Source organism: Vitis riparia, chromosome 1 (genome assembly GCF_004353265.1).
Source record: "Vitis riparia cultivar Riparia Gloire de Montpellier isolate 1030 chromosome 1, EGFV_Vit.rip_1.0, whole genome shotgun sequence".
NCBI classification, from domain to species: domain Eukaryota; kingdom Viridiplantae; phylum Streptophyta; class Magnoliopsida; order Vitales; family Vitaceae; genus Vitis; species Vitis riparia.
The window spans coordinates 18,824,130-18,896,218 of record NC_048431.1 but is presented as its reverse complement, the minus strand read 5'-3'; the positions used below and the strand labels follow the sequence as shown (position 1 = coordinate 18,896,218).

At 34.0% G+C, this 72,089-nt stretch overlaps 5 protein-coding genes and 1 long non-coding RNA gene across 8 annotated transcripts; 2 read left to right on the top strand and 4 right to left on the bottom strand.

The window, feature by feature from the left end:
• The first annotated feature begins 12,404 nt into the window (after positions 1-12,404).
• On the top strand, positions 12,405-18,609 carry LOC117918295 (putative ABC transporter C family member 15). 3 transcript variants are annotated; one of them, XM_034834846.1, is made up of 11 exons: positions 12,405-12,523; positions 12,704-13,644; positions 13,776-15,128; positions 15,214-15,300; positions 15,406-16,005; positions 16,093-16,257; positions 16,522-16,816; positions 16,969-17,489; positions 17,565-17,628; positions 17,719-17,958; positions 18,127-18,609. In XM_034834846.1, exons 2-11 carry the CDS (start codon positions 12,721-12,723, stop codon positions 18,237-18,239), a joined length of 4,362 nt encoding a protein of 1,453 aa, XP_034690737.1. In that variant the 5' UTR covers positions 12,405-12,523; positions 12,704-12,720; the 3' UTR covers positions 18,240-18,609. The 3 variants fall into 3 exon arrangements, with proteins under 3 accessions (XP_034690737.1, XP_034690719.1, XP_034690727.1); XM_034834828.1 differs by having other exon boundaries at positions 12,406-12,523; positions 12,704-13,609; positions 13,705-15,128; XM_034834836.1 differs by having other exon boundaries at positions 12,406-12,523; positions 12,614-13,609; positions 13,705-15,128.
• A 595-nt stretch (positions 18,610-19,204) lies between these two features.
• Positions 19,205-21,067, bottom strand: LOC117922885. Its single transcript, XM_034841094.1, has 3 exons — positions 20,976-21,067; positions 19,653-19,741; positions 19,205-19,519 (listed from the first exon to the last, which is right to left on the bottom strand). Exons 1-3 carry the CDS (start codon positions 21,012-21,014, stop codon positions 19,366-19,368), a joined length of 282 nt encoding a protein of 93 aa, XP_034696985.1. The 5' UTR covers positions 21,015-21,067; the 3' UTR covers positions 19,205-19,365.
• Positions 21,068-36,852: 15,785 nt separating this feature from the next.
• LOC117920697 (ubiquitin-like-specific protease 1A) lies at positions 36,853-38,774 on the bottom strand. Its single transcript, XM_034838293.1, has 7 exons — positions 38,761-38,774; positions 37,946-38,018; positions 37,763-37,843; positions 37,565-37,675; positions 37,217-37,452; positions 37,027-37,102; positions 36,853-36,945 (listed from the first exon to the last, which is right to left on the bottom strand). The coding sequence occupies exons 1-7, from the start codon at positions 38,772-38,774 to the stop codon at positions 36,853-36,855; spliced, it is 684 nt and encodes a 227-aa protein (XP_034694184.1).
• A 491-nt stretch (positions 38,775-39,265) lies between these two features.
• On the bottom strand, positions 39,266-42,366 carry LOC117920688. The gene is made up of 2 exons (XM_034838285.1): positions 40,693-42,366; positions 39,266-39,778 (listed from the first exon to the last, which is right to left on the bottom strand). Exons 1-2 carry the CDS (start codon positions 42,364-42,366, stop codon positions 39,266-39,268), a joined length of 2,187 nt encoding a protein of 728 aa, XP_034694176.1.
• Positions 42,367-47,328: 4,962 nt separating this feature from the next.
• On the bottom strand, positions 47,329-53,393 carry LOC117924498. Its single transcript, XR_004652808.1, has 3 exons — positions 53,118-53,393; positions 48,218-48,299; positions 47,329-47,407 (listed from the first exon to the last, which is right to left on the bottom strand). It is a non-coding gene; the product is annotated as an uncharacterized LOC117924498 (long non-coding RNA).
• Positions 53,394-66,928: 13,535 nt separating this feature from the next.
• On the top strand, positions 66,929-68,078 carry LOC117920681 (transcription factor MYB41-like). Its single transcript, XM_034838276.1, has 2 exons — positions 66,929-67,191; positions 67,277-68,078. Exons 1-2 carry the CDS (start codon positions 66,929-66,931, stop codon positions 68,076-68,078), a joined length of 1,065 nt encoding a protein of 354 aa, XP_034694167.1.
• Positions 68,079-72,089: the final 4,011 nt, after the last annotated feature.

Sequence of the window (72,089 nt, the reverse complement as noted above, 5' to 3'; positions counted from 1 at the left end):
CATTAATTCTTTACACTACTTGTTTTTATTAATGTCTAAATGTTAGTAAGTGTTAAGTTATTTGATTTTATTAATATTTAAAATATTAAATCCATTTATATTCAAATAATAAAGACATCTATTTATACTTATTCTTTTTTTAAAAAAATATAATAATTAAAAAAATAATTTGATGTATTTCAAAATATCGTAAAATATCAATATGCAAGAAATTGGTAATTAGATAATAATTAGGAATTCTAATTATACTTGGTTGCTAAAAAATATTAGAAAATTTTTAAGTTAGAATTTGATTGAAATATATGTTCGACTATTAAGATTAATCAATTAATTTTTCTAATTTGGGAATTATAAGTGTTAAATCCTAGCTTTTTTATTTTTCAAAAGTAAATGGACTTTTTTTTATTCTCATGGATATTTACATGAATATGAATTATGTACTCAAGCTCTAATTTTTGGTAGAGACAAGAGAAAAATGGTAAAAAAAATTTATTTAATTCATATTTGATTTTTCTAGATGATAATTTTATTAATTTATAGTAAATTTATTTATCATTTTAATTACATAGAACTAAGGTTTTAATTAATTATAAATAAAAAAATAGTTTTGGTTTTATTTTGTGTAAAATATTGGATTTGAGAATGATGACAAGCTTAAAGACTAGAACAAAGGGAGGAAACGTGATTTTTCTATCAAAGATGACATATATGGGGGTAGGGATGGAATTTACATTAAATCAAATATTTTTTAAAGAAAAATTTTCTCTCATGATAGAAAGTTTCAACTCAAACCCACAAAATTTTCTCTTAAACCAAACTACACCCCTAAATTAGGCAAACAAATTGAAGCCCATGAAGGGAACCTAGCTCTCACACCCATGCAGTCCTAATTTAAAAAAATAGCTTAAATAGTAGGCTTTCGATCTATAATATATATATATATATATATATATATATATATATAATATTATAAAAAACTGTATTTAGTTATTTATTTTAATTTTATTTAGAAAAAAACAAAACTTGCATTAGTTGGCAGCTCATGAGAGGAGACTTAAAGTGTAGTTTTGGAATATCGATGATTTTCACTATTTAAGTGCATATTTTAAAAGTTATTCTTGTCGGAATTCATATTATTTGAATTAGGGAATCCACGTGAATCACATTGGGTCGTATGCTTTGATACCATATAAGGATCATACAAGTAATTTGTTAAAAATCTCCAATGATGCTTTGCATTACAACATCTCTTTATATAATATAAGACTACGGCTATTTAAGGAATATACAGTCATAAACAATACCACAAGTAGTTTGATTAAAATCTCCAATGGTGTTTTGTATTACAATACCTCTTTATATAATATAAGAATATGACTATTTAAGGAATATATAACCATAAACCAGGCTTAAGCTATTTAAGGAATATATCCGCGATTTATGTGAATTCCAAATCATTGATGAGCGTGATTTATGTGGATTCCCTCATACTTTGAAAGTAAAGAATTCACACCTTCTAGAAATGGTTTTATCTTTCAAATGGCACATGCAAGCATGATTCTGCCTCAACCAAATCGTAGGAGAATGCAAGTAAAATGGTGCCATATTCCTCGATGAAAAGTCAGATTCCCTTTCCATGTCCCTGGAAAGAACATTTCATAGTGGTAAAGTGGCTTGAAAGATTTGACAAGGAGGCGAGCTTCGTGGAAATTGATGACTGCTCATTCAATTAATTCATAGAATTCAACAAGCAAGCAAACATGGACATGTGTAAACTTCATGGGGCAGCCATCGAATATCCCACAACATTTAGAACCCCTCAACATACACTCCACAATACTGGGATTTCACATATTTCATTGTCTTCTATAGTAATTATTCACATATAAAATTATCTATAGTAAGATTCCTCCTTATTTTGTGATAATTGAGGCAATATATATATATATATATATATATATATATATATATATATATATATATATATATATATATATATATTTTCTGAAATTTGTTATTTTGATTGTGTCAATTATTAAATCTATGAATGATAAAGGATGCTTAAGGAAAAAAAATGGAATTGATAATTATTAACTCATTTTGTTTTTTTTTTTTGCTATAAGAAGTTGTTTTGAAAATATGTAGTAGATTAATTTCTATCATAAATATGATTTTTAGTCTCGTTTATTTTCATTTTGAACGAAATTATGAAATTTAATTTCTTTCAAAATTGGATGAATTATGAGCTAAAAGTAGTGGTGACATTTGGTAGAATTTTGGTCGGATTTTGAAATTTTGTAGATTTATTTTAAATTAATTTTTCATTCGAATTAAGTAATTTTTATATCGTTGGTTTTCTGAAAAATATAAAAATAAATCTAAAATCAAAACATTCAACTATTCATTTGTATTTTTCTTAGTCAAATCGAATTGAATTGATTGAATTGATTGATCAAACTGTCAATTGAAACCTCATTTGATCCCAGTCGTCTATCAGAGATGCTATCGATTCGGTTAGTCTGATGGTCAAACCATTGACACGGTGAACTGAGCTGTCAGTTCGGGCTTAGATCCCTTTCTCTTATCGGACAAAATAGGCTTAAAAAAGTATGCAACTTTGCTATCACTTTGCCGTTCAAGTTTGCTTATGTCTAGGGCTAATGGGCAATATAAAGCCATTTCATTTCTTATCTGCTTTCAACATGGAATTGATAGGAGGGCTAAGAAAAAATTCATGAAGAATAATGCAACATGACAACAAGGACGACACCATTGCGATGTTTAAGCTTTATGCACATATAAACACAACAATAAATTATATAACAAGAATTTTTTTCAAAATTTTTATAATAATAAAAATAAAAATAATATAAGTAAAATAATGTAATATTTTTTAAAACTATAAAATAATATGATATATATAACTTTTAATATATGTAGGTAATAAATTAAATATCTTTCAATAAATATTTTCAGATTTAAATATTATACGTATTTTATTTAATAAAATTTTAAAATATTAATACATCTATATATTAATTAGATAATATTAAAGATGAAAAAATAAATATTATTGATTTTTAATTTATTTATATATTTAAAATTTTTATAAATATTTTTAATTTTAATAATACATAAAAATACATATTTATGATATTATTGGTTTGACCAATAGTTCAACCATTAAATCATGAATCCGTAACTTTTACGTTCAATGAGTGGTTTGATCATGAAAAGTTTGAAAACACTGGTGACTTGTTTTCCATCCTCAATTATTTTTGTCCCTACATGTGATAGTGATAAAGCATAGTGATAAAGTGGTATGAAAATTTTGGTTAGGATGTGAGATTTGTGGAAATGGATGATTTCTCATTCAATGGGTAGATAAACATGGACATGGGTAGACTTCGTTGGGTAGTCATCAGTACTCCACAACATTGAGAGCTCCTAAAAATAGACCCCATAAGACCATAATTTAATATATTTCATTGTCTCATCCACCCACTAGTAACCATTATTCACCACTTGTCTCTTCTCTATTCAATCCCTCCCTACCTAGACAATGGAAAATTTAATTTGGTATCATTATTGAAAACAAAAGATTGAGATTTATCATATAAGAAATAAAAAATAAATCTTTCTTGAAAGGAAAATATCATCTCCTTTAATCAAACTGATTTTTAAATATGAATTGTCATTATTGAAAAAGAAGAAAATGAAGATTACCATTTATATTAAATGAAAAATAAATTCCTTTCATAAACAAATTTTCCTTATCGAAACACCTTTGTTAATCTTCACAATACCATTCTTTGTGAAAAAAATCATAGCCAAATTGTTCAAAGTCCCTAAAGAAATTAAACTTTTCGTCAACTTAGGAATCGTACCTAATATTACTTGATGCCCTCGTCACACCATCAAGCATTCTCACCTTTATGGTACCAATTCCAATGAGTTTAGAGCTTGAATCATTTCTTAGTGGAATAGTACTAACATCACATTTCTTATGGGTATCAAATCACTCCTTATATTGACATGTATGAAAGGAACATCCAGAATCTAAAATCCAAGAGAAAGCAAATTTTTTATCAATTATAATAGAAAAAACATCACTTCCTTATCAAACTCTTCATCAATAATATTAGTAAAATTTGAAGTCCATTGGGATTTAAGATTTTTCCTAATATTACATTCAGGTCAAATTGAATCTGGGTTTAAATATTATAATTTTTATTTTTTTCATAATTATGATGATTTTAATAAATAAATTTTATCTTAATCCCTATTTATTATTCAATAATAAATATATCAAAAAGAAAAAGATTATCAATGCACCTTTTTGGTCTCATGGCTTTTATTCTCAGATCTCATCCAATTGTACTCCCATTCAACTATCCATTTGCGTTCTTCTTAGGCAAATTGAAGCTGAGCTATCACTTAGGTCATTCATGTTGGCTTCTGTCACGGGCTAATGGACAATATAAGACAATTTCATTTTTCATTTGCTTTCGATGTGGGATTGATGGGAGGGAGGGCTAAGAAAAAATTTATGAAGTATAATGCAACATGAGAGCCACTGTGCCGTTTAAGCTTTATGCACATATACACACAACAATAAATTATATAACAAGAATTTTTCAAAATTTTTATAATAATAAAAATGTAAATAATATAAGTAAAATAATGTAATATTTTTAAAACTATAAATAATAGGATATATAATTTTTAATATATATATATATATATATTGGTAAATTAAATAACTTTAAATGAATATCTTCATATTTAAATATTATATATATTTTATTTTTATAAAATTTTAAAATATTAATACATCTATATATTACATTGATAATATTAATTAAATATGAAAATTTTTATTAATATTTTTAATTTTAATAATATATAAAATATATATTTATAATATTGTCAATTTGATCGTTGAATCATAAATCAATAACTTTTTTAGTCGATGTCTCTTTTCATCCTCAATTATTTTTGTCCCCACATGTCATAGTGATAAGGTGGGATGAAACTTTTGGTTAGAGTGTGATATTTGTGGAAATGGATAATTTCTCATTCCATTATGCGTACGATTGAAGAGGAAAACAAACATGGACACATGTAGAATTCATGGAGTAGCCATCAAGTACTCCACAACATTTAGAACTCCTAAAAATAGACCCCGTAAGACTAGAAATTCACACATTTTATGGTCTTATCTCACAACTTGTCTCCTCTCCATTCAGTCCTTATCTAGCTTATGGAAATTTTAATTTAGTGTCTTTATTGAAAATAAAATATTGAGATTTATCATATATGAAATAAAAAAAAAGAAAAAAAAATATCTTCTTTAATCAAACTTATCTTCGAATATGGATTGCCATTGCTAGAAAAAAAGAAAAAGAAGATTAAGACCCGTCATATAATAATAATAATAATAAAATCTTATACGAAGATAATTTAAATAATAATCATGATAAAAAAAAATCTTTTACCGTGTGCATGCGTGCATGTGACATCTTTTGTTTAGTGAAAAATGAAATAATTGGATAAGGATGTAGAAATTGAATTTGATTATAATATGATCAAACACTCATTGTTTTTCTTCTCTTGTTACCCTAATTTTATATTCCAATGGAGGGATTCTTGTATTTATATTTCTTGAAATGTAATTTTAAATAAATAAATATATATATTGGAAAGATATTAAAAAATAAAAAATAAAAGAAAACTCTCCATGAATCCAAAGAACAGGGTGACAGCTTTATAGATTGAAGTAGAAAAAACCAAATGGGTGGTACAAAAAGCTGAAAAAGTATGGCTCAGAATCACTGTTCAAGAGATTTCATGACCATCCTCACTCTGACACTTAAATTCTCAACCAGAGATTTTATTGTTTTTGTCTTTATTTACATTTCACACCCATTCACAAGCACTTAAAATTTGGGGAAATAGAAATTAACTTAATTTATAATATTATTAAAAAAAGTATTATATGCCATCTTTGTTTCTTAGAAAATATTAAAAAAAGAAAAAAAGTTTAATAAAATTATTTTTTCACATTTAATTTTATTATGAAAAATAAAAAAATAAATATAATTAAATTTTTATATATTTTTAAATTATTTAATTTTTATAAGACCAAAACTAAGTAAAATGAATTTAAAAAAATGATAAATTTAATTAATTTATTTTTATTATATATATTTTTTCTTCGTATTCTCTAAAAACAGATGTAACATAGACGTTTATTAAACGGAATTAAATCAAGACAACGTTATACTTTGATTCTCCGAAACTTGCCTTGCGTCAGCCTTCCCCAATATTCTCTCATCATCCTTGTTTTTGAGGTTATTCATTTCCGACTACTTTAAGAATTTTTTTAGTGGTAATTAAAGACTGAGGAGACTCGAACAATAGACTTCTTTTGAAGGATTCCACAACAACAATGGACATATGTCTGGACTTCTCGAAGGATTCCACAACAATGGGAACGACTCAAAATGAACCTGAGAGGCTCAGAATTTAACATATTCACAAGCTGGCTGATCTTCTCCTCTCCATTCAGCTCCTACCAAGCTGGTGGGAAATTTATTCTGCCGTCATGACCCACCAAAGAAAAATATGGTATTTATTTTTGTCATCCGATCTAATTTTTCCAAAGTAATAGGATGAGGATTCGATACCATCAAAGAAGCATTTGAAAATTCAAAGAGTAGGGACCATGGGAAATTAAGTAGGAGAAAATGAGATGGGAATCCAAATGAAATGCATTATAGTGACGGGCATATAAGGATGTGGTCCTCTACGCAATGCCATGAGATAGATTCCAAGTCTTTCTTCTTCCTCTCATCTCTTGGGAAAATCTAAATTATTATTTTTAATTTGTTTTTATTGTTGTTTTTTATGTCCAATGTGTCGACATAATGTGATCATCAATTGCCTCATTTTCGTACAGTTTGACCTTTCCATACTACTAGATTTTGTGATGATTCTCTTATTTTTATAATTTTTTTTCTAATTTAAAGGTATTAAGGTCTGAAAACAAGCTCATGTGGCTTAAGAAGAATCTCTGAAAAAGCTTGAATTTTGCCTGGAGTGCTCTCAGCCAACTTGCTTCTTTTAGTCCTTTTGATTCCAACAGACTTTCTTACTTTTTCTGCAACTTCAGCAAATACTCTTATGTGTCTGTCCATTGGACCATTCACCACCCCAATTTTATTTTTATTTTTTAATTTAAAACCCTCGTTTTTTTTCTTATAAAAATAACTTTTTTTAAAAAAAAATACTTATATAAATAACGGCATTTATATACGGGAAAAAAAAATGAAGCTTAGATTTACAAATATAAAAGCTTTTTATCTCTTTTAATTAATTATTTAAAAAAAAAACTCTACATTTCAATTATTTTCAATTTTTTTTCATAATTTTTAAATTTAATCTAAAAGGTTACTTCCGTGGTCCTTTTTGTCACCATGTATAATTTATTAAGATCAAACAAAACTCAACCAATGAAAATAAATAAATAAATAGTAATAATGTAAAGAAAAAAGTACACGTGATGTCTTTGTCATCATGTTTGATTTATTAAGATTAAATAAAGCTCAACAAATAAAAAAAAATAAAAAATAGTAGATGTGATATCCAAATTAGATGTGGTGCATGCATTTAAATATATATATCAAATTTGATCCAATTGGAAAAAAAATTTCCAATCCATTTCCCACTTTTGGGAAGACGTAGAAGGTAGGTGGAGTTATGGGGGTAAAGCAGCCATGTGGTCCCTAGTCCACGGAGACTAGGGACACTTCTCTTTCTTGTTCATGCACCCTAATGCTTTCCAAATATTTATGTATGCACTTCTTTCTTCTTGTTCATGTATCTAAGCTGGCACCAAGTTGAATGTCTAGTTAAAGTTGAATCTATCTTCTAATCCTTTAGCTCCAACAACCCATTGAAATTTTTTCAAAATAGGTTTCTAAAGAATTTGTTTTGAAAATAATTTTTTTCCTTTGCTAAATTTAAGGTAATTTCAAGTATTTTTATTTTTATAGATTATTATTTTAAAAAGTAATTAAAATAGATATAATATTTTGAAACTTTTGCATCATATAACATTTAAGTACATTCAAAGAGAAAGATTTTTTTAAAATAAAAATAAATTAAGAAATAGAAATAAAAGTATTGGACTTGTTTGATAATTGTTTTAAAAAAATATTTATTTAATATTTTATAAAACAAAAGTCTATCAGGAATCCTAAAATGTTTTTAATATTTTAAAAATAATTTTTATATCTAGTGTTTTATTTTTAATCATTATATGTATAATTATTTTTTTAAATGCTCATAAAATAACAACTAAAAGATATTCTATGAAGAACAAAAAATAGAAAATGGTTTTTAGTTATTAAATATGTTTTTTTAGAACATAAAATTGTTCTCCAAAACAGTTATTAAACAGACTGAATTCTTTTAATCCCGTTAAAACTTTATTTTCGATGAAGGATAAAAATAAATAAAAAATAAAAATATTTTTTTATTATCATGAATTTTCTATTATTTCATCATAATCAAACAAAACCCTCTTTGTTTTATTTTTTAATTTATTCTCTTTTTAACTCATTCAATATTAAGATTCGAACAAAGGGTGGAAATCAAACACCTCCAACCATGAAACTTATCTTGCAGGTTAGGCAAATAAAATACAAGAAGACGAGTATGGAATGATTCTTCAGTCAAATACGCTAAATGAAAAACTCCAAAACTGTACTAAGGAAACAAGACATAAAATATATCATATTTCATACCTTTTTTCTTACCAACTTATGAGCTTTTGACGTGTAGTATGATAAGGATAATATTATTTATTAAATTTATGAAAAAAAATTAAAAAAAAAGAAGATATTTATTAATTTAACTAAGCATTTGCTCAGTAGCTTCACATGAAGACCTCCTTCAACATGTGTTTCATCTTCGTCTTGTCCGAACAAGATGAGGCTTAAAAGGCTCGTGTGTTTTTATTTTAAAAAAATTTAATCCAAACCTATATAAAAAATCTGGTTGGATTTGGATTAGATAACACCCATCCACCTTAGATTTTTTTCATAAGTTTTAAAGAATGGGGATTATTTTTTTAAGTGGTTATTAATATTTTTATTTTTCATGTGGATAATAATGATATGTTTGGACAATTTTGAAAATTGTTGTATAATGTTGTGTAAAACAAAAGTTTATTTGGAAATTTAAAATATTTTTAATATATTTTTAAATATGTTTTAAAAATAATTTTTATATTTAATGCTTTTTAATTATTTTAATGTTTGTATAATCATTTTTAAAATAAGTGAAAATAATATAAAATAATTAAAATATGTTATCTGAAAATGCATTAAGGTTTGTATAACAATTGTTTTTTAGAATAGTTTTTTGTTCTTAAGAATATAATTATTTTTTGAAATCTATTTTTAGAAGTAATTATATAAACATGTAGAATAATTAAAAATAAAATATATTTTAAAGAATATCTTTTAATTGTTTTTTATTATTTTAACTTGTTTTTAAAAAATAATTATACAAACATATAGAATGATAAAAAAAAATAAGATTAGAAATTATATTTAAAATATTAAAAATAAGCTAAAAACATTTTAAGTTTTCAAATAAATTTTTGTTTTACAAAACATAAGATAATAGTTTTTTAAAACTATTTTATAGATTTGTTTTAAAAAATAGTTACTAAATGAATTCTTATTTTCTGTTTTTAAGAATATAAAATAGAAAATGATTTTTGGTAGTTACACATATTTTAATTGGTCTTGAAGACTATTGTCATATAGGCTCAGAATATCTTTGATAGTGTTATTGAAAAACGCTTTTAATTTAAAGTCTTTTTAAAAAAAAAATTAAAAATGTGTTTGATAGTGGTTTTAGAAAATATTTCAAATTTTTTTGAAACTTAAATTATAAAAATTTTTAAATATTAAAAATATTAAAAGTGTTTTTTAAAATTATTATCAAGTGTTTGAAAATTTATTTAAAAAATATTTTTAAAAATTAAAAAATTATAAATTATAATATTTTTCAAAAAAAATTTTGATAAATAATTCTAGTGCCAAATTTTAAAAATTTGGAGGGTCATGTCTGGTGTAAATTTTTTTTTCCCCAATTTCCTCAAACTTGGGACTTTTGAAATGTCAATAAGACATTAACTAGACACCTTTTTAATGTATGGGTCATTGAACGATACCGAAAAGTGATTTTCGGTTCCATACCTCCCGTGATGTATTTGTATTGTATGAGTCTTGTCGGCGCTATGGTCAAAGAGAGTGTGCCATGTCGCTAAGAATTAAAATTCAGTCAAGGATAGAATCATAAACGCCAGCAGTGAGTTGACTGGGTTCCGTCAAAATTCCACTGAAAAAACAAAAAATTGAAGGAAAAGCAAAGGGCGGGAAATGGGTTTCCGGGAAATTCACCGAAATTGTATAGGACCATAAGCCACTGTCATAGTGGATGCGCATGGCTGGCACACCACAACGGTAAATCTACTCTGGTCTTCCACACGTCCATTTTTACACGCCACGTGCTGCTTTGAAAAAGGGCCTTATGAAGCCATTCCTCACACGCCTCTCTCCCGCCGTTGCATTCCACATTTCTCCTGCCACGTACAACAAAGCATGAACAAATGAACAATCGTGTGTCCACATTATTCTATAAATCATGTCTTATCCATATCTATACCCCAACTGTTGTCGCCGTTAAGAATGATATTCATGCAATTTGCTACTTTTTATATCCATATTATATACATATATTAAAAAATAAGATTAATTAGATTATGGTAAATATATATTTTAAAATTCTATTTTTATTATTTTATATTTTAATTTTATTTATTTAATTATATATTTTCAATCGTATCTATTTGATTCTTTAGGATTTTGCTTTTAGAATAATTATATGATTAATTTTTATTAAATCAAGTATTACATAGTTTGATTAGATTGAAAAGTGTACTATGATGGTTAGAAAGTGACGCCCACTAGAATATTGTTTCAATCTTTTCCACATGTGCTAGTTTTTTTTTTTTTTGAAAAAAAAAAAAAGAAGAATATTTTAAGGCCCACTTCAGTCTTCAGAGATGTTTTGTCATCCTAAGTGGCACACGTATCCTCCACGCGCGACAGGCGGGAGTTTGAGTCAGCCTTGACCGTACTGACAGAATCCTTAGAGGCTAGTTACGAGGCCATTTCGGGATAAGCAGTGAATAATTCGGATTAATTAGACTAATTAAACTTGTTTGTGCTCGGGTGCGACCGCCTTCACAATAAGCCGTAACGTGGACCAATAGCTACACGCCATTTTTGCTTACGTGGCAAGCTTTTCAAAATTTTTAAAAAAGAATTTCCTTTTTAATATTTAATATTTTTAATTATTTCCCTTTAATATTTTGGGTTATTTGATTAAAAGGGTCTCTCAAAACTCAATTTTTAAAATTTAACCTTCTACCATTTTTTTTGGCATCATTTGAACAAAAATATTATTATTATTTTTTTGTAAAAATAACAATTTCTTTTAAAATCTACATATAAATACTTATAATAAAAAAAAACATTTATGTCAAAAATAGATTACTTTTCCAGAAAAAAACATGAGAAAAGTTAAATTTTTTATTTTGAGGATTATTTCATTCATTTTAACCAAATATTTCTAATATTTCTTTTACAAAAGTTCATAATCCCAATTTTTTTTTTCCTTCGAGGAAATCAATACTTGAACTCTCAACCGATTTTATACTAATTTAGGTGGCGTTTGGTATATATTTTCTATTTTTTTTTTATTTTAAAAAATGGAAATATGTATATAAAAATATAGAAATTTATTTTCAAGTAGATAACCTGCTTAATTTTTGTGTAAGAATTTCACTTTTTAGTTTAAAAATAAAAAAAAATTAGAAACATTCAGATATCATCCTAGTAATTTTGGAAATTATGAAATTCAGGGTATCCAACCAGGTTTTGATTCCTAAGAAGGGTGCAAATCTCACAAATTTTCCCTCACAGCCAGGAGGGAAAGAAGACTGAAGAACTAAAAATAAAAACCCTAAATAAAGAAAAAAAAAAGGAAAAAAAAAAAAGGAAAAAAAAAAAAAGAAGAAGAAAGGTTAGTAGTATCGGTGAGATATACACATGCATGTGTTCATCCGATGAAAACATTGACAGCATTGATTCAGGAATTTTGGGGACTATGGAAAGAGATGGGAAATAATGAGGAGACGAAATGGGGGTTGAGATTCTGGGCCCACAAGGACAAATTCCATGGAGAATAGTTGTAAGCAGTGTTGTTTTGGAGGTTCTGATTATGGCATTGTGTGGTGTTGTTTCATTTATATATACCAATCCAAAGGACAGAGTCCCCCCACAGGATCAGAGCCTCCAGACGCACTTTGTGTAGAGCACAAAGCCTTCCTCATCATCACTTTTAAGAGGTGCATCCACGTGCTTTCTTCATACTTGAACAGGTTTGTTTCATTAAACTCACCCAATTCCAATTCTCTTCAGGGAAATTGCCATTTTCTTTTTTTAATTTCTTTCGAGTTTTTCGTGTTCAGCTTTGTTGTTTATGGATCCTTGTGACGTTTTCTCAACTGGGTTTTAGCTGTTCTTCGTAGTTGTGCATAGATGCTGACTTGTTTTCACAGATCTAGAGATTGCAGACATGGAGGTGTTCTTCAGATTTTTGCATTGGGGAGCTCTGATGGATTCCTCTCTGGGTCTTATCAATGTGGCATTCTTTTGGCTGCTTTTGACGTGGGTTTTGGTGGGGGTTTTGAGAAAAAGGAGAGATGGTGGTGGTGCAGATTCAGAAAATGAACCAACAATGAGAAAATCTACAGTTTTTACCGTGGTTTCTGTTCTGTCCAATGCAATAATCTGTGTTTCTCACCTGGGTTTTTGTTTGTATGAGTTCTGGAGTCTGAAAACCATCAATCTTGTACATATCTTCTCAGCCATGACTTGGGTTTTAGCAGCCATAATCACAGTATCATGTTTCAGAAACAGTACTACTAGAGAAAACAAAAGGTGGCCTCTAATTCTTACTTCGTGGTGGGTCTTTTCCAGCATTTTGAGTTCGCTTTCTGTTTCAGCCTATCTTGTCACCCGGTTAAAAATCCTAACCTTGCCTGATTTTTGGCCTGATTTCGTACCTCAAGCTACCATTGATGATTTTGCTTCTCTAATTCCTTTGTGGATTCTTCTCTGTTTCAATGTTCTGCCTTTTAATTGTGGTAAGAAACGCAGTGATCTTGAACACCCATTGCTAGAAAGTGAGGGAGGAAATCTCTCTCATGGTGTTGATCCTTACAGCAGTGCTGGAATTTGGAGCAAACTCACATTCTTGTGGCTCAATCCACTCTTCAGAAAAGGCCGAGTTCAAAAACTTCAGTTACACCATATCCCTTCAGTTCCTCAATCTGAGAAGGCTGAAACGGCCTCTTCCTTGTTAGAAGAAACGCTGAGGAAACAGAAAACTGAAGTTTCATCAGTGACAAAAGCTTTGTTCTGTTCTGTATGGAGATCCCTGGCCATAAATGCAGTTTTTGCAGGTGGGTCTTTGTTCTTGCATCTCCTTCTAGTTTTGGTCAGTGGATTTTTATATGTTTTTGTTCATTTTTTTTTTTGTTGCTGTGTTTTGTTGTAGGGGCAAATACAATTGCTTCCTATATGGGTCCCTTCTTAATAACACACTTTGTGAATTTCTTATCCGGAAAGGGTGATGATTCAAGCTACTATTATGGGCTGGTTCTTTCATTGATCTTCTTCATGGCAAAGACTCTGGAATCTCTATCACAAAGACAATGGTACTTGGGTGGGCAGCGGATTGGCATCAGAGTGCGGGCAGCTCTCATGGTACTGGTTTACAAGAAGTCTCTATCGATCAAGTATGCTGGCTCCAATAGTGGGAAAATCATAAATTTAATCAACGTGGATGTGGATAGAATTGGAGACTTCTGCCTTTGTATTCATGGAGTTTGGTTGCTTCCAGTTCAGGTTGGCCTGGCTCTTGTCATCCTTTATAGGAATCTTGGTGCTGCCCCATCCATGACTGCTCTATTTGCCACTGTTTTGGTGATGGTGGGAAACACCCCATTAGCTAAAAGACAAGAAAGGCTCCACTCAAAGATCATGGAAGCAAAAGACTCGAGAATCAAAGCTACTTCAGAGACTCTGAAGAGCATGAGAGTCTTGAAACTGCACTCTTGGGAGGACACCTTTTTGAATAAAATTAAGGCACTTAGAGAAACCGAGAGACATTGGCTAAAGAGGTACCTCTATACATGCTCAGCAGTGGCCTTCCTCTTTTGGACTTCTCCCACCTTAGTTTCAGTTATAACATTTGCTGTCTGCATTGTATTGAAAACACCATTAACAACAGGTAGAGTTCTCTCAGCTTTAGCAACTTTTCGAATCCTGCAAGAGCCCATCTACAACCTGCCAGAGCTCATTTCCATGATTGCTCAAACAAAAGTCTCCATGAATCGGATCCAACTGTTCATCCAAGAAGAAGATCAAAAGAAGCTCGCAACCTATCCTACTTCAGAATCATCTGAAGTCTCCATTGATATTGAGGTAGGAGAATACGCTTGGACATGTGATGAAAATTTGAAGTCAACAATCAAAATTGATCAACGGATGATAATTATGAAAGGTTACAAGGTTGCAGTTTGTGGGTCAGTTGGATCTGGCAAATCAAGCTTACTCTGTAGCATACTTGGCGAGATCCCCAGGATCTCTGGGACAGGAAGTAAGGTATATGGATCAAAAGCTTATGTCCCACAGAGTGCTTGGATTCAAACTGGGACAATCAGGGATAATGTGTTGTTTGGAAAGGAAATTAACAAGGCTTTCTATGAGGATGTCTTGGAAGCATGTGCTTTGGATAGGGACATTCAGCTTTGGTATAATGGAGACTTGAGTGTTGTGGGAGAGCGAGGGATGAACTTGAGTGGAGGGCAAAAGCAGAGGATCCAACTGGCAAGGGCAATCTATAGCGAGTCAGATGTGTATTTCCTAGATGATCCTTTCAGTGCTGTTGATGCACATACCGGAGCACACCTGTTCCAGGCAAGCAACATCTCATGCTCTTCTTTTTCACTGTTTTTCTTTTTAGTTAACACAAAAACTCTTAAAACTTGGAATCCTTTTGCAGAAATGTCTTATGCAAATCTTGTCTCAGAAGACTGTCATTTATGTCACCCATCAGCTGGAGTTCTTGGATGCTTCAGACCTTGTTCTGGCAAGTTATTGGAACTTTAGTCCATGTAGTTGAGCACTCAAGATCATCACCATCTCTAGATTATGACTTTTTATTTATTTATTTTATAAATGGAAATTCTTATAGGTGATGAAGGATGGCATAATAGTTCAATCTGGAAAATATGAAGATTTGATTGCAGATCCAAATAGTGAACTTGTTAGACAGATGACTGCCCACAGCAAATCTCTAGACCAAGTGAACCCATCCCAAGAGAACTGCTTCACCAATAAACCCCCGCAGAAAAAGAAAATTGACCTCATAGAAGAAAATTCGCATGACCCCATCAGCAATGGCAAGCTTTTAGATGGAATCCATAAGGAAGAAACAGAATCTGGTCGGGTAAAATGGCATGTTTATTCAACCTTTATCACTTCTGCCTATAAAGGAGGTCTGGTTCCAGTTATCCTTTTGTGTCAAGTTCTATTCCAAGGGCTGCAGATGGGCAGTAATTACTGGATTGCTTGGGCAACTGAGGAGGAAGGCAGGGTTAGCAGAGAGCAGTTGATAGGGGTATTTTCTTTGTTGTCTGGGGGAAGCTCCATATTCATATTAGGAAGGGCAGTTCTGTTATCAACTATCGCCATTGAGACTGCACGCCACCTCTTCTCTGAAATGATCAAAGCAGTTTTTCGGGCACCCATTTCATTCTTTGACTCAACCCCCTCAAGTCAAATCCTCAATAGAGTAAGTTCAATCCCCAAACTCCATTAACTTTTTCTGTCTTTTAGTTTGTATTTTTGCAAAAAGTAATTCTCTTTTCTTTTATTGTAGTCTTCTACAGATCAAAGCACAGTAGACACAGACATTCCATACAGATTGGCTGGATTAGCATTTGCACTTATTCAGCTATTAAGTATCATTGTTCTCATGTCCCAAGTTGCCTGGCAGGTCTTCCTTCTCTTTGTATCCATCCTTGCGATCTCCATATGGTATCAGGCAAGAACTAGTGCCATTTTCTTATTTTTGGATCAGTTTTTCAACTATTTTCCTGCATAACTAAAACAAAATCTGTTGCAGTTAAAATGTTCAAACAATGTAGCATCCTTCATACACAGATGTATAGGATCCTATATGCAAATATCTTCTGTCGGTTGAAGTTTGAACCTACAGGATGATCCTTCACAACATATGCTGCGTTTTACTAGTATTGTTTTGAAGATGCTTTAACTTAGTGATAATCTTCCTGAAATTTTTTCACAGGCTTACTACATTGCTACTGCCAGAGAATTAGCTAGGATGGTTGGGGTTCGAAAAGCTCCAATCCTCCACCACTTTTCAGAATCTGTCGCTGGGGCAGCAACAATTCGTTGCTTCAATCAAGACGATCGCTTCTTGAGAAGAAATCTCAGCTTGATTGATGATTATTCTCGTGTTGCCTTCCACAACACTGCCACAATGGAATGGCTCTGCGTTCGGATAAACTTTCTTTTCAACCTTGTTTTCTTTTTGGTGCTTGTCATCCTGGTGAGCTTGCCGAGGTCAGCCATTAGTCCCAGTAAGCTCCTTTTTTCCCTCTTGTTTATTTCTGGAACTCCCTTGTGGGAAGCATATTGTATTATTTTTATCTGTCAACTGGTGTTTGAAGTTGCTAGTAGTTACATCTTAGAGATAGATTTTGTACTAACAGACTGGTTGATCTATTCTCAGGTTTGGCAGGACTGGCAGCTACATATGGTTTGAATCTAAATGTTCTCCAAGCCTGGGTGATATGGAACCTATGCAATGTAGAGAACAAAATGATTTCAGTGGAGAGAATTCTTCAATTCACCAAAATACCAAGTGAAGCTCCATTAGTGATTGAGAATTGTAGGCCAAGCCTTGAATGGCCAAGCAATGGAAGAATAGACCTCGACAACCTCCATGTCCGATATACCCCTACTCTCCCAATGGTTCTCAAAGGTATAACTTGCACCTTCCCAGGAGAAAGGAAAATTGGTGTAGTGGGCAGAACAGGAAGTGGAAAGTCAACATTAATCCAAGCTCTCTTCCGAGTCGTTGAGCCCTCAGAAGGCCAGATACTCATTGATGGGGTAGATATCAGTAAGATGGGTTTGAAGGATTTGAGGTCTCGCTTGAGCATAATTCCTCAAGACCCAACACTGTTTCAAGGAACCATGAGAACTAATTTGGATCCTCTAGGAGAGCATTCAGATCAAGAAATCTGGGAGGTAAGAACATAGAACTCTTCGGTTTTTCTAAGATAGATGGTGCCATAGTTTTACTAAGAGAGCTTGATGTTTCAGGTGCTGAACAAGTGTCGTCTTGCAGAGATTATAGGACAGGATAAGGGGCTTCTTAATGCACGAGGTAAATACAATGAATTAGATAATGGAGAGCAACCTTTTTTTTTTTTTCTTTTTTTCTGGTTTTATTCTAAAATTTGGGAAAATGATGCAGTTGCAGAAGATGGAGAAAATTGGAGTGTTGGACAAAGACAGCTTGTTTGCCTGGCTAGAGTTCTACTGCAGAGGAGGAAAATTCTGGTGTTGGATGAGGCTACAGCTTCAGTGGACACGGCAACAGATAATTTGATTCAGAAAACAATAAGAGAAGAAACAAGCAAATGCACAGTCATCACGGTCGCCCATCGCATACCCACTGTCATTGACAATGACCTGGTTCTGGTCCTGGATGAAGGTAACCCCCAGAAACCAACTGCCACAAAAAATTTCTCATTCAAATGCCCAAACAATATCCACTATCTTTAAAGAGAACAGGCATAAATCATGTTACAAACTTGCTTTCCAATTCCTTAATGCTTTGTGAAATGGATTTAATTGATTATTGGCACCATTCCTAACACAGGCAAGGTTGTTGAGTATGACTCACCGCCTCAGTTACTCAAGGACAGTTCTTCTGCATTCTCGAAATTGGTGATGGAGTTCCGGAGGAGATCATCCAAGAGTAGTTCGTCATGAAAACATGGATGAAGGGCAGACACCGAAGGCACATATGGTATATAGTTGAGGGATGACTGTTGCAGGCTTTAGCAGCAGATACCTAAAATTCGACTCGCAACGCCTCATTGCAATAACCCAACAATAGTGAAGAGAAATATACTGAATTTGGTTCAAGCATAACAGGATCTCAATTTACAGTCTGTGAAATAACCTTTGTAATTACACTTCTGGGCTGCATGTACATTTGCTACAGCAATACAGAGTAGTGTTATAGAGAGTAAGAGATAAGAAACTGGTATCATGATACCAGTCACCGCCTTCATGATATTTGGCGTACCAACCTTGTAATCTTCAAAATTGAAAGAAGCCATCCTATTTTCCCTAGCCATTCTTCAATTTCTAACAAACCTTCTATAGCATTGATGAATTAAATTAGGTTGGCAAGTTCATTTCATTATTATAGGGAATCCAATACATCATACATCGTCGATTTCGTTATGTTTGGTTCCCAGACAATTTGAGGGAAAATACAAAAGAAAAAGAACAAAAAAGAAAAGTAGAAGAAAAATAAAAAATAGATTTAAAGTCAATAAATTATTTTGATATGCTATTTAAAATTCATTTAAATTATTTTAATTCATCGATATAAGCATAAGCTTCAAACTAATCTTAATTATATTTTATTTTCTTTGGTATTTTCTTTTTTTAAGTCATTTTGGTAAAGAGTGTAGTGCTTTAGTGGATTAATCACCTCGGTATGATTTGAGGTGGTGCGATCTACCAAGGAGCATCAGAGAATTTGTGTCACGAACGTGAAAAAGAAATGTAGGTGTTCATTGGTATAAGATCTTGGAGAGTAGGTGCATTGAAATTAAGTATAATTTTGTATTTTCTTTTCATAATTAGTCGATTATATTTGTGGTTGGGCAATCAGACACTTCCAAAGCATTTGCTACAAGCAATGATGATGAAGATTAGATCAATTTTCAATTTGCAATTATAATCTAATTTATCATTCAATAAAATTGAGTTCATAAACCAACTTGGCAACTTGCAATCTGCAAATGTCTTATTCTGAGTCTCCAAAAAAATCAATATCTCATCGTACTTGACTTTTTCAAATTCATCATAAGCTGAAAGCTTCCTAGTCTAAGTTTGGGTCAGAGAAGAACTTGTTGATAGATGGCATGATCTGAGGCTCTTTGTTGCGAACAAACTTCCTTAGCCTATGTTCTGCATATCTCTCACCTTCTTCAAAGTTCTCCAGTACTCCTGCAGTTCTATTCTGCTTGGTCACCCTGAAACCAAAATTCAACTATGGCATCATCATACATGCATGTTTTCTTGTTAACAGTTTCCGACATTAAACAGAGAGAGAGAGAGAGAGAGGCTTGAAGCTGAGTCTGAGCTTAAAAAACAACACAAACCCACCTCACTTCAGGGTTGGTGCAGATATTTCTAACAAGCTGCATTCCGCAAATGCCAACAGCCACACCAACTGCTGCAAAGAGAGGATACACCTATCCCATTGGGAAAAAAAAAGGCAAAACAAATAATAAATAACACGACGGTCTCATAGGATCATAGTTATTAACTCGTAAAATGTATCATGATATATATAGCTTTCCGGGTTCGCCATCATTCATTTTCTACCATAAAAAGAAAATTTTAAAAAACTAATATATTAAGGTAAAAAAATGTGTTCAATGATTACGATTATTTTTATTATCAATATTTAAACCATTTAAATAAAAATTCTTCGATATCATTATAAAAATAAATTTACTTGACTTCTAATATAGTATTTAACAATAAGAATACAGTTTTCTATATAAGATCATTTTATCTATTTCTTATTTGTATGATGGGTTTTAAATTTTTTATTATATTTTAAATAATTAATATAATAAATTCTTGTAATAAAATAAATCATTTGATTTAAAAAAAAATTACAAAAAATAATTGAAAGTATATGTATCATCATATTATAATATCACATATCACTGTATCGTGATATAAAATCCTGTATCATATATAACATATCGATTTTCATAAAGAATATATTGTATCGGGTATATGTGATATCCCCTATAGGAACAAAAAAAGTTGAAAGTTCTTCGATATATATGGGTAGAAGTAGACATATAATAAAGCTACGATCGGGAACAGTTGGTTACAGTATAACTATAAATATCCAAAACTGAACACTCAGATGATCTGCCCTCATGTAACCCAACAAGGCAGGAACTAGTTCAAAATCAAATGCAGTTGAAGCTTTATTATTATTTTTTTCCCTTTCTTTTTCTTTCTATTAATCTCAAACTAATGAGTGACGACAAGAGAAAAGATGCAACACCCAGTTTGGATCTTGGAATGTTCGGAGGATGGCAGATTTTGATCCCTTTTTCAAGCTTTTTTTTCATCACTTCTATGTTTGCCTTGGGGTTGTTGATTGTGAATTTAATAAGGGTAACTCAAATTTCAAGCTCTGGGTAAATTGTAGCAGATCTATGAAACTTGGGTGATTAGAATTTTTTTTTTTAAACATATTCCTTCAACAAATGATCTGTTTGGTTGGACAGAAAAGGAAAGAAAGTGTCATATATTTTCATATCAATGCAGCATGTTCTGGAAATCAATAAATAAAAAGAAAAACAACCCATGATAAAAAAAAGTTTTATTTTTCTGGGTTTCTCATCAATCAAACAAACAGCTACTCCAAATTTGAGCGGGGTGGAGAAGGAGAGCACATACCTCAGGCCTTAACCATCTGCTCACGGTGGAAGAAGTCATGGAGGAAGCGCCGCCGCAGGAGAAATTTTTCCAAGAGAAGTTGTGTAGGGAAAGCAAGAAAGAGAGAAGCAAACGAAGCTGGTTACGTATCTATCTGTATTTATAGCGCGACGGAGAAAGTAGAAGGATGTTTCAAACTTTCAACAATGACCAACCACCGCCAAGCTGCTGTGGCAGGCTGGCAGCCACATAAGCGGTTACTTTTCCAGATTGACTTTCACAACTTGCCTCTTAATTTTCTTTGACTCTATAATTTCTACTAGAACATTCTAGAATACCAAAATGTTCAAACTGTTTAATCTCCCTTTTTTCCTTCTCAAGTTAGAAGTCTTACAGTTGATAATTTTATCTTTAAAATTAATTTAGTTAATTATTTTTAAAATAAAAACTAATTTACTTTTCTATCCCTTTTTTTTTTCTTTTTAAGATAAATAATAAAGTGCAAATATTAATTTTTTTAATAATAAAAAATTCAATAAATATCCAAAAAGATTATTAATTTTTGAAGGTAAAATAAAAAATGGAAGAAAAAAATTAGGGGAAGTTGTGTTTCGGGAGGCCCATTTGAAGGTTATATGGGAATGAAATCCATAGAAAGTGGAATATGGGCTTTATGCACTAAATACTGTTTCAAAAAGTTATTCCAAAATTGCCCTTTTGTTTTCCTTGTCAGCAGCCACCACGGTCTCCATGTAAGCAACCACTGGTCTCCAAAATATTCCATGTAATAAGCACTCAAATCTGAACCGAGAAGAAGCCGATCAGAGGAAACACAACATGAGCTATGTGGGTCTCCGTTCAGTGGGTTTCCACCTTCAAGGAGTAATCCTGCAATTTTTCCTCAGAAAAGGTGAAGAAGAAGACCATTTATGCTGGTACAAATTTCCAAAAATAAATAATAATGGTACCAGCAGAAAACCATTTAAATTCAACATTTCAGTGTATTTTTGGGAAAGTAGATAAAAAAAAGGCTCTCTTTTACATATGGGGTCGAAATTGATTTGATGATTTTGATGAGCACTTCTCAATTATAGAACCATTCATCCAATGACCCACCTAGGGTTAAGGCTCAATAATAATATTTTAGAAGGTAATTTTGGGAAGTAGTCTCGTTTTTTAGGGACTGTACCTTAAGTACTACCTTAGTGGCCTTGATGTACTACCTTAGTGCCCTTCAGGTACTACCTTAAGGGCCCCTAGGTACTACCTTAGCTAAACCTCAACTCAACCTTTCCTAAGCCTCGGGCCTTCCTTTCCTACCCTTACACCATCCCCTCATGTGCTTCTATCCAGTGCTCAAGTGGTCCACAAGTGCTTTTTATGGACTGTACTTTAGGTACTACCTTAATGGCCTTTAGGTACTACCTTAGTCGCCTTCAAGTACTACCTTAAGGGCCTCTAGGTACTACCTTAACTAAACTTCAACTCAACCTCTCCCAAGCCTCGGGTCTTCCTTTGTCACCCTTAGACCATGCCATTATATGCTTTTCTTGATCCTCAAGTGGTCCACCAATGGTTTTTTGCTACTGTTCCTTGGGTACTACCTTAATGGCCTTTAGGTACTACCTTAGTCGCCTTTAGGTACTACCTTAGTCGCCTTTAGGTACTACCTTAAGGGCCCCTAGGTACTACCTTAGCTAAACTTCCACTCAATCTCTCCCAAGCCTCGGGTCTTCCTTTGTCACCCTTAGACCATGCCATTATATGCTTAGCTTGAGTCCTCAAGTGGTCCAACAATGGTTTTTTGCTACTGCTCCTTAGGTACTACCTTAATGGCCTTTAGGTACTACCTTAGTGGCCTTCAGGTACTACCTTAAGGGACCCTAGGTACTGCCTTAGCTAAACTTCAATTCAATATCTCCCAAGCCTCGGGTCTTCATTTGTGACCCTTAGACCATGTCATTATATGCTTCTCTTGAGTCCTCAAGTGGTTCACCAATGGTTTTTTTTGCTACTGTTCCTTAGTTACTACCTTAATGGCTTTTAGGTATTACCTTAGTGGCCTTCAGGTACTACCTTAAGGGCCCCTAGGTACTACCTTGGCTAAACTTCAACTCAATCTCTCTCAAGACTCGGGTCTTCCTTTGTCACACTTAGACCATGCCATTATATGCTTTTCTTGAGTCTTCAAGTGGTCCACCAATGGTTTTTTGCTATTGTTCCTTAGGTACTACCTTAATGGCCTTTAGGTACAACCTTAGTGGCCTTCAGGTACTACCTTAAGGGCCCCTAGGTACTACCTTAGCTAAACTTCAACTCAACCTTTCCCAAGCCTCGGGTCTTCCTTTGTCACCCTTAGACCATGCCATTATATGCTTCTCTTGAGTCCTCAAGTGGTCCACCAATGGTTTTTTGCTACTGCTCCTTAGTTACTACCTTAATGGCCTTTAGGTACTACCTTAGTGGCCTTCAGGTACTACCTTAAGGGCCCCTAGGTACTACCTTAGCTAAAATTCAACTCAACCTTTCCCAAGCCTCGGGTCTTCCTTTGTTACCCTTAGACCATGCCATTATATGCTTCTCTTGAGTCTTCAAGTGGTCCACCATTGGTTTTTTGCTACTGTTCCTTAGGTACTACCTTAATGGCCTTTATGTACTACCTTAGTGGCCTTTAGGTACTACCTTAAGGGACCCTAGGTACTATCTTAGCTAAACTTCAACTCAACCTCTCCTAAGCCTCGGGTCTTCATTTGTGACCCTTAGACCATGCCATTATATGCTTCTTTTGAATCTTTAAGTTGTCCACCAATGGTTTTTTGCTACTGTTCCTTAGGTACTACCTTAATGGCCTTTAGGTATTACTTTAGTGGCCTTGAGGTACTACCTTAAGGGACTCTAGGTACTACCTTAGCTAAACTTCAACTCAACCTTTCCCAATCCTAGGGTCTTCCTTTGTGACCCTTAGACCATGCCATTATATGCTTCTCTTGAGTCCTGAAGTGGTCCACCAATAATTTTTTGCTACTGTTCCTTAGGTACTACCTTAGTGGCCTTGAGGTACTACCTTAAGGAACCCTAGGTACTACCTTAGCTAAACTTCAACTCATCCTCTCCCAAGCCTCGGGTCTTCATTTGCGACCTTTAGACCATGCCATTATATGCTTCTCTTGAGTCCTCAAGTGGTCCACCAATGGTTTTTTGCTACTGTTCCTTAGTTACTACCTTAATGGCCTTTAGGTACTACCTTAGTGGCCTTCAAGTACTACCTTAAGGGCCCCTAGGTACTACCTTAGCTAAACTTCAACTCAATCTCTCTCAAGACTCGGGTCTTCCTTTGTCACACTTAGACCATGCCATTATATGCTTTTCTTGAGTCTTCAAGTGGTCCACCAATGGTTTTTTGCTACTGTTCCTTAGTTACTACCTTAATGGCCTTTAGGTACTACCTTAATGGCCTTCAGGTACTACCTTAATGGCCTTCAGGTACTACCTTAAGGGACCCTAGGTACTACCTTAGCTAAACTTCAACTCAACCTCTCCCAAGCCTCGGGTCTTCCTTTGTCACCCTTAGACCATGCCATTATATGCTTCTCTTGAGTCCTCAAGTTGTCCACCACTGGTTTTTTGCTACTATTCCTTAGGTACTACCTTAATGGCCTTTAGGTACTACATTAGTGGCCTTCAGGTACTATCTTAAGCGGCCCTAGGTACTACCTTAGCTAAACTTCAACTCAACCTCTCCCAAGCCTCAGGTCTTCCTTTGTTACCCTTAGACCATGCCATCATATGCTTCCTTTGAATCCTCAAGTTGTCCACCAATGGTTTTTTGCTACTGTTCCTTAGGTACTACCTTAATGGCCTTTAGGTACTACCTTAGTGGCCTTCAGGTACTACCTTAAGGCTCCCTAGGTACTACCTTAGCTAAACTTCAACTCAACCTCTCCCAAGCCTCGAGTCTTCCTTTGTTACCCTTAGACCATGCCATTATATGCTTCTTTTGAATCCTCAAGTTGTCCACCAATGGTTTTTTGCTACTGTTCCTTAGGTACTACCTTAATGACCTTTAGGTATTACCTTAGTGGCCTTCAGGTACTACCTTAAGGGACTCTAGGTACTACCTTAGCTAAACTTCAACTCAACCTCTCCCAAGCCTAGGGTCTTCCTTTGTGACCCTTAGACCATGCCATTATATGCTTCTCTTGAGTCCTGAAGTGGTCCACCAATAATTTTTTGCTACTGTTCCTTAGGTACTACCTTAGTGGCCTTTAGGTACTACCTTAAGGAACTCTAGGTACTACCTTAGCTAAAATTCAACTCATCCTCTCCCAAGCCTCGGGTCTTCATTTATGACCCTTAGACTATGCCATTATATGCTTCTCTTGAGTCCTCAAGTGGTCCACCAATGGTTTTTTGCTGTTGTTCCTTAGGTAGTACCTTAATGGCCTTTAGGTACTACCTTAATGGCCTTTAGGTACTACCTTAAGGGACCCTAGGTATTACTTTAGCTAAACTTCAACTCAACCTCTCCCAAGCCTCAGGTCTTCATTTGTGACTCTTAGACCATGCCATTATATGCTTCTCTTGAGTCCTCAAGTGGTCCACCAATGGTTTTTTGCTACTGTTCTTTAGGTACTGCCTTAATGGCCTTTAGGTACTACCTTAGTGGCCTTCAGGTACTACCTTAAGGGCCCCTAGGTACTACCTTAGCTAAACTTCCACTCAACCTCTCCCAAGCCTCGGGTCTTCCTTTGTCACCCTTAGACCATGCCATCATATGCTTTTCTTGAATCATCAAGTTGTCCACCAATGGTTTTTTGCTATTGTTCCTTAGGTACTACCTTAATGGCCTTTAGGTACTACCTTAGTGGCCTTCAGGTACTACCTTAAGGGACCTTAGGTATTACCTTAGCTAAACTTCTACTCAACCTCTCCCAATCCTCGGGTCTTCCTTTGTGACCCTTAGACCATGCCATTATATGCTTCTCTTGAGTCCTCAAGTGGTCCACCAATAATTTTTTGCTACTGTTCCTTAGGTACTACCTTAGTGGCCTTGAGGTACTACCTGAAGGGACCCTAGGTACTACCTTAGCTAAACTTCAACTCAACCTCTCCCAAGCCTCAATTCTTCATTTGTGATCCTTAGACCATGCCATTATATGCTTCTCTTGAGTCTTCAAGGGGTCCACCAATGGTTTTTTGCTACTGTTCCTTAGGTACTACCTTAGTAGCCTTCTGCTACTACTTTAAGGGCCCCTAGGTACTACCTTAGCTAAACTTCAACTCAACCTCTCCCAAGCCTCGGGTTTTCCTTTGTCACCCTTAGACCATGCCATTATATGCTTCTCTTGAGTCCTCAAGTGGTCCACCAATGGCTTTTTGCTACTGTTCCTTAGGTACTACCTTAATGGCCTTTAGGTACTACCTTAGTGGCCTTCAGGTACTACCTTAAGGGCCCCTAGGTACTACCTTAGCTAAATCTCAACTCAACCTATCCCAAGCCTTGGGTCTTCCTTTATCACCCTTAGACCATGGCATTATATGCTTCTCTTGAGTCCTCAAGTGGTCCACCAATGGTTTTTTGCTACTATTCCTTAGGTACTACCTTAATGGTCTTTAGGTACTACCTTAGTGGCCTTCAGGTACTACCTTAAGGGCCCCTAGGTACTACCTTAGCTAAACTTCCACTCAACCTCTCCCAAGCCTCGGGTCTTCCTTTGTCACTCTTAGACCGTTCCATTATATGCTTCTCTTGAGTCCTCAAGTGGTCCACCAATGGTTTTTTGCTACTGTTCCTTAGGTACTACCTTAATGGCCTTTAGGTACTACCTTAGTGGCCTTCAGGTACTACCTTAATGGCCCCTAGGTACTACCTTAGCTAAACTTCAACTCAACCTCTCCCAAGCCTCGGGTCTTCATTTGTAACCCTTAGACCATGCCATTATATGCTTCTCTTGAGTCCTCAAGTGGTCCACCAATGGTTTTTTGCTACTATTCCTTAGGTACTACCTTAATGGTCTTTAGGTACTACCTTAGTGGCCTTCAGGTACTACCTTAAGGGCCCCTAGGTACTACCTTAGCTAAACTTCCACTCAACCTCTCCCAAGCCTCGGGTCTTCCTTTGTCACTCTTAGACCGTTCCATTATATGCTTCTCTTGAGTCCTCAAGTGGTCCACCAATGGTTTTTTGCTACTGTTCCTTAGGTACTACCTTAATGGCCTTTAGGTACTACCTTAGTGGCCTTCAGGTACTACCTTAATGGCCCCTAGGTACTACCTTAGCTAAACTTCAACTCAACCTCTCCCAAGCCTCGGGTCTTCATTTGTAACCCTTAGACCATGCCATTATATGATTCTCTTGAGTCTTCAAGTGGTCCACCAATGGTTTTTTGCTACTGTTCCTTAGGTACTACCTTAATGACCTTTAGGTACTACCTTAATGGCCTTCAGGTACTACCTTAATCCCTGAAACTGATTTGGATGGCTAGGCAGTGCATCATGTCAAAATTCCAATATGAGAAGTCCTAAAACTGATTTGGCAGTTCGACACAATGGAGAAAGATTGAAATTCCTATTTCAACATCCTGAAATTGATTTCACCATGTTCCTTGCATTTTTCAAAATGGGAATTCTACCTTTTGAGATTGTTTTAATGAATTAGGGGTTTGAAACAATATTTTGGTTCAAGTGACCCATGAGAGTGAGCCATGTGTCATTCTAAGGCTAGGATATAAATATTTTCACAATTAGTTTTGAGAGAAGAGAGGATTCTATGTTGAACAACATTTTTTTGATTTTCTTTTGATAACCCTGGTTTTGTTTTTAACTTTTCAATAGAGACATCTTTAGTTTTTCTTATGGAATCTGTGTGACAACCACCCCATGGGAGGTTAGAAAGCCTTTATTTTAGAGATGTAGCATGAAGGTGGAGTAAGAGGACAAGGAGGACTAAGAATGAACATGGAAATGTGGATTGCTAGATCAGGGTTTTAATGTTTAAATCTGAAAGAAAAAGCCTCTGAGTAGGTTGGATTAGATGCGATACGGTAGATGTTTTTGAGGTACTAGTGATACTAGGCACTGCTTGATCACTACTTGACTTGGTTTAATCTATTGTGATTAAGTCTAAAGTTAGATATGCAAGTTGGATGAATGAACTTAAAAGGCCTAAACCACCATTCAAGTTGATTGGGTTTAGTGATATGAATATAAAAAGAATCAGTTTTTAGGGTTCAAATTTGAATTGGTCCCTAGGCTTGATTTGATCTTAAACAGATCTTGAATCCTAAGCCATAGATCTCAATATTGCTCTCTCTTGTGTACTGGATCCAAAGTTGGATTGTGAAAACTTGTAGTTACAAATTGATTTAAATCATTTTCAACTTGGAAACAAAATTTGATCTTTTAATTGGAAGATATTTTTAGTTATGTAAAGGTAATCCTAGGTATATTATACTCTAAAAAATTCACAAACAATCAACTATATCATTCTCGGAGGACGACAATCTAGATGCTATACACTATAGTTATCCTATTTCTGTGTTTTTCTTGGCTAGGATTTCTACATTCATAAATATTTTAATAATAAAAACAGAAAGTATTGCAGCCAAAGTTCTAAGATCATAAATAGGGTAATAAATAGCAAGTATATTTATTTCTAGGAGCTGAAAGAGTATTTAAGTGCACTTAATTGACTGGCTTGTTACAAATTATCTCCTAAGATGAAGAGGAATTGTCACATTACTACGATGCATACCTACTGGATTTTCAAGTCCTTCTCCATCAGTAAAGTTCTTAAACATGCAAAGGAAGAAGGTTCTGGACTTCATATCTCAGCTTCAAGTCGGGCAACCTCCTTTTGTAAATGCTTTACTAATTTCTTGTCTGGTACAACCTACCCATAAAAAATCATTTTCTGACTTAGAAAACAAGTCTTTATCATTAGAGTGGTTAATTGGTTTGTAAAATACATATAATAGGTACCACAAATAATCAGTGGGGAGAAACTAGCCTGCAGGTGTGTTAACTCCTTGTCAGATATATTTAAAAGTGGTCCAATGCAACCTTAAGGAAAGAAAGGCTCTGAGGCCAGACTTCAGCATGCAACTCTACAGTAACTTGGATTATTGTTGTGGTGATTCATTGAAATGGATTCACCTACTGCTCTAGAGAAGTTAAACTTGTCCATCTCAGTGGTCACAAAGAAGTATTTTCCTTTGTTAAATAGGAACATGAAAAACAAGCAGTTCTTTGAATCAAGACATTAATAAATATCCAAAGCTTGAATATGATATAATCACAATATTTGATTATTGAAGAAAACTTTGTTACTTATCATACCACGTTTATTTAAGCAGTCTTGGTAACTTCCTTTGCATTAGTTGCAAATGAGAGCGTGTTCCTTGATTGCTCTACATGACTTAATCCTGGACTCACAGTGCATATTATTGCTGTTCGAGCATTTCCTCCAAGTGAAGGTCGTAATATTCGTGTAAGTTTTGAATCTCTGTATGGTATATGATCGATCATTTTTCCACCACTGCAAACAGAAAAACTTGGTAAGACACTATCCTAAAGTAGTTCTCTTTTCCCAAAATTTATCAACAATTATGATCATATTTGTATTATAACATTGTCAATTGCATGGGGTGGATGACAAGATTTAAATGCAGAAAACAAATCTTTGGACGAAACTGGCTCCTGAAAGAAAGGCATGTATTAACTTCTATAACTGCAATTTAACCAAATAGATCAGAGGCCCATAAATTCAAAATTCCGGAAATAGTACTTATCTAAACTAAAAATCTAGCATTGTCCCTAATATTTTTGGGGTCTAGCATGTAGATTGGATTCTGCCGTTCACTTTATTTAGGTTATAATGTAATACTTAATACAAAAATCCCACCACTCATTTATTGATCAATAAAAATCCTCTGAAACCGACATGATCAATTAACTTATCAAGCATAAATACATGCAGAAATGTACTAAAATTTTCTAAAAATTTATGGTCGATTTACTGAAAGTTTAGGAGAAAAATGTGAAAACTGAATGTCCTTCCTCTGTTTCTACTACCTATGTACAAGAAAACATTGCAGGGCCTCTATAATAATCATTTAATTTATTTGTTTACACTTGTTTAATTTCTCTGAGGTGAATTAAGTTAAATATGGAGTTTGTGAGACGGAGTTAGGTGTCTTGTACATGTCTTGTATTATGTATCTTTGCATCTTGTTGTGAAAATGAATCCATTTGGGAATTGGATGAGGAAAAAGGTATTAAATATGAAGGGAAGTAGCAAAAGAAGCTATTGGTTTCAGCTATAACTAAAGAGAGAAAAACTATTTTTGAATTTGATTTTTTATTGTCAGTACAAAAGCTATTTGTGAATTTGAATTCTTATTGTCATTGAAGGACTTTATAGCAGTAAGCTATTACAATCACGTGTGTGTGTGTTTGTTTGTACGACAATTCACAATTCACAATCTAGGAAGAAAGTAGGAGCAGAATTTTATGGTTCACCTGAAGCATTGTTCCTATTCTGTATTAAGAAAACTGACATAATTGCATTTGGCGTGCAGATGGCAATATTATCTCGTTGTTGCCATAGCATTAGAGGCTGCATTTGTCCTTTAGAATCGATTCAGTGCAGAATAAATGGTGTCACTAGCAGAAGTGAGGTTGAAAGTGCAGAATAAATCGATTCAGTGCTGAATAAACCAGAACCGCCTGATCAACATGCGAGTTGGTTTTGCTTGTGTTAATTTGTAATTGTTTTGTGTTTCAACAGCCTTAGTAAACCAATATTTCCCTGTAATGCAAGGTGGGCCAAGCTAGACAGCAAGCTGCGTGCATGTTATCTGCAAGGAACTCCAGATTTTGGTGAGGGAGCTGCACGCATGCACGCATGTTATCCGAATTCATTATAGGTCTACTTGAGGATGAAGTAAAAAACATTTTCCATTGAAAAATAAAAACAATCTCCAATCTACAAAACCAACTACACCTCGAACACAAATACTACATACCTAGTTAAACAGTAGTAAACTACAAATGGAAATGTCACCAAATGTCATGCCAGTTGAGGTTGTTTTGAGAACTCTCAAATTAAAATAAGCTTTAATTTCATAAGATGTATAAATAGCCTAAGTACCAACAGTTAGCCATTGTTTATTTTTTTTTATCAGCACCAATAGCAATTCTTTCCATATAGGAGCAATATTTCAGTCTTTCATGCCCATCACAACATCACTGTCAAGTTCTTCGGTGCCTACCACTGTGCCCATTAGAAGTTGTGAAGGTTTCTCAAATGCAGCTAACATTTCCTTTCAAACTATTGATCTCCAGCAGTATTCACTATTTATGTCCAGTTGTGTTGATTTGAAGCTTAGTAACCCAAAAGTCAAGTTGTTCTGCAACTCATTCTCAACCTGTAGAACCATACGAGCAGAATTTATAATCCTTAATTCATCAAATACAAACTGAAAACACATTTATAATAAACCATTGTAGGACAAGCCTATAATGATAGGATTCCATATAGGCCCTAAAGAAGAGATCCCATTGAAAGAACATTGCAAGAAAACCATTCATTCCATAAAAAGAAAAAAATTACTAAAATTATAGTTAGGCTCTATTGAACAAATCCATTGCATAGCATGAAATAAAAGTATGACAACCATTTGATGAAAAGTGACATCTTACAAATTGAAAAACTACCCATTTACAATCATTTTGAAGAAATGTACAACTTTTATCACAAACTGTTTCAATTATTGTTATGTGAGAACAATAGTAAGAGGATTTGCCAACACTAGTTATAGGAGCTATTTTTCCCAAATACCAAAATTGCATTAAATACTTGATAAAACAAAAACAAAAAAGAATTACAAACCTTCGACATTGTATAGGGGTGGGAAAAAATGTAGCCACAATTAGTCCTACACAAAATTAACTTCAAATGATTGAGAAAGATAATTATTAGAACATATCCTTCTAATTATGATTAATTGGTTAGCCATAGTAGCACAAACTTCTTTGGCACCCATATCAAGAGGTTATAAGGTAAACTTAGAAATTTTGTTATCATACTCAGGGAGTGATACTCTTAATACACTAGTGGGTAGTTGAGATCATCTTGGTGAACAGTGTTGGATCAGTATGTTTTATGCCTTGTAACTTGGATGAAGAACACAAACATGTCTCATAACTTAAAACCAGACAGAACATCAAATAATGAATGGACTAGCATTGCAGATCATGTAGCATGGCTCAGATAGCACATACTCAACTGAGAAATACAACACCATCTAAAGTTAGCAATGATTCATACTCTACAATTCTGTGGATGACTCACATGTAAAAGTACCAATTGAGACAAAAGCATCTTCTGGGGACATGCATCGATTTGCTCTCTTGTGGCTACTGGCAGGACCAATTTCTTTAGAGAAGTTTGTGTCAGCGTATATCTCACCCAACCAATGGTTTTGGGCCATCATAATTTACTCCCAGATATTGATCCAATACATTCTTGAATGCCTGCAGCAGAAAACAATAAGAACACAAATTTTGATCTCAATGTCCAAAAAATAGAAAATCATAAATACACAAACTTTTCTTATCTTGGACAATGAGGTTCATTTATGTTGGATTCTGCAACTTCTAAGATTTATTTTTCATGGGCAAGCTTAGAGATCTTATACGGGGTTGAAATTGGAGACAGATGCAAATGCAGGAAAATAAATGCACACGAATCCAAAAACATAATAATAATAGAAAAAGAATATAAAAGAAGCAAAAAAGGCACACAAGTTCATGTTTATAAACATATTAATAATGAGATTAATTATAGAAAAGTAGAGAAGCAAAAAGGAAAACATCTTGCTAGTCATCCACTCGAGAAATGCCAATAAGAGATGTAATTATATTAGGGGAAGAAACACAATGCAAAGTTTTGCAACATGGCCTCTATTGTCAAATGGTTGTATTGTCCAAATAAGTACAATGATAGAAAACCCAGGCTAGAAAAAGACCCTGAATATTGAATCAAAATCTCCTCAAAGCTAAGACATTTGCTAAACAAGATTATGCAGATAAAATTAAACAAGTGCTCTATATGAAAATTTTATTTCTTACCCAAAGCAATAAAAATAAATAAAGAACCAAATCTCATCATTCTTCTATGATTAAAGAAGTCTAGATTGATAGTTTATTAGACAAAAGAATCCACGATGATCATCTAAGTGGAAGTATGACAAAATAAAATGGAAAAAATACCTTTTTGTTCTGTTTTATCAATGGAAGGTTGAGAGGTGAGCAACAATCACTAGTAACTCCAAAAACCTCCAGGCTGTGTCTCGTTAAATCATTGATAACCCCCAAAAATTCAATCTTCAAGAAGAAAGTAATGAACTTGAAAAAATCTCTAAATTTAACCTCAAGTTGAAAATATTATTAGTTTAAGTTTCACTATCATGACTTATGAGGTTATCCGGTTCCTACTTTTGGGGGGTGGAGGGTCTGCACATCACTAAAATAACTAGATGTGAACTCTTCAAAAGACAAAAAAACTCCATCAAACTTCAAGCCAAGCACTTCAAATATAACATAAGTTGTAAACCACTATTTGATGTTTCATAATACAAATGTTGTCCAAATCAACTAAGATACTTGAAACATCAGAAAATAGGTGATCAACAAAAGATGAAGGAACAAAATGAATGAAAACAATCTTAAATTAAACCTATTTTCCCAAAGACACTTCCCAATGCCTACTTGGTTAAGACAGTAAAAAAATTCAATAGAATAAAATAGAGCAATGCATCCATCAACCAAATAATAATAACCATGTCCAACTCCATGGACATGTAATTTGAGATATCCGGTCATAAATGATTCCAAAAAAAGGTGGTTCATTTGAAAAAAGAAAAAATAGAATATGCAGATGTAAAGCACCATTTTAAATCAAAATGCATCAAACAACCATTGCTGGCAGGCAAACATGAAGCAACCGCATATTTGATCATTCCAGTTCAACCTGATCTCTGCATTCTATGACAAAACTAAACTACTAAATCAAGTATGCCTGCAATGCAATAATAATTGCTCATGAAAATTCATTTTGCATACGATAAGGGATCAAAAAAGCTGGATTAACCTACTGGATTGGAAAGATATTAATTGATATAGTCATAATATTGAGTTGAATTGAGGAGGCCTTACACTCTGAATAAAAACAATCCTTAAAACCATGATTATTACACAGCTTAATGATTTAAAACTGTAGTTTCAGTATGAGAAACAATTGCTCTTAGATTAGTTCGATGAAAATGGCACTTAGTAAAAACTTGCTAATTTTATGGATGAAACATAATGCATAATGGGAACAAAATTAGTAGATACCAAAGGATGATAAATCCATATTATCACAGAGATGGAAAACGAAAATATAATATATTAATTATTCATATATCGCTTACCACAAGTGGTATCAACCCATAAACTAAAGACTTAGTATAGTAGGCATATCTAATACACACACATGGATCTGTATATATGAGAATTCTAATAAATGGATAAATAAATAATCTCCTAGTGAAATAGAGAATATTAATTACTAACCGAGAAGTCAAGTAAATTACTAGAAAAATTCAAGAAATAAGAGGTTATTTGTCTAGAAAATATAAATGTTTGGGAGCTTATTCTGAATAATTTGCTAAAAGTCTGTTTACTTCATTTTTCTAGTCCTTATAATAGCAATATTCTTTCACTATATTCAAACGACTGCCAGAGTGGTACCCAACTAAAAGAAGAGCCATAAAACAATATAACATAACTAGTTTTGAGCACACTCCATCAGCCAACACTTAGAAACTCTTACCATTGAAAACAAAATCTTAGGGAGTAGCAATATCTCTATGCAGTTGGCCCTTAAAATTATACCACAACTTCCAAAGGAAAAAGAGCTTCAGGTGCCCTACTTCTAGATATGAAAAACCTTGAAAGGATGAAGTTCAAAGGACGAACTTACCGAAATCACCATAGGGGCAAATGGCTTTGACTCTTTTCGCTGCTCAACTGGAACTGGAGAATAACTTACACTCTGAACTTGGAACCTTATCTGCAGCAGAACACCAAAAGTTAAGCCAAACCACAACTGGAAGTTTTAGCATAATTATAGAACTATAAACAGAATTATGCAACATAAACCTTGTCTATCCCATCTATAGGAAATTTTTGTTCTTGATTATCCGGTATCCATATGACTTGACTCCTGGAATTCCATAAAAGGAAATAAGTCCTTACACTATACATACAGATGTAAGGAGTAGCCATGAAATGAGTGAAAAAAAACAAAAGGAAAAAAGAAAGCAAATGGTGAAATACTGAACAATCTAATTTTAATTCCATTAAAAATTTAAAGGTAAGTGAGATTTTTTTATGGGTTAGGCTCACAGTGGGATGGATTTGGCATAAGATGGACCAGTCTGTAGACATCTTTAAATAATCCAAGAGATACTGTCCATTACATATTCAATATCAGCAGTATGCAGATATTAAATAGGTGTTATTCATGATGATGACACAAAATAGAATTCACCATATCTTACTTAAAAATTCCAGCTTCACCTCTCATATAGCAGAATTAGCCTGGCCAAATAGTAGGCAGAATAGAAAGCAATTTCTTCAACCTAGCCAATAGTTTCTCGTATTTCATGGCTTTCTTAGAACTACGCACCTGCAAAGAGGTCATGGAGTAACCTCTTTAGCTCAACGAAAATTTCATATACCAATTTATTTTTCATAGTCAGTGGTAAATTAATCTAAAAGCACCTAACAGAAGGGGGTTCACAACCCAAATATATCGGAAGTATGCAATGGGTTCCCAAAGTAAAAATGGTAAACCAAAAAACCAATTATGATGTATCTATATAGTTTTTAGAGGGCTTCGGTATTGGGCATGCCTACATTTACAAACAAAAATCAAAATAGGAATAGTTATATTATAAAGTCGGAGTCATGATGAGAATGTCTTATGATCACGTCCATTTCTCTAGCAGCCACGATTCCGAATTGTAACATTGCTCATGTCTTTATGGTTGTCAACCATCTTGTTTTCCAATTGTCACCTGCAATTAAGAAAAAATAATAATCATAATAACGTAATTTTTATCTGTGTCGTTGAAAGTAGCAAAAAACAGAAGCACCTAATGAAATTCACAACACAACAAAAAAAGGAAGTCAATAGTATGATGGTAGCTCTTTCACATGATACTAACAACTTTAACATAAAGATCCAAACCATCCAAGAAATGAGAACTTACAACTGTCATGTGCAAGTGAGATCGCATTAATGAGGAGAACCTTGGTATTTTCTTGTTCTTATTTTCTCAGTGCTTTCCCAGCTTACGAACCACCTCCAGATTCTGCACCATTAAATTTCCACTGATAAAGCCTACATGCTCAAATATTCAAACAATAAGCCTCTATATTTTTCAGCAGATATAATTCTGGTATAAAGTTTTTAGTAATAACTATCAAAATCACTTGACAAGGTACTTATCACAGAAAAAATAAATTAATAAATAAAATACTTCATAGGGTATTCATTCTAGTGTGCGTCTTCTCTTATCAAAACTCACAATAACACTAATTTATTGGCTTAGTTCATATGTATTTAATTGTGATTCTAGGAAAAAATCTACTTTTATGCTTGAGTTTTTTTATTTATTGGAAAGGTAATTCCCTCAAATATAAATTTTCAAGACAAACAAACAACAGAGAAAAAAATAGAGGGTGCCACCTTCTAATTATGCACTCCCGGCACCACCAGCCCCACTCTTATGCAAGTACGGTTCCATCATTGACCTTGCCTGTCCAAGGTGGCCTCTATTAATCAAATTCAACACGCCTTCAAGACCTTATCTCTAGCATTGTTTGCGGCATTAGTAACCAAAGTAACGACCAGCCTCAGTCGATATAGATGCATCTTGTCCTGCACAACACACACGAAAATCATATGCTGGTTTGGTAAAAAATCAAATAAACCAATTTCTAAAGTATTGGTTGCACTTACCTCTGCAATTGAATGTGCTAGTGTCGCCCCATTCCAATGTTTCATGTACTTGATTGCGAACATGCCACAATCATATCTACACCACCAATTGCATTACACCAATCATATGCATACATCAAGCATAAAAGACAAATACATCAGTACCACATATTTAATGATACGTCAAATAATAACGGTTAAAGTAATCTACCCATTTAGTTGTTGCACAATTTGGGGTTGCACATGCTGGAATTTTGAGACCTCCACTCGCCTGAGCATGCCATGAGCATGGAATGCTTGATCAATTGCATCAGACAAGCGTCTCGATACAACACTTATCCCGTTACCCCTTCTTAAAGGCAACGAAGATAAGATTTCGACCCTTGAAGCTGGAATATTGACCACGTGCACGTACCAATGGTTGTTGTCGCAGACGGGAAAAAATAGCTACACACATATTGATGACATTGCCATTAATAGGTTAGTAGGGCACTATTATATGATAATTAAATGAAACAAAGACTTTGACCTTGATGCCATTGTACTAGGTTTGACGTACCATATCACAACTAGAGAAATCATGACCCACAAATTCAGCATGAAGGAACATCCAACACCGCTCTTTGATTTCATGTTTTTTGGCCTTTGACGTAAGGTTGGCTAGCACCACCTGTCCATTTGTTCTTATAGCTCACCACATAGTCTCCAATTTAAAATAATAGATGAACGCATTAAAGAATTTTGATTAAGGCCTCACGGAGAATGATGGGTCGAAATAGTGTGCGCGCGGTGGTATATCTTGTTCTACATTCATCATTCGGCAGACCAGTCCGATAATCTGAAAATGTACACATGTAGATGACCATAAAACATAATAATGTGCATCTTATATAACAACCAAGGCAGAATAGAAATCTTTGAGACATACTGCACTATTTACCCAACGGCCTCCATTGAGCGAAGAAAGCTCATCCCGTGTTATATATGTGCCATGCATATCATACAAGATCTCGCTGCATTGTAAAAAATGTGTTAAGTCAATATCCATAAACATTAACAATAATGTCAACTTTAACAATAAATGGTGAATTCATGTGAAGTACCTTGGCTCACCGTCTTCGAACAACGCATAATCCGCAACCAACCTTTCTTGTTGGCTTATTTTAGGAAATAATTGAACACATTGTGAGACGAAAGGGGATTTGCAAATGGCGGCTGGCTTGACAAGCCTTTTCGTTGTGTGTTTAACTCTTCGCCTAGGGTAGGAGAAGACTCTTTGCTACCACAGCCTTCTTGAACTCCAATTTACACCCCTTTAAGTGATTGCAATTCAGCACTCTTTTGTGAAGGTGGGAATGTGTCATGGTCAATACATGGGTCATCATCTACTATTGCATCGGTGACTCTTTGTTGGCTAGAATGAGTGCTTGCGGCACCGGATCCTTTTCTCATCATTTCATCACTACAAGAATGCACACCGGTGCTTCCCTCATCTTTCTTTCTTTCTACATTCACAACCTCTTATGGCGGGGTGAGTGCACACCCACTTTGTCTTCCACTAGACTTTGCACGTAGTGTGGCAATGTCTTGTGCCACAAATGAAGCAAGGCTCATAAGATGTTCAGAATTCCGACTCAGCCATGCTTCAATGGTCTAGTGTTAGGGAGAAGGAATATCAATTAGTACGATCAACTAGAATGAGGATGGTGCTCAAGTTTGTTTGTGAAGTCATAAAGTCGTAGTGCCATGGCGTACCTCAGTTGGGTCATCAGAGTATGAGCAACCCGCCTCGTATGGATGTCCATCATTATGTGCAGAAGGTTTGCTTCCCTATATGACCTGCCCATACATCAAACAAACATTGATGATTACTTTGAAACATAAATTAATGATAACACCCAACTACGTTTATGGAGTTGCTGAATTTTAGCATACCTGGACATGGCCATAATTGCCATAGGTGTGTATTTCGGCAGCCAAGCGCCTCTTGACTTGCTCATCTATCCATGCAGCCGAAAGTGGACTGCGGACTTCAACTTGGAAAGCCGTCATATAGAACTTGTTGATATATAAAAGCTGTGAAGTGGGAATCAAATATAAGTTGGTTAGAGAAGCTATTACAAGATCAACAAAAGAAGAAATTATTTTGGTAGACGCATATGACATTAATGTGGAGAGGTTGAGAAATGAATACCTGAAGAAACAAGACACAACCTCTAATGTATGTCGGGTGACTTGTACGATAGTCCCTTATCCCATCCTAGACATATTGGAGAACAAACTTGACCCAATTTTTGCGCACCCCCACTTCACTATCCCAAACCATGTCCCACAAGTCATGCATACCTTCTTGTTTTGAGTTGGGGGTAAGGATAGTGGCACAGGCGAAAATGAGGAAGGATTTCATGAATTCTTCACCAACTGGTAGATCATGCAAATTAGTTTCCAATATTTTGATGTCGTATGTGCGGTTGGGTGTGCCACGCCTATTGTAGATGAGAATGTCAACGCCATTGTCCGGGATGCCTAGCACCTCTCTAACATCTTTGGGCGTGACTGGGACAACAACTCTTGTTGCCATGCATAAGCGGTGGTAGCCAATGTCGTAATTGGCCACTATCCACATTATTAGCTTATAACGCAATTCTTTACAACCAAGCTGCAGCAAGCCCCCGAATCCCATATCACTGATGACATTTTTCTTATCCATTGGGAGGGTATCCATGATTGATAGGAATTTCTTTCCTGAGCAACGAGATTTTGGTAACTTAACCTACAACATGAAAGAAGGAAAATATATTACAAATATGTCGCAATTCCAGAGTTAAGCCTCAAGAGTAATAGTTTTAAAAGTAGGTTAAAGGGCTGTCAAATATTTTACCGCTTCAGATCTTAATGGAACATGGCTTCTCCGCTTCCTTTGTCTGCTATCCATGTGTTTAATAAATGAAGTGCTTCTTTTCTTTGAGTATTTTCAGCAACGATGTAGACTACTAGTTGGGGAAAATTATGCACCAAGAGATTGTGAATGGAGCATCACCGTGATAATAGCAATATAAGGGGTAGATGTTGCATCTGCACAATGAAATGAGCAGTTTTATATATGTATTCCTCATTAATAACATAACAATCTTAAAAGTCCACATGTATAGTGTTGCATTTGTATCAGTTGATCAGAATTGATCTCAAATAGAATAAAAATGAGTTCAGAGGTCAAAGAGAATTCATAAAGTTTACATAAAACAGTTGTCCCTATGTCTGTGAATGATGGATTTTGATTTACAACCTGTATAAGCTTGTTTAATACAACAATAACATTTGTTCAAGTATTGTACAACATAGTTCTTAATAAATGGGAGCTTGATATTTACAATATACCTTAAATTGGATTAAAAAAGTACACCACTATATGGTTTTCAACAAGATTAGCCTACTAAGAAATGAAGCAAAAGGAATTATGATAAAATTCTTGATGTAATATTACCCATTACAACACACCAATGATAAGTGTTACATATGTGTTCTTGGTTGGTAACAACCTTTAGAAGAGTGTTCAAAACATGTAATGGATATACAAAAAACACATAGTTTCAGTCATGGAAGAATGTGATAGCATTGCACTTAAGACAAAGGGTTGTTGCACGTTTTCCTATTGTGCCCGGAAGTATGACATCTTGAGCAAGAAACAGTCCGTTTATCTTGAAATTGGGACTCAATGCACTTCTTTCTTGGTCTGCCGGGAGGCCGTTTGGTATGGGGTCGGTTAAGAGAGGGGAAAACTTCACCGGTGATAGATTGAACCAAACCATCATTAGCGACCATTGGCATGTCATGGGTCTCTATACCGGAGAAGAAGCCCGAGTAAATCAGCTCTTGCATTGGGAATTTGTACCAATCTTGAACAAAATCAACAACATTCTGACCGATGGAAAGAATAACGGCTGCCGCATGTTCACAAGAGATGCCCAACATTTCCCAACCCCTACATGTGCAAGTACGCTTTATAATGTCCACATTCAAGAAGGTGGTTCCAATAGAAACCCCAAATATTCCGTTCATGAAAGGAGTGACCGGATACACCTCACCTTTGACAATTTTCTGCTGAACTTTTTCTTCAATTTTTGGCCCTATGCATCCCTTCCAATTGTTTGATTCCTCTTTATGTTTGACAAGCATAGAACCTAACTTAGCCATATGCTCCATTAGAAATGTACAAATGGAGTGATGTCTTTCATTCCTTAGCCAAGCATTAAACGACTCGGCAAGGTTTGTGGTCATTTTATCCCATCTTTGTTTTGGGAATTTGGACATAGCCCAATGTTCGGGTTCATTTTCTTCAACCCATTTGGCCAAAACATCATTGTATTTCCGTAGTTCAAACATGGAAACATTGTAATCGTGCTCTAACCTTGCATAGGCAATACTATCAAGGAATTGGAGTGCATTTTCTTTACCTTTGTTCCCTCTTGTGTTATGTTTGCTCAAGAAAGAGCTGAAATTTTCCTTCAAGTGACGGTAACAGTAGGCATGGTTTTCAAGCCCAAACACTTCAGGAACACTTCGAAGGAGAGCGGGATGTCTATTCGAGATAATAATGACTTCCTTATCTCCAACAAGCTTCTTCAAATTTTGCAAAAACCAAGACCAATCGTCATAATTTTCTGAGTTCATCACGCCAAAGGCTAAGGGGAACATGGCGTCATTAGCATCGTATGCGGTCGCCGAAAATAACACACCCCTATATGGCCCACTCATATGGGTGGAGTCAATAGCTATGATTGGCCGACACCCCATTGCAAACCCTTGGATAGATACCGAATGAGCAACAAAGAGTTGCTCAAAATGTCCATCACTTGAATGCCCCAACTCAACAATGCTTCTCGGATTTGTTGCAACCATTTTCTCACACATCCAAGGCAACAATTTGTAATAATATTTGGGTTCTCCATAAATGCGCTCATTTGCCTTTTCCTTGATATTCCATGCTTGAAGATACATCAATTGCATCTCATGTTGCCTTTGAAAGTCCTTACAAATTTGGAGGGTTTGGTAATCGGGAGTGGACCGGATGACATCATCAATAAGCAATGAAGCGCGATTAGATCTCACTAAAGGTTGGCATGTAGCAACATCTTCTAAACTATGATTATGATGGTTATGAAAAGTGTGAACCTGGACGATGTTCGAATCCCCAATTGCACGAGCTGTGACTTTCCAAGGACATTGAGTAACTGTGCAAACAACTGTCATGTGTTTCGTACTATTCCTCTTGAAGCGATAACGGAATCTACCAGCAATTGACATCAAATAAACGGCATCACGGAACTCGGCAGCATTGGAGAAGGTATGTCCACTACCCATAATGGAATTTTCAAACCGCTTGAGTCACGTTCGAGTATATTTGCTTCCGCACATCTATGGGAAAACCCATATGACTCAATTGTAAAGAGTCATTACAATATTAATTGGTAGATGCCACGGATGGAAGTAGGTGTGCAGAATTCGAACCAACAATAGGAGAAGGGGCACTACAAAGGAAAAAAAAAATTCATCCATCTACATATATTTGAAGAAAGTTAATAGACATAGTGGATGTGATGTTGGGAAGGCTATCAGTACCTATTCGGTGCTATATAGCCTTCAACAACTTCACTTGATGATGAGACATAACGTGACAAAACATTTCGTTGAATCGAAACATCTTAAGTAGGGCTCATCATCATGCAACGGTAGTAGACATGATGGCTCAAACTTGACGTGAATTCCAATTTGATAGAATTCTGGTCAAAGTGCAGTGCATCACACAGTTTTGAAACGAAATCACTATGTGACATATGCCGACTAACAACCATCGATTCGCTACGACCACCTTGATATTGAATAGACCCTCCAACACATTTAACTAGCTGACCGCCTTCATGAATGTAGCAGAACATGTCCTCTTCCATCACTTAATTAAATAGAAACTTGTTACAAAAAAAATGACAACAAAGTAAATAGGGATTATGTATGAATATAATGATGAAGGAAAGAGGAGAAGAGAGGGTGGAGAGAAAGGCCATAAAGGGGTCATCGTCGGGCCATGTGATGGTAATCGAACGTCTAAGATTTTTTTCTTAGTGACACATAAGACATAGAGGAAACGAGGGAGCATGGATTGAAGGGCCCCTTTCTATATTCAAATCCTTAGTATATACATGTATCCATAATCTAATGCCATGAAGTTGCTTAAGGAATATGAATGGTGGCTTCCTCCCTACCCACCTTTTCCCATGTCCTCATCTCCAACCGATTTCTATGTTTCTTTCCACTTCCATTCCTCATCATCCTAAAAACATAATTACATCTTATAACAGTTATCGAAAAGAACCTTTTACCAGGGACAAGACATTAATAGTTAAATGATCGCACATATCGAAGAGGGACATTATTTTGATGCAATTAGTTTATGACTCTCACTCTCACTCTCATGTACATAACTTTCTATCTTAACTTTGTAGGTGTATACTAGGCCTAATGTATTTATACATGGACCTTGATTCGAAAGTGAAAAGTCCATCGTATCTTCACAAAGATCTCAATAAATCCCATATTATAGTTTTTTTCGAAATTAATTTGTATAATGCATCAAATTCGTTCATAGAGTTAATATTCAATCACCTCATCCTTTCAAGGTAAGAAATTGAAAGCAATTTTGGTAAACAAAGACAAAGCAAAAATATGTTGTAACAGTGAGTGATTAATGGGGCTGACTATAACAAATAAGTTACATCTTAGTGAACTTAACAAATGATAATAGTTGCACAGTTTGGAAGAAAAGTTGATTGCAGAAACATCACAATAATTATGGGTTTCCCTACATTGCATGATGTTCTCGCAAGAAAATGAGAGAGAGACGGAGACAGACACACAGAGAAGAAAGAAGAAGGAGCATAGGAAAAGAGAATACCTCAAAAACAGTTCCAAGTAATCTATGAATGCTACAAGTTGGTTTCTTCAAAAAGTCCGTATATATATGTAGTCCAACAAGGAGAAGCTGAGAATGGGAAGAAAAAAGGGACATGAGAGGAATGGAAAAGCTTAGATATAGTACATAATGAATAAACTAAGAAGGATTAATGTTTATTGTAAATAACATAGGGCTTTTCTGGTATGTTTGAACAAGAAGAAGTTAAAGTCACTTATGTTTGGAAATAAATATGACAACAAAACAAACATTTTATATAGGTAAATTTTTGCCTCTCCTAAAATTAAAATGGAAACCTACAACGATCCCACCCAACACTTGCTACGCCAACCAGGTTTCAAGGGCTATGAAAAGGGAGGCCAAAATAAGCATTGAAGACAACTTTTAAGAAGCAAGAACCAGCAAGAAAGATTGGAAGCTAATATAACAAATCTCAATCAATTACAGCATATACCCTGACTATGCAGATTCTATCACTCAAATATTATGTTCAACTATTGACCATTAAGCATGCGATAGAGGTGGCCAGAACAACATGAAGTGAAGGCTTGATTCAAACATGAAGTTGGTTGGCAACGAAGGATTCATATAGCAGTACGAGTGAAGTAGTGGATCAAAGACTAGTTGAATTAATTCATAAAGTTTATGCAGATATAATATAGTCTCTACAACATATTGTGGTAAGTATCCATATGAACTTGAAGCTATATTTACTAATAGATAGTGCAGGCATGTGATATTCTATATAGGATTGGTGAACAGTAGAAAATGCAACAAAAAACAATTGAAAACACCTCAATTATTCTAAACAAAAAATTTCCAATCATAACACTACCCCACCCCTATATACTTTCTTCTCTTCTAGAAAGACAAGAAAGAAAGTTAATTATATAAAACACATAATATTTTCCTAGAAAGATATCTTTAACCAAACCAATGATATTCTACAGTTTAATACAAAATCCCAAACTTTAACAAATTCTTCATAGATAAAGATGAAATGTGAAAAAAAGCCATGTATCCAACCCTAAGTAGTCAGATTAAAGCTTTGGTGAGCTAAGTTAAATGTTCTCTGTTTATTGTTTCACAGTTAGCAAGCTTCCACAGCCCAACAACGTCAAAAGATACTGTAAAACGCAAAGGGAATTTTTATTAAAATCTCCATTAATTAAGATTAAAGCTCTTAAGTCTCAATAACAATCTTATCAGCAACAACTAGAAGAGAAAGTATCAGTTAAGAGGATTAACTTCATAGTTATTTGTTTACAGAGGAGAGAAAAAAAAATGACCAATATCCATAAAATGCCTGAGTGCCTAGCTTCTAACCAATCCAATAATAATTCCTAAATTGTACCACAACAGAATTGCTAACAACTATGATGTTACTGTTTTATCAAGCTTCCAATGACCAAATCAATAACTATAGATAAAAGGCTTAAGACTATCCAAAGAGAGAAAAGATAAATAAATAATAATATAGTAGCAAATTTAATTTTGAAAAGAAATATAGAAAAAAAAAAAGAACCATAGAGATCAAAACAGAGCCAAATGACGTTTTCTGATCTAATAATAGCCAGAAAAATAAATAGAAGCATTATACCTTCAATAAAATAACTAGCAATCTGGATAATAACAATTGTCAATCAAGAGATAAACCAGTTGTAGAAGAAGAGCTAGAATCTCATGTTTTAACAAAAATATGGCTTAAGGGCAAAATAGTGGATGAAGGGAGGCATGCTCCAAATAATAGAATAAATTATTACATGGACAAGTGGTGATCAATACATAATTCATGCAGACAGAATAGGTATTTTGTTGTTTGCTCTTCTTTATTGAGTCGTGTAACTTCTAGGGATGTAAAACATTCATGAGTTGGGACCATCATCACTGCAATTATAATCCAGGTGTACCTACTTAACATCTATTTTTAATATTTTTTTACAGTTTTCAGCATTGTGTTCATTTCTACATTACTACATTGTAAGACATTCATTTAGTTTCTTTCTAAGTACAACAGAAGTACCAGATTTCAGTCATAAGTGTGTTAACTACAAACCTTAGATGGTTCTACCACATGTAGGACTTCCTGAATTCCAGTAATTCTCTGATCCTGAAAATGAACAAAATCATAATGTTCTCATTATTGCATAAAAAAACAGAAACATAACTAAAACATGCATTTTCAAATGCTGGATAACTAATAGAGTTGAATATAAGTACAAGTAAATTTGGAGGGCTCATATTCCAGATGATTACATAGGAAACACTAAAGGATGTTTGATAAGAATATTAAGTATTCAGAGACCAAACACATCAAGCAAAATTACTTGTTTCAAAATGTAAATGATGTACACTTAAAAGGTAGATTCTACTAAAAGATTACCTAAAATATTAAGTAAAGAGACCTAACTGAACCTTAAAGCATAACACTTAAGGGTTTTTAAAAATTAATGACTTTGACTAGATCTTTTACCCTCTCTTTTTTATGCCAAATTCCTATTTAGTTTAGAATTCTTTTGCATGAATTTTAATCACAAAGAAATTTGTCAATCCTGATTTCTTTCTACTTTTCCATTTTGTTTATGAAATATTTTAATTTATTGAAATGAGTTTTATTTAAAGAACCAAAGACACAAAAGTGTTAGGTGGAATGAAAAATAAATAAATTCTATCATGAGCTTTTAGAATTTGTAAACAACAAAAAGGCATGTCACATAATATGTCAATGTTAGACCAAAAGGAAAGCTCATATCGCAGATTTGCATTTCCAATTTTTAACTATAGGGAAACATTTGAGTTTGTATACAATATTCTTCAATAGCCTACAAAAGACCAATGTTCCTATATGTTGTATATCCAACATGTGGTTAGCCACAAACATTTAGTATGGCATGTTGACAAATATGTAATGAATCTAATTATATTCAACATCTAAATTTAAATTGAAACCAATAATTCACTTCTACAATACACTACCTAATCTTTAGTACTTTGATTCAGCACTACAGTTTTCAAACTTTATTTTAGTTGGATGAAACAGCTCACTTACATAGTCAAGCAAAAAAATGGAAAGTATAAACAAAGATAATGTGCATTTGGCACTAAGCTAAAATAGAAAGACGAGGAAAATGAAAGGAAATTATCTAGTAGATTTCAATAAGGGAAAATAAAACAATTAGGGTCATCGGGCAGATAAATTTTATGGACAAAACCAACAAACACTACACCCACACCAACCAACCCACAACTCACCATGCACCCCACCCCAAACATGTGTGTGTGTGTAAACAGTTTAAGAGATGCATTCATGTGTCTGCTAAACAGATACAAAAGTCAAGATAAGAAACCATGTATGAGGCAGGAAGATATCACGAACCGCATCATAAACTGCCTTTTGGTTGTGCTAGAAATGTAGGGAAGGTAAAAGTAGTCTTCCTGCAAAAAATTAAACTTGATAAACAGAAAAGCTAACACAAATGTGGAAAGCAACAGATGAGTATACATAGAAGAGGAAAGAACATTTTTTGGTTTATAAAGGGTGTATCCAAACATCCCATGGAGATAAAATCATTCATTACCAAATTTCATAGCATAGCAAGGGAAAAGGTTCATGCTCAAAAGATTTCAAGAAATTATATCATTTAGATTTTTTACTACCTTTTTTGGCAAAAGTTCAAAATTGATCCTACATGAAATATCAGAATTTTGGCTATGGGAATAGCTTCTTATTTAAACCCTTTTGTGGGGGATTTTTTTCACTTGAGTTTGTTACTTTTGCTTTGGTTATCCTTATCCATGTCTTAGTCTGTTGTTATTTTTTTCTTAACGATATTTAATCCTTCTTGTCGTGTTATACTCATTTTCTGTTTAATGAATTGGTTTGTTTTCAATTAACAACTAATAATTTGTAATATATTAGACTCAGTATAAGCAATATAATAAAAAAAATGAAAACATCCAAATGTGATGCAAAATGTAATACAATGACTTCTTCCCTTCAGAACTACATTTCTTCCACACCAGTCCCCACAGGGGACATTAATTTAACCAATAACGAGTATAATTTGTAGCAACAATTAATTGTGAAGTAAATAATAACACTATTGAGGAGTTCGCCAAAGATAGGTTACAATTAAAAACATACAGAAAATAAATGCATGAGATGATGAAAACAAGTAGGTCAATGCTTTTTTATTTTAGCTATTACATAAACAGGACACCAGGGGAGGGATTGTACAAATTTACCTGATTTGGATCGTTTCAAACTCAATAATTCTGAAGAAACAATTGACACTTCTGTTCTCTCTTTGATGCTAGGATGCGTTACCTAGAAAAACACATTTCAAAGGAAAGAAAAAAAGATATAGAATAAATTAAAGACATAATAAAAAAGATAAATAAAAAACAACCCAGATAAATTGAAACAAATAGGCAACCAACTGCAGATAGAACATGCTGAGAACATCAGAAAGTTACATCAACCAACCACAGTAATAGTTGCGTCCTATCCATCTCATGAACCCCAATTTCCAAGTTACAGTAATCATGAGTAAGAACTAACTCAGGGTTAAATGCTATTTCAAGCACCAAGGTTGTTAAGGTACCTAGATGATAACATTTCATCTTCTATCTACGTAAATGTTACAGGAAACCCAAATGCTAACATATCTCAGTTAGCAGCACCATTATATACAAGACTTATCATATTGCATCAGATTGTTATATTAGAATAAGAATTGTCCCATCAATTCCTTCACTTAGAAATAATTCTAACTAGAGATTTTAATCACCTTCAATCTCATAATCACTATATAAATTGAGAAACTGTTGATAATATATCTAGTTGATCATAATGGAAATGTCAATCAGTAAATAGCCATCAAATTGTTAATCAATATGTTTGATGAACAGCCAGGTTTTTATAATTAATGCACATAAGTTAAAACGGAAAACAAGTCTTTTACATATTTTGGACCTGTGATAAGAAATATTTATAACACTAATCAGATATGAATATAACAAGGTTTAACTCTGGCTGCTCCAGGCCATCAAAGTTTCTTCAATTCCAATTATAACATAAGCACCAAAAAAACACAGTGCAGACCTACAAATTTTCCTTCACTCATTGATAACTATATCACTAACTAAAGAAAGAGTCCTTTGCAAACTCATGCCATCCAAGAGACTGCAAATGAGTAAACCAAACCACAGACTATGAGTCATTCCACAGTGGATTAGCAGGCCACTTGCAGACTCCTCTGTTTTATGTAAAGAGCACAAACTCAACAAACTCCCACCTTTTAACAAGTTGGGCAATGGTAAGAATATGTTGTCCAATTACCTCTTGCATTGACAAACCTACCTTAGAGAGAGCATTCAACAATCCCCACCACCCACCAAGGAAAAGATCCATTGGAACTCCTCAACACAAAAAGCATTCAATCTTTGAAGGCTTCTGCATTAGCTTGTCCTTTCTACCTTTGAGAACAGCATATTCAATAATGCCTGACATGAAAGACTCCACCAACTCAAGCTCCCAATCATGAAGCCTGATGAGAAACCTAACTTCCAATGCCCTTGACCTCACTCCACACTCGATAATTGGCAAACAAGGCACCCTTATCCGCTACAATGCCAAATGAACCTAAAAAGCAATATTTCAGTGAAGATTCTTTGCATCAAACAAAAATTTCATCTTTGCACATTCCCACAAAGATTCTATTATATGCGTGAAAACCCTCCCACCCTCTTTTAATGGTTTTCCACAAACCTAAGCCAAATGCCTCTTAAGAACCTCGAAACTCCAACCACCACCTTCCTATTCAAATTTTACAGTACCAACTTTCTCCATAAACAATCCATATCAACCATAAATCTATACAGCCACTTTCCTAACAAAGCTCCATTGAGAAACAACAAGATTCTAATCCTCAAATCACCATCTTCCTTTACTTATACATATGTTACATGGGTTCAAGTAAGGTTGGTGGTTGCGGGTACACGTCTAGGTGTCAGATCCTTTGCATCCCAAAATCTTAGGAGTCTAGAACTCAGAGATTCAGCTGAGAAGGATCTCAACTATAAGCGCAAGTATTTGGATACGACATTAATTAAAAATTAACATTAAATATAAGCATAGTAAGGTAAGTTTTAAGTTATCTATAATATTACATGGTTAATTGTAATTGAAAACATATTTATTATAATTTTTCTATTTTAAGAAGATATTAAGCTTATCTTACTTTGATATTATTGCTAATTATACATGAAGAACGTATTTATTATAAGTCTTTTATTTTAATATTGTAAAAAAATTATAATACATTAGATATTGATAAAATATAATTCACATTTAATTTTTTTCTCATATGAAAAATTGAATTTGTATATTAATTATTATCATTTATCTTTAGATTTTTTAAGATATTGATTTTGATATTTATCTTTATATTTTTATTCTATTAATTTTTCTTTATCTTTAAATTAATATAATATTAATTATTGTATTTATCTTTAAATTTTATTTTAAAATTAAAAAGAGATAAAGCAACTATTAATTATTATATTTTATTATAATTTAAAAAAAATTAAGAAAAATATAAAACACTTAAGCTACAAGAGTTAGAAATTAATTAAAAAATTCTTTAATTTTGTGTTACAAGGTTTAGAAATCAATTTAAAATTTTTATTTGTTAGTATAATTTATTTTATAATTATTATCTAGTATAATTTAAAAAAAATTAAGAAAGAGATAAAAAGAAATAAAGCATGTTTAACAATAAAAAGGGATAGATTAATAAAGAAAACATACATTAAGAGAATTCTTGAAGATATATAGTTGTTATTATCATTTTTAAAAATATAAAAATAAAAATAAACCCAAGTTCCCCCTTGGTTATTTTACTATTCTTTTCTCTCAAGTTGGTTTAATAATTTTCTTTCCCTTAAAAACATATCACAAAAGTAAAAGGAGCCACCCCACCCCCCCCCCCCCCCCCCCCCCCCCAAAGTTGAGTGAGGGAGGAGAGAGAGAGAAAGAAGACATTGTTTTTGAAGCACTTCTATCAAGATATGGAAATGTAGGATGGCTGCCCTACTATTTTCCGACAAGTAAACAAGGGTATCCTTCATTGCCTTTCCATTGGTAGGCAAAGCCAAATGTAAAAACCCAAAGAGAGAGAGAGAGAGCGAGCAATGGTAGTAGTAAAAAAAAAACCCTCCACACCTTCCTCTTACTCTCCTTCTTGGCACCAATTTTATAACCCTCCAAAAATCCCAATTGCACCTTTCCTACTATCCATGTGATGTGAATGAATGAATAAGTGGGGTTTCCCTATATTTATGTATTCTCCCATCCCCAATACATTGTATGTACATTATCCATCATTCCCTTTCTTCTCTCAATCTTAAAAGAATATTATGTCATTTCCAACTTAATAACTTAAGATGGTAATTCCATTCACTTCTTCAAGTAGGTATTAGGAGAAAAATATATTCATAATAGTGAATTTTTTGTTTCTTATTAGAAATTAAGAAAAACCCTCCATGATTTAATGATTTGATTTCAAAATTACATCAACTTTTTCTAATATGTCCTATATGATTGGTCCTATGTGCCATGACACAATGAGGGTTGTCAATATATCGTAATCTAAAATGGTTGACAAGTATGCATGTAATGGTAGGGTGATCAGCCACTAAAGCCATGCCTCTACCTGCTAAAAGTTGTCCTATCATGATAAATTATTTATTCTATGTTTAAAACATTATTAATTCATAGTACACCCAGAAAGAATTTAGAAAGATAAATCTATGATAACAAACTGTCATGACTCTTTAATCTTATAATGTATAGTATAAGAAAGGACCTTTAAGTACAAATAAAATAATTATTAAAGGATATTTTGATCTCAAATGATCATTGTTAGAATATTTATGAACAACTTGAAATACTTTAGTGCAGGAGATTTTAATTATACATCAATTAAAGTGAATTATTATTTTCTTTCTTGTGGTTTGATGATACTCCAAGCATAAGGGCCCAAAAGAGAGCTCCAATGGGCATTAATACGCCCAAAAACAAACTAACCAGGGAAAAAAGGCCAATAATGATGGATGGCACAGCTTGATTGTTGAAGAAAACAGCGTCAAAGAAAAAGTGTTTTTTTTTTTTGGCAACCAAACATGCCATAAAAGTATCTTTTGCCCACTAAGCTGATATTAGAGAGGGAGAGAGAGAGAGAGAGGTACCCTAGGAGTGAAGGGCTTTACGCTCTTCTAGAGAGAGTGGTGCCCTAAACATATAGGACAAAAGGGACCCTTTTATTTGAACAGCCCACACGCTCTCTCTATGAGTGTGGTTATGGGATTTATATTAAACAAAGCAATCTCTCTCTCTCTCGGGTCATCTCTCTGGTTCTTTCTTATTAGAGTATTTGAAATGGTTTGAATATCCCACGAGCCTCACGTCTGCATCTTCATGCTCTTCTTTTAGCCTTATCTCTGCAACTCCACTCTTCAATTATTTCCCTCTTCCTCTCCTCTTCCTGTCTCTGTTTTCTTGTCTCTCTGATCAATCCCAACCCTATCTCCCAAACTTTGATCTCATTAATTAATTTTCTTCTTCTTCCTCTAACCATGGCTCTAGAAACATGGCTCATCAAAGTCAAGACCGCCATATCTCATAGTTTTGATGCAGTCCGAACTACAACACCCACCACCAAACTGGTGGTGAAAAAGTCCAGTGTTGGAGTCCTAGCCTTCGAGATTGCTGTTGGTGGATTTTAAAGGTAAATGTTTTTTTTCAAGAAAATCCTTGCAAAACCCCCAAGGAAAACAAAAAAAAATTGCTTTTTTTTTCATCCCTATATTTTATGGATCTGTTTATATGGGCCTCCTTGAACACAACTTCCCCAAAGAAATTTATAGCCTATTTGTTTCCAAATGTGCACCACTCAAAACCTAAATCGAATCATAATACCTAGATTCCAAAAATGTTGAAACCCTACATAATCTCCCCTCCATCAATGTGAAAATAAACCAACACAAATAAACCATAAATAAATCAACACAAAAAATACATCAACAAAAACAGAAAACGAGGGAGAGAAACATGATTCAAATGACTAGTCAAGAAGATAATCACCTAATGATGGTGATGAAGATAGAGATTCGGAGTTGGATCTGTAGACAGAGATGAAGAGAGCAGCTACAGTTTCCCCAAATTCTTCGATCTACGTTGTTGACTCACGAAGAAGAGGTTAGGGTTGGTTTCCCTGGATTCTAGAGATTTCGGGGATATATAGGAAAATAGTAGGTTAGGCTTCACGGGATTTAGGTTTTTCAGATTGAGAGGAAGACCAGGCGGAGGTTAGGGTTTCAGAAATGGTGGGTTTTGAGAGGGAGATGAACATATGGAGTATTTGAGTTCCGGTGGAGAGAAACTTAAGACAGAGAGAGAAATGTGTGAGGAGAGATGTATTGTTTTTTGGTTCTTTTTTTTTTTTTTTTTTGGTTTATCAGATGTGGACGCTAACATGGTTGAATAGGGAGGGCAATTTGGGTATGAAATTACACCTCAACCCGGAGTGCTCAAAATCCAAATTATTTTTAGGACCATTGTATTTAACTTGAAAATAGTAAACTCGGGTTCTCAAATTCTAGTTATTTGCATATCAAAGACCCATAACATACTTTTCCCAAAAAAGAAAGAGATGCAGAGGGTTAGAGGGGGGACATCCAGATCAGTGGGAGGGTAGGAGGAGAAGACGACAGAGGAGCTTTCTTTGGGCAGGGGGATGGAGAGATATTTTCTAGGAGATTAACCGAGGGGCTCTGGATCTTGCTGGTAGAGGAGACAGAGGTTGGCGGTAAGCTAAGTGAGCTTCATTGAAAAGGAGATTCACAGGTATGGAGTATCGTGTCTTTTTCAAGGTCTTCCTCATTGTCACTGTTCTTCATCATATTCTCTGGCTACTTAGGCATTGTTAGTTTTCTTGGTTGTGGATTGAGATTTGCTGAATTTGGGTTCGTTTTTGTAATTGCTCTGTTTTGGTTATTTTCTGCTTTCTTTGTTTTCTCTTGTCAATAACTGATGTATGGGTTGTTTTTGAGATTGATGTTTGATTAATCATGCCTCGACTCCCAGCTTGTCTCACCTTTTTAGACCCATTGAGTGTATCATGAGATGGAGTCTTGATCAATGAACTCTGGGCGTGCCCTGTTTCTTGAGTCTTTCTTTTCTTTTCTTTTTGCTTTTGAAAAATACCGACCATTATTTTGTAAACTACCTGAAAGCTCTTGGGATGAGGGTAGAAAATGTTTCTAACTTCAAGTGGTTTTTGGATTTGACGGACCGGGGAAGTCAAAGGTTCAAGTTATTGGTCTGGTTTTAGTTGCTGTCGGAATGGGTGGAGGAACTGGCAGTACTGAGGCTCCCATGATTGCTAGGAGAGGGAGGTTGGGTGCTGATCAGCCTATGATTCTGCACATACTGGATATCCCTCCTGCTGCAGAGGTCTTAAATGGGGTCAGAATGGAATTGATGGACGCTGATTTTCTACTTTCTTAAGGGTGTTGTTGCTATAACCGATGTTGTCGAGGCATGCACTGTGGACAATGTTGCTGTCATGGTTGTTGGCTGGTTGTTGCTAACCCGGCAAATACAAATTGCCTTAATCCTGAAGGAATTTGCACCATCAATTCCTGAGAAAAGCATTAGTTGTTTGAAAGTCTGAACATTGAGGTGCACAAGCATGGAGGAGAATGTGGAGGGGAAAGATTATTTAATTTATTAAAAAGAGTCGATGGCCACGTGCAAGCCAAGGGAATGTTCTTAGGGTAGCAATAAAAAAAAAAAAACAACCCAAGCCACTTGATGGTCCAAGTGTTAGCTTATGAGACATGAGTTTTATTTATTTATTTATTATTATATGTGTTTCTAGTTTACCGTGTACCCATTTAAATAATTCCTCCAAGTTCCGGATTTCAAATTCTAATCCCCAATTCTAATTTTTCACACTTGTTTATTTAGTCATTATTATTATTATTATTATTATTATTATTATTATTAGTATTATTCTATATTTATTTAATTATTTCATTTAAAAATTCTAATCATTAAAATTGAGTTATTCAAAAATTTGACTTCCCAATTTAATATTCAATCTCAAAAATTCCACCATTCATTTTTACTCGTTTAAATATCGTTTTCATTAATTAGTATTATTAGCCCATATTTATTTATTATTTCGATCATTAAAGTCCAATTCTTCAAAATTTAACGTCCTAATTTAATTTTCAATCGCAAAAATTCCACTATTCATTTTTACTCGTTTAAATATTGTTTTCGTTAATTAGTATTATTAACCCATATTTCTTTATTATTTCGATCATTAAAGTCCAATTCTTCAAAAATCTAACGTCCTAATTCAATTTTCAATCCCAAAAATTCCACTATTCATTTTTACTCGTTTAAATATTGTTTTCGTTAATTAGTATTATTAACCCATATTTCTTTATTATTTCGATCATTAAAGGCCAATTCTTCAAAAATCTAACGTCCTAATTCAATTTTCAATCCCAAAAATTCCACCATTCATTTTTACTCGTTTAAATATCGTTTTCGTTAATTAGTATTATTACCCCATATTTATTTATTATTTCGATCATTAAAGTCCAATTCTTCAAAATCTAACGTCCTAATTTAATTTTCAATCGCAAAAATTCCACTATTCATTTTTACTCGTTTAAATATTTTTTTCGTTAATTAGTATTATTACCCCATATTTATTTATTATTTCGATCATTAAAGTCCAATTCTTCAAAAATCTAACGTCCTAATTTAATTTTCAATTCCAAAAATTCCACTATTCATTTTTTGTTCGTTTAAATATTATTTCCATTAATTAGCATTATTATTCCATATTTATTTATTTATTCCAACCATTAAAGTTCAATTCTCCAGAACCCGACTTCCAAATTTAATTTCCAATATCAAAAACCCCACTGTTCACATTCAGCTGTTTAACGATTATTTTTGTTATTAATGTTATCCCATCCATTTATTTATCCACTCATTTCTATGTTAAAAATCTCATCTCTAAATAATTTCTTAAATTTTCAATCTCTAAGTTTAATTTCCAATCTCTAAAAATCTCATCTTTTGCAGTTATTTATCCAATCATTATTACTTCGTCATTATTATTCCATTCATTTATTTATTCACTTATTCATTTATTTAAAATCTTGTCTTTAAATAGTTCATCAGAATCCCGATTTCCAAATTTAGTTATTTGAAATTCGAATTCTCTAATTTTCGAATTTAATTTTCGGTTTCCCATGCTCCAGTTCTCGTATTTATCCCGTCGCTTATTATTATCATTATCACTATTATTTCTAAAACTTCTGCCTTCGAATGATTTCCAAGATTTCCAATTTTTATAATCCGATTTTCATAATCTCTACTTCTCAAATAATTTTCAATTCTGATCTCTTTCAAAATTTAATTCCCAAAGTCCCAATTTTCGTAATTTAATTTTTTTCAAAATCCCGAACTCTCAAATAATTTTCAAAATTCCATTTTCTTTCAAATTTAGTTTCTAAAGTTCTCATTCTTACATTTAATTCCTAAGAATCCTATTTTCAAATAATCTCTAAGATTCCGATTCTCAAATGAATTTCAAAAATCCAGCTTTCCTTCGAACAATTTTAATCCCTGCTTAGTGATGCATGTGGTATGTTTTGTGCTCTATATGGTGTACTAACCCTCTCTATTGATAGCGCATGGCGGTTCGTTGCCCAGGTATGTACCCATTTTCCCTCTAATCGTTGTCTATGCATGTCTCGACTCTTATGTGTGCATGATCTTTCAGGATATTCACTGATTTACTCGTAAATTACCATGTCAGCTTCATTTTATTAGTAGAGACCCGATTTTAGGGACTTAGAGGGTTGCTATGGTCTTTTACCATACCTTCCAGATAAGTAACCTGACCCCCGAGCCCGATCCGGTTTCTCGTAGATCACCTTTTCCAAAATGAGGAGTCGCACTTAGGGTTTTCTTTCTTATTTTGTTTACCCTTTTAAAAATAAAATAAAAATAAGTGGCGACTCCAAATCATTTTCTTAATCAATAAAAGATCATTTTTCGAAATCAAAATCGAGCTTGCCTTCGAGTGGGAAACGCATGAGCCGAAATGCGGAGTCCACAATACTACATGTAATGTAATTGCAATACATATATCATGTTTTCTATTATAATTTAAATAAGATAAATAATTAAATAATTATTTATTATTAAAAATAAAAACAATATTTAGATTAACTTTTTAATAATTACATTGTAAATAATAAAGTAAATACTATATAAAATAGAAAAAAATGATGAAAGGAAATGCTAACTTTTCATGTCCTTTCAAAGGAATATACTACTTGGAAGATTATAATTTTCCCATGAAATAATTGCCTTCCACTATTTCATCATCTCTCCGTAAAGAGACAAATTCACGAGGCCACAATCTTTTCTCTCCTCTGATGGTTCTAGAGCCCCCTCTCGTCAATCATCACAATCTATCTTACCAAGGCTTCCCACTTGCTTTCTTTTCTCTTTCTTTTTTCTTCTCTCTCTCCAAATATTTCACTTATATTTAAAAAAAAATATTTCAATTATATTTTATTTTATAATTTAATACATTTTTTTAGCATGTTTCACTCATATTATAATTAAGAATCTCGCTAAATTCCTTTCTTCTAAGGTTTTATAATTAATAATTATTCAATTTCAATTTTTAATTGATAAATTTTGTCATAATACTACTTAAAAGGAATTACTTGAGGAAATATAAGTAATTGCGACAATCCATTTCTTTAAAAAATTACATTCCTTCCATTGAAATCAATCTTAATAATTGACTTTTACTAATTAAATTTAAGTAATATATGGTTGTTTCTCTTGGAACCTTGAGTTTATTTTCCTCTTTTTCTCATTTTCTTCACTTGCCATATGACCGCATGCATCTACATTTAGTTTTATGCTTATTTTATTTTATTTTATTATCATCATTATTCTTTTTAAATTACGTTTTTTTATCTATAATTAAATTTTGGAGCTTTCAAATTATCTTGTAAGTTAATATGATTAATTTTATTAAGGAATAACTTAATTAGGATTAAGTTTCCATTTCATCTATAAGAACTTGATTAAGAGTTGGTGTCTGTTTTATCTCCTCAAATCTGACCCAAATCCATGCTCTTAGCGGATCCCATCGTTCTCCAATGAGAAAATTTCACTCAAAACTGTGCTAAAGGCATCTCTCCTCGATGAGATGGCTTCGGTTTATCTCCTCAAACTGATCACATGAAAGCAACTCTCTTCTATCTATAAATTTCCCTGCGCACATGACCACTATGAAGCAAGCTCAGCCAAGCATTGGATATCAATCACATTGTTTCTTCAAGGTCTCAATCTCCTCTTGACAGCTTGCTTTTCAATGGCGCTTCCCTAGTTTTTAAGCAGTCATTGTATTTATTTTTATTGTAGTATATTTCATGAAAAAATTATTGGGTTAATTTCTTCCATCTTTGCAGGGAAATCCATGATGGCAAGACCAGAGGAGCAGAGACTGCGATGGACCGAAGAAGAAGACCGGGTGCTCTATGAATGTAAAAGCAGAAATTTGGATCTACCTTGGCCAGATATCGCAGAGCTGGAAATGCTGAGCAGGAGTGGTAAGAGTTGTAGGGAGAGGTGGAAAAACCACCTGGATCCTAATATCAAGAGAGGGAACTTCTCCCAAGAGGAAGACGAAACCATCATCCGCCTCCATTCAAATCATGGGAATAGGTAATTAATGAGAATGATCCATTATGATATGATATGATATGACAATGTGGTCAGTTTGAGTTTGAGCTAGGAGTTGGTTCATGTGTTGTGTTGCAGCTGGGCATTTATAGCAACTCATCTTCCAGGGCGAACCGATAATGCTGTCAAGAACCGCTGGAACCACCATTTGAAGAATAAGCTAATTGGGAGAAGTATTGATCATTAAAATATTCCTGACCCACAAAGTAGCACCGGGGATCAGCCACATGCCGTACAACTCTTTCATCTCGACCATAATATTAATCCAAAGGCAGGCTCAAGCTCCATCCCTTCACCGGTTTCAGCCTCACAAGAAATTGTCAACCCTTTGTCCACTTCTGAATTAGCCTACCCAGAATTTTCAGGGGATATCTTTCGAGTGATGATGAGGCTATCTATTACTCTTTCGGGGGAGATTACTTTGAGTTCGAGCCCACGCAACTCTTTCACCTCAACTACAACATTGATCCAAACCCAAGCTCAAGCTCAATTTCTACACCGATTTTGGCGTCACAAGAAATCGTCAACCCTTGGTCCAGTTTTCAATTAGCCTACCCAAAATTTCCAAGGGATATTTTCCTAGTGATGATGAGACTATCCATCACTCTTTCGGAGGAGATTACTTTGTATTTGATTCGCCTACACAACTCTTTCATCTCAACCACAACATTGATCCAAACGCAAGCTCAAGCTCGATTCCTACACCGGTTTCAGCGTCACAAGATATCGCCTACCCTTGGTCCACTTCTAAATTAACCTACACAAAATTTACGGGGGGAGATCTTCCGAGTGATGATGAGATTATCCATCACTCTTTCGGGGTGAATACTTTGAGTTTGAGGCCGCACAACTCTTTCATCTCAACGACAATATTGATCCAAACGCAAGCTCAAGCTCGATTCCTACATTGGTTTCAACCTCACAAGAAATCGTCAACCCTTGGTCCACTTCTGAATTAGCCTACCCAGAATTTCCAGGGGATATCTTCCGAGTGATGATGAGACTCAGGTGGGCATTTATAGCAACTCATCTTCCAGGGCGAAGCAATAATGCTATGAAGAACCGTTGGAACAACCATTCGAAGAAGAAGCCTGCGACAAGTACTCATCGGAATATCCCTGACCCACAAAGTTGCACCGACGATCAGCCAGATGCCACACAACTCTTCCATCCTACACCTGTTTCATCTGATCCCGAGTCTTTGATTGCCGGGTTTGGTTCTTTGATTCCCAACGTTAATCAAAATGAGACCAGTTTCAGGGGAGATTACTTTGAGCCTTGGATTTCTGGACCGGTTTCAGCCTCAGTGGAGAACGCGTTCATGCCAACTGAACAAGTCACCAGAAATTGGTCTCCTTAATTTGAAGCTTGGGCAGAACTTATAGGAAGGGTTAAACCCATTAATATAATGGTTGAGTTATTGTTCTCACGGATGAAATTGCCACCTTCTCTCTGTTGCTGTTCATTGGTGAGGCATAGAATTGTCTTAGATTTAAAAAGTAGGGAATAGCAATGTTTTAAAAACCGGACCGGACCGGCCGGTCCAACCGTCGACCGGTCACCATTCCGGTCCGATCCGGTCATTTGGACCGGATGGGGATCGAACCAGGGTTGAACCGCTCGAACCGGCGGTTCAACCGGTGAACCGGACAAACCGGCCGGTTCCAAGGGAACCGGTAGATTTAAATAATTTTAATTTTAAAAAAAAAATTACAAAATAAAAACATTACCCTCTCATTGTAAGCATGAAAGGAAGGATTCCATGTTGGGCCTGTCTTATGACACAGCCCACATGCCCAATCCCATTACTGTGGGCTTTTTTTTTAGCCCACAAGACCATGCCAAGCCAATGCTGAGGATGGCTTTTATAGGAGTCATTGGACTCCTTGTTCTTCTCATCTTCCGATGTGGGATTGCATTATCAATGAAAAAAAACATAACAAAACTCCACCAAGAGGATTTGAACCTTGGACCAATCTTTAACTATAGTACACCTAAGACACCACTCGGCTACATGTGTTTTATTAACTAATATGCCAAACAAAACAATATATATTAAATTTTAAATTTTTTTATAATATTAAATAAAAATAATATAATATTTTTAAAAATTATGAAATTAGTTTAAATTTTCATTTTTTTATATATTCACATTTAAATATTATACATATTTCATTTAATAAAATTTAAAATATTAATATGATTTAATTTGATAATATCAAAGATATAAAATAATATTATTGATGTTTAATTTATTCATATATATTTTAAAATTTTATAATTATTTTTAATTTTAATAATATATAAATTATATATTTATGATGTCACCGGTTCGATAGCGGTTTGATAGCGGTTCGACCGCCGGTCCGACCAGTGAACCGTGAACCGGTAACTTTTCCGGTTCGATCACCGGTCCGGTTCTGAAAACATTGGGGAATAGACGAGTAGTCTTTGCGAACCATTGAAGTGTCTTTTTCTTTTCCATAAAAGAGGTCTGCGGCGAGAGAAAGGTGTCAAACAATTCCTGTGGGATCCCTTCCGAACCTGCCACATGGCTCCCTCTCAGCCGCCTAGGAGGATCATCTCCCTGCTGACACGTGTCATCGCCCTTCCAGCTGGAGGGTGCTGTGCGGTAGATGGATCACTTTGTCCAGATATCCCTCACCAGCCATTTACTGTCGGGCGAGAATGGGTGAACACTATTCACCTTCCCCGGTCAAGGCATGCCCAGGTCCACGAACGCCTCCACCTGGGTCATACTATTCGCCAACAATTCAGTTTCCCCGGATGCTTTTACTCGAAGCATACTCTCAATCCTCCGGATCGATTTCTGCGCGAAGTCAAGAGAGCAACTCTGACCATGCTTTTGACCGAATCCCTTGAACCATCACTCATCTTCAATGCAAGACGTGCTTGATGGGACATTCCCAAATCTCCTCATATCGCTTGATATATCCCACGTATAGAAGATCATAAATTGAGGTGACAACCGCCGCTTGAACGCCCTTCTGACAACAATCGCCTTGCGACAAAATGGTCATGATTGCTTCGCCGCCCTATAAGCCGCAATCATAACAATGGGACCCGCTAGCCCAACAAGGACACCCTCTCTGTCTCGTATTTAAGTTCGAAGGTAATTCTCAAAAAGGGGGTAACAAGAAAATCGTGGAGAAAGACTCCCGACGTTGCTTTCTAACAACTTCCGAAATACTAACTTAGGCATCAGAGGGTGTGCCCGGACAACCCGTCCGGACATTCTTTTACAGGAGGAAGGAAGGATCTTCATATGCGTTGATCGAAACTCTGTTGCTGGTAGCTGTGATCTCTACGCCAGAATTTCGCCATCAACAATTCCCACGTTTGGATTTCTAACCATCCATTTTGAAGGAAATATACAAAAATAAAACCTAAACTACTCATGTCGGGTGGTCGGCAGACACCAGGGCGAAGTTTTGTGTTTTCTGAGCAGGACAATGAAATTAAGCATTGCTAAGTACACAACCTCACTTCTATTCCTCTATTAATCATAACTAAGGACACAATCTCACTTCTTTGTCCTATTTTTGCGATTGCAGTACCACATATTATCATAGTCACACGTTTCTTTGTGGTGGGTTTGGGAAGATTTCTCTTTAAAGTTCATCCCTATTGGGTTAACAACTTAAAATTATTAAAATCATAATTCCATGGATTTTTTTTTTCTTGGCTTTTCAAATGTGGAAACCGACTTGGAGGATAGGGAAGGGCATATTGGGTATAAAAAAACCCAATCAGGACAAAGTGCATGAAAATCTAATAATTTTTCACGTTAACATATGTTTCTTGAAATTGGAAAAATTGGGGTTTAAAATCACTTGTATTTTGGGCTCAGCAGCTCAAAACATAAAGTTTCCTTATTGCCTTTTCTAGCTTGCATTTCTAGTGGACTCATCATGGATCAATGATATTTAACACACTTTTTTCTTTTTGACACTTTAGGCCTCTTCAGTAACTGTTTTTGGGGACATTTTTCCATTCTTCAAAAAAATAAAAATAAATGAGAAAATACATTTTAAAACCAAAAAAATATTAACTTTAAAGGCGAATTATGTTTTACAATAGTTTTTTTGTTCTTAAAAAAACGTGTTGAATAATTAAAAATTATTTTCTTTTCCATTTTTTATTTTTAAAAACAGTAAATATGGTGTTTTAACTTTTAATATCTTTTAAATATTTTCTTTTGTTTTTAAAGACTAATTTTAAAAATAATTATATAAACATATAAAATGATTAAAAATAAAATAGTAGATATAAAAACTATTTTTAAAATATATTTTAAAAAGTCAAAAATATTTTAGATTTTTAAACAAAATTTTGTTATATAAAAATTAAAAAATTGTTTTTAAAAACTATTTTTTACAATTATTTTTAAAAATAATTACCAAAAAGATTTTAAATATTTTTATTTATTTTTTAGGAACTGATTTAAAAAATAATTATATAAGCATGAAGAATAATTAAAAAAAATATTACATATAAAAATTATTTTTAAAACAGATAAAAACACGTAACAACATTTTATATTTCTAAACCGAATTTGTTTTACAGGACAAAACAGTTTCCAAGAAGTATTTTCAAAATTGGTTTTAAACATACTTTTCAAACAATATCAAAGTTTCTATTTTTGAGGGGATGGATGTCGGCGTGTTTCAGTTTTTGTCAATGGAGTGAGCGTTGTACAATGTGGTTGCAGACGGGAATGTCAGGACAGCACATTGCCATGCCCATTTTTAGCTTGGGTGGTTGTTGGGTTATGGTGAATGCAAACCGAAAGAAAACGGTCCCACTATGTCACATGCTATGTTTTTCCGTATGGTATAAAAATAGCATCATCATTTAGTGGGTATGCTTTCAAGTCTCATTTGTTTTTAGACAAATTTAAACTTTGATACATATAGATTTTATTTCTTTACATATCATATTTTTACAAATTTTTTCATTAGACAAACAAACTCCAAATCAAACAAAGTTTAATCTGCTAGATTCCTTAACAAGTTTAGTATTTTTAAAAATAACTTAAATTTTAAATAATAATTCAATTAATATTAAATATTTATGGGCAAAAATTAATCTATAATGACTATTGTTTCACTTCTGTATAGAATCATATTTTTTAATTTTTTTATTAGGAAAATAAACTTCAAATCAAATAATACTTAATGTGGTAGATTTATGAACAATATTAGTAATTGTTTAAAAACAATTAGAAACTCAAATAGTAAACCCATTAATACCATAATTTATAGTTAAAATGCATGTATCATCAAAAGTGATATAAAAGAGAGTGTATCATGGAGAGATGAAATATTAACTTAATGAAATTTGATGTAATGGAAATTATTATTGGAAAGTGTCTCAAATTCTTAATTAATATAAATTCATTTTTGTAAATAATATTATATAGAATATTTCCTAAGTTGATATATTATTATAATATTAGTTTTTGTTATAGAATAAAGAAAATTATTAGGAATATCTCTAAGAACATTTAAGTTATAAGAGGAAAAAGTTATGAGATAAAGATAGACTTGTAAAGACTATGCGAAATATATAAAGATGCGAGGAAAAATGTGAGATATAAGGAGGGGACTCGTGGTTCATGGTGTAGATATAGGGAGTGGGGAAATATAGGATGTTTCAGAAATGTAATAGTTATATTTGATTTTTATCCCTTATAATATTTTTTATGATATAATGTCTTGTCTCATCCCGTCCCATTCCGATTATATATAAAATTAATTTTTAAAATTAAATTAATTTAATTTTTATTTTATTATTTTTAATATATAAATAATAATAAAATATTTTTAATAAAATAAATTATAAAAAATATAATAATTTAATTATTTATAAAATATATTTATTTTAATGTAATTAAAAATTTTAAAAGTAAATTTTAAAAAAAAGTTGAATGATGCGAGGGAATGGGTATGAGAACTTCCTATACCCATCCCGTCTCATTCCACCCCATTTAATTTTTTAAATGAATGGGGATAAAAATTATTTTGAATAAATGGGACAAGATTGGGATAAGAGTGACCCATCCCAAACACCAGGTATCCCTCAACATCTCATCACATGATGCCATGTGGTTAGGGGATGTAAAGTTTTTTTTTTTTTGCTTTTTTTTTTTTTACGTCCTTCTCATGTTTGCTAACATTTATTTTGGGGATTTACTTTATTTTATTTTTTTAATTAGGGGCAGATTAATTTTTAGTTTTACCAATAAGTTTACACGTGGTTTAAAAGCTTAAGTGGGACCTACATGGAACTTGGTGAATGGACAGCGTTGATGGACACCAAAGATTTTATGTCCAAAACCATGTCCGTTGGCATCGGCTTATCTCCTCAATCAGACATAAATTGATTGTCTCCAATTATTGGAATCTTGTAATGGGTTAATTGATAGAGGCTTTTCATCAATATGATGGACTTTTTTTTTTTAAATGATAACCTCAACATAACCCTTCTTAACAATCTTGCCCCCATTATCTCCCAATCCCTTTTTGGAATGAAAGCATGGAAACCCTTTATGAGTGAAGAAGAGTTTAAAATTTTAGATATGCACTCTCTCTGTTTGTTAATCGTATGCAGGCTTTTGAAAGCTTTAGCATTGAAAAGGAGAAAAATGAAGCAATGAATTATTCTCTCTTGGAAAGTTTAATAAATGTCACAGAAATTATAACAGAAGTTGTGCGAAAAAGTTTAATGTCCATGGCATCTGAAAAGAGAACATGACAAGTCCTTTTCCTCCTTCAAATCAATGTCATGTTAGTGTACGGGATGGGGCCTTCAACATCCAAGCAGGACAAGGATCAAAGAATGAGGTTGTTGATTGATCTCAGAACCATACAATGATCAGTTTTCTCTTTTCTTTTTCTCTTGCTACTTTTGTTGGCCGCGTGCGTGCATGCTGAGAGGTTAATTATCCGAAAATTATTATTAATTAATATAAGTCTCAAGTGATTGATTTAAACAATTCAATTACTTTGCAACAATCGAAACCATTCTAGAGCTAAGTCTTGTTAATGATTCTTCGGCTCAATAACATCAATGTAGGAACACAAGAATATCGTTTTACGAAAAATTCAAAAGGTATCGAATCAATAACTATTGAATTAATTTTAAATCTAAATTTTTTAAAATACTAGATTATTAAATAATAATATAAATATTTACGATAATAATATAAGTAAATGAGACCATAATGGTACTCAATTACAAAATAACGAACCCCATTTTGAGGAACAAAGCATGAGATTTGGGTAAAAAATGATGAAATTAATGGACACGCATCCCAAAAAAAGTACATTTACATGCTATACTCACGGTCATAACTTCGACTCATTAGGCCAGCCACATAATTTAACAGTTAGTGGTCGGCAAAAGATGACCAGCATTTGTGTGTTTTGGGTGGTTGGTACAGTTTGAGGAGCTTGTGTTTACGTGGGTTGGGGTCCTGGGGCCCTAACGCTAAACAATAAGGCTTTTTTACCAACCACTTACCATACATTCTCATAGATCATTTTGTTATCATGCCTGCCTGCTTGGTTGGGGTTGCCTCTCTTTTGCAAAGGCAGAAAAAATGATCTTTATGAAATATTGGAATATTTGTTTTATCTGCATGTGGGTCACAAAAAATTGGAGAGAGAGAGAGAGGGGGGGCTATCTTCCATGGTATCTTCCATATGCAAAGAAGCTATGGAGAGAGAGAGAGAGAGAGAGAGAGAGAGGGGGGGGGGGGCTATCTTCCATGGTATCTTCCATATGCAAAGAAGCTATGGAGAGAGAGAGAGAGAGAGAGAGGGCTATCTTCCATGGTATCTTCCATATGCAAAGGGGAATGATTGAAAGACACGGCGGTCCAGCCCAACATATATAAAGCCTACGTTAGTGAACCGCTTGGTGACAGAAATATCATCTTCTTCTATCTTCAAAGGTCTGAAACTTCAATTATTCTTTGCTCATTTCTTTGAAACTTAGTAATCATTGTACAAATGTTCAGCATTTCATGCAAAATTTATAGGGTTTTCGTCTATCTCTGCAGGTAATCGATGATGGCAAGATCACAGGCACATGAGCAGAGTAAGCACAAGAAGTGTCCATGGACTCCAGAAGAAGATCAGAAACTCATTGAATATATGGAACATAATAAGCCTGGACGGTGGAGAAGTGTCCCGGCTAAGGCAGGGCTGGAACGGACTGGAAGGAGCTGTCGACAGAGGTGGACATACTATCTGGATCCTAATATCAAGAGAGGGGACATCTCTCAAGACGAAGAGGCCACCATCATCCGCCTCCAATCCGTTCATGGCAACAAGTAATGAGAATCTCCTCATTTTGTTCCATCTTTTTCCATTACGAAAGTTTATATCATTTGAGGAGCTTTTCTTGTTTTTTTTCAGGTGGGCATTTATAGCAACTCGTTTGCCTGGCCGAACGGACAACCAAATTAAGAATCACTGGAACACCCGTCTGAAGAAAAAGGTTCTGCCAAAGGAAACCCCCGTTGTCACTCAGGCAGGGTCGCAACAGTTATTAGCCGCTGCAGATTTATTGGCTTCTACTGAGACTTATATAAAGAACTACGCCCTGGCGTTGCACTCAGCTGCAGAGCTACCCAATCTTCACTTGCTGCTTAGTTCAGTACTGCAAGGCTTCGGGTACGCTACACCCAATCCTGAGGCTCAACTCCATGGACTCGGTTTCAATTCAACAGGCCCTCAGGATCTCTCAGGTACTGTTCCTCAAGGAACCAATTTCAATTACCAGGCTATGGAACACCCAATCCCACAACTAAACAATAACCATGGAGTGGAGTTCATCAATATGTCTACAGACCCTACTCGATCCAGTCTTCCTCCCCAAGGACCCGGTTCCAATTATCAGGTTATGGAGGACCCAACAGTCCACAACTATTCAGACATGTTTGGTCCTTCGATTGCTGACATTCCAAATACAGGTTCTATTCCTGACCCACAAGTCAACAACAACTATGCAGCCGATCTTGATTCTTTATTTGTGAATGTTTCAAATGCAGGTTGTATTCCTGGTTTAGAGGCTTCAGCCCCATCGGAGTCCTTTATGACTAATCGAGTGGAAAACGGGATTACCACCTTTGAAGCCTTGTCAGACTCACCTATCTTTTCACCGGAGCTCTATATGATCTACGGAGACTGCCCGAGTAGCTCTCCTGCATTACGTTGATTGTTGAGGGCCAACTAGAAAGACATGGTTCTATGTAAAATAATGGCCCAAGGCTTGGTGATTTAGCTTTCTGAGTAAGTTATTGTGCTAGGGTTTAAGTTGAGTGGACTACTACGTGTATGATGCATGGGCCCATGGTGTTAGTGCACGTGGGAATAGCATTTTCCTAAATAATAAAATAATATAATTGCGTTCATAAATAATCATTTTAATTAAAATCATAATTTTACATGCAAAATGTATAAGCTTATATGGATAAATATATCAGGACAAGTGACAATAATTTAATTTTTATAAGGAATGTGCTCTTGTTAATTCCAAAATTAGACATAAGGCCTTGGATATATTGATTTGAAACTATAGAATTTTGGTCCTACCCTAACCGTCCATTACAAGTTTTGACTCAGCTGCAGTGAGAGGAGCATCCACGGCTGTCCTCTCTCTCTCCCTCACTCATTTTCAATACCTAGTGCTCTTCCTCTCTCCATATTCATATTCCTCCTTTTTCAGCCAGTGCATACCCTAAAATTCCGGCAGTTGCATTTGATTTTATCATTGATTGTTTTTACTCTTTATAAAGTAAAATATAACGTAAGTCTATATATATATATATATATATATTAATGATCTTCTATTTTCTAGATTAGATGTGAAAAAAGTGTAAAAAGTGTGATAACCCCATGTTGTTGAAATTGAATAGAGAGGATATGGGATGTTGACGTATATAATTTTAATAATAAAATAAGAAAGAAGAAGATTCCACAGAGAGGCAGTCTCGGAGGATGGGAAAGAGTGATGTGCAACCGGACCCACTATATGTTATTTTTAAAGCTTTAACTTAGACAAACAGATTTTTTTTTTGTTTCCAAAAGGAGTTGGGATAGGATTTGGGTGGCGTTTTCCCCCCTAAATTTCTGGGTGTAATAGTAACAACAACAATATGGCCTCTCATTTCCATCCTCACAACCATGGTATCATGTCCTGTCCTCGTTCTCCCCCATCTTCTTTTTTCTTTTCTTTCTTTTTTTTTCCTTTTTTTTCAGAAAAATAAAAATATTTATTTTTTCATTAAAAAATAAATAAAAATATTAAAAAATAAATTTCATGGTATCATATCATGAAATTTATACATCAAACTAAACTTTAACTATAATTAGATATCACCATTGAAAGTTTTGTATAAACCTTCAATCAGCTTGAAGAATGGTTATGCATAAATAAGAATAAAAAGTTTTTATAAACTAGATAAGGAAATATACATTTTTACATAAGTATCGCTAAATCAAGATCAGCAAATTTTTTTCGCATATCCCAAGTTTGTAACCTGCAACAACACAAATGAAACAATAATTAAATTACTATTGCAAAAAAAAAAAAACACAAAAATAAAATAACATTAAAATTTAAGAAAAAAAAGAAAGCATAACATATTTTTAAGATTATCTTCTATTCATTCATGTATTTAATAGGATTAATTTTTTTTAAAAAAAAATATGAATATCATTATTTAAAAAAAAGAAATCTTAAATGGAAAATTTTGGTATAAAAAAATTGAAGTGGAAAAAAAATGAAATACCGATTGCTTTTTCAACCATGATGCTCCGAAATAGAGCTCCCTTGGACACTTTGAGAGAGAAGATATGAAAGAAATGAAGAAAACTTTAAAAAATAAAATAATTAAATAGCTTTGCTAATGAAAAAAAAAATTCTAAATGGAAATAAATAACAATAATAATAGGATAAAATCTCCCTATAATAATATTTATAAAAAACGTCTTTCTTCTTCCTTTGACGTAACAAACTTATGAAAGGAAAATAATTTAAAGATTTAATCAAATTTCTTAATATAATAAAATGTTTAGCTTTGCTTGCTTTTTTTTTTTTTTTTTTTATAACTAAACTTCTTAAATAATATATATATAGGTAAGATCTTTTAATATAAGAAGTTTTTTTTTCTCTCTTTTGTTAACATTTCTCTTGACTATAACATAATTTTTCTCCCCACATATGAACATAGTTGTAGAATAGATATTATATACATTATTATTGGATAATTATCTTTAATCAAAATATAAATTAATCTTTTAAGTCGTTATAAATATGACATACTACTTAGAGTCAAAATATGTGTTCTAATGGCATATATTCTATATTATTTATGCAACATAATATACTTAGTACCTCAAAAATAATAATTAACACACCTTAGTGTAAGTAGTCCATACTTCCATGGTAGCTTCAATAATTTGAGTTGATTCATTGAAACCAAATCCACTACCACTTTATAAAACTTCTTGAGCAGCATAAAAGTTTTTTTAAAAAAAGTTTTCGTTCTATTTTTTATGTGCTTAGAGTTACAACTCAATTCAAAATTTTCCCCAATTTCTCGAGCAACTATTTCTTAAGTTGTCTTGGTGAAAACTTTTCCTATCTTTTGCCTTTTATGCATTTGCTCCATTAATCGATCAACCACAAAGTTGTCCATTTCATCAATCCAAGTCAAGTTTCTTTTTTCACTTACACTTTTGTGTACTTCAAAGCCTTCACTATGTTCCATATGAAATAATAATAATAATAATAATATGTGCGTGTGTGTGTGTGTGTTTAAAGTGAAAAGTCAAGAGGAGGAGATATAATAATAACTTCATTGTAACTCATTCAAAGTGTGATTTTAACTAGAGAAGTTATAGTTCTAAGTACAATCATCGTACTTAATATTAAACACAAAAAGCTATCAAGAAAATAACCATAAAATAAAAGAACTCATCAACGGTTTCTATTGTAATCTTTGCACATATCCATGACTATTTTCTCCCTTAAGATTTCTCATTCCTTGCATTTTTCAACTAAACTTAAAACCATTGATTCAAACTCCGCTTCTTCGCTAAAAAGCTCTTTGTCGACCTTTGCTATTAATCTTTCATTTGGATCAACACCCATAACATAGTTATGGAGGATACAACATGCTAGTATAATATCAGATTATGTGTCAACAGGGTAATGCGGATCCATCCCACTAGCTATTATTGGAAACCTTTTCTTCAAAACACCAAATGCTCTTTCAATTGCATTTCTCAAGGACAAGTGTCGAAGGTTGAAAACCTCTTGAGCATTTTCTGGTTCATGAACATTGTACTCTTTTAAATGGTAACAAGTGCGTCTATATAGAGTAAGAAATCTAGTTTTTAGTTGAAAACTAGCATCAACCAAATAATATTTACCTAAGAAGCATAGACAAAGGATCTTTGTTATTAGTAATAATCACTTGAATTAACAAATTATGTTATTATCTAATCACCAATAATCACCTTATGGAACAATCAATTTATCAAAATCTCTCGTTAATGCATTATCTAAGATTCTCAAGTCTGACACAAATCCTTCCCAACCAGGTAAAACATATGTGAACTTCAAGTCAAAGGAACATGCTGCTAAAACATTTTGTGTTGGATAGTACTTTTGCCCCCGATACCTTTGTACAATATCATTTGACGTTTTTACACGAAAATGTGATCCATCAATCGCCCCTATACAATCCTATAAAGAAACAAAATTATTAGTTTATTTTGAAATGTAAATAATATTCTAATGATGTTTATTAGATAAGTAAGTTTACCTTAAACTAGGGCCAAAATTTGGTATTGTCCTTGATTTCTTGAGGGCACTTTAATCTATTGGGCTACTTTAAGAAGACATCATCTAAAGATATTGTAACTCTAAGAACTTGATGAAAATGACGACTAACAGTTTCACTAGAACACTTGAAATAAAATTTCATAGTTTTATTCCTTAAATTATGACCAATAATGTGAAGGAATTTGACAACTTGTTCTTCTACATTACTATGTGCACTATTTCTAAGACAAACTGTTCCCCGAAGAATGTTTACTAGTATTGCATATGCATCATTTCCCATACATAGTTGATTATGACAATATTCATTATCCATTAGTGTAAGTCTTTGCATCAAAGCATGTCATTCATAATCTCCTTCATTAGAGATTGACCTCT

Bases quoted from the DNA above. Each gene is read 5' to 3' on its own strand.
- LOC117918295 (XM_034834828.1), top strand. From the start codon at position 12,721: ATGGAGGTGTTCTTCAGATTTTTGCATTGGGGAGCTCTGATGGATTCC. The intron at 16,258-16,521 runs GCAAGAACTAGT...ATTTTTTCACAG, and splicing joins CGATCTCCATATGGTATCAG to GCTTACTACATTGCTACTGC. The intron at 16,817-16,968 runs GTAAGCTCCTTT...ATCTATTCTCAG, and splicing joins GAGGTCAGCCATTAGTCCCA to GTTTGGCAGGACTGGCAGCT.
- LOC117922885 (XM_034841094.1), bottom strand. From the start codon at position 21,014: ATGACTTCTTCCACCGTGAGCAGATGGTTAAGGCCTGAG. The intron at 19,742-20,975 runs GTATGTGCTCTC...CCAATGGGATAG, and splicing joins GCAGATGGTTAAGGCCTGAG to GTGTATCCTCTCTTTGCAGC. The intron at 19,520-19,652 runs GTGGGTTTGTGT...TTTTGGTTTCAG, and splicing joins TGCACCAACCCTGAAGTGAG to GGTGACCAAGCAGAATAGAA.
- LOC117920697 (XM_034838293.1), bottom strand. The intron at 37,453-37,564 runs GTACGTCAAACC...ATATGTGTGTAG, and splicing joins ATTTCTCTAGTTGTGATATG to CTATTTTTTCCCGTCTGCGA. The intron at 36,946-37,026 runs GTAAGTGCAACC...TGTGTTGTGCAG, and splicing joins TAGCACATTCAATTGCAGAG to GACAAGATGCATCTATATCG.
- LOC117920688 (XM_034838285.1), bottom strand. From the start codon at position 42,366: ATGGGTAGTGGACATACCTTCTCCAATGCTGCCGAGTTCCGTGATGCC. The intron at 39,779-40,692 runs GTTTCTTGCTCA...TTCATGTTGTAG, and splicing joins AATTTCAAGATAAACGGACT to GTTAAGTTACCAAAATCTCG.
- LOC117920681 (XM_034838276.1), top strand. From the start codon at position 66,929: ATGGCAAGATCACAGGCACATGAGCAGAGTAAGCACAAGAAGTGTCCA. The intron at 67,192-67,276 runs GTAATGAGAATC...GTTTTTTTTCAG, and splicing joins CAATCCGTTCATGGCAACAA to GTGGGCATTTATAGCAACTC.